The sequence below is a fragment of the Prionailurus viverrinus genome, chromosome B2 (genome assembly GCF_022837055.1).
Source record: "Prionailurus viverrinus isolate Anna chromosome B2, UM_Priviv_1.0, whole genome shotgun sequence".
Classification (NCBI taxonomy): domain Eukaryota; kingdom Metazoa; phylum Chordata; class Mammalia; order Carnivora; family Felidae; genus Prionailurus; species Prionailurus viverrinus.
Window position 1 is genome coordinate 120,038,663 of NC_062565.1, and position 72,089 is coordinate 120,110,751.

Sequence of the window (72,089 nt, forward strand, 5' to 3'; positions counted from 1 at the left end):
ATATTCCCTAATTCCCATAGGCTTTCTTCATGCTTTTTCATTGTTATTCTTTTTGCTCCTCTGGGTAATTTCCAATATCCTATCCTCCAAGTTGTTGATTCCTTCTCCCACCCAGTCGAGTCCACTTTGGAAACTCTCTATTGAATTCCTCAGTTCAGTTATTGTATTCCCAACTCTAGGATTTGTTTGGGTTTTTTTGCTCTTTGAGACTCCAGTTAGACATATGTCAGATATCTCAGTCTTTCAGTTTTCATAATCTATTGTTTATATTTTGTCTCTCCTCATCTGTCTTTGGTACGATATGTGTTATTTCCTCAGTTAATTAGTGATTCCTTTAGCTGTAACTAATATGTTACTAAACTATTCATTGAGTTATGTATTTCAATAATGATATTTCATTATGTTTGGCTCTTTTTATTGTCTGCCTTTTCTTTTTACATATTTCTTATTACATATCACTTTAATTCACAGTTATTTAAGTATTTCATGCCATCCCATTCCTGCTAATTTTCATATCTAAATTGCTTTAGTATATAAATCTGTTTCTCAATCAAAATGGCTTATTTCCCTGTGTGCTTGATTAATTAATCCAGAAGCATTAATTAGAAAGGCTTTTCTTCAGAGATGATTTTCATTCACTTCTTAGAGTAACCATCAGAATTTACTGACCTGGAACTACTTTCATACATTAAAAGATTTCTGGTTTTATGTAGGAGTCTTCAGCTTCTCTACTTTATTTACCTGTAATCCATAACTTAGTCTCAGAATCATAGTCTTTTCCTGTTTCCCAACTGCTCTGGGTTTAACTCACTTTCATTTGTATTATGATTACCTTGCTTCCCAATGAGCCAAAAAATGAACTACCTAGTATGTGTTTTATTTTATACAATAACCTATTTTAACAGAGGGATCATTGAGCGTATCTCACCAACCATACTGCCAGAAGCAGAAATCATCTACTTCTGTTAGAAGTAGTCAATTTTGGTAATTTGCATTTTTCATATAAATTATTCATTTTATCTTTTTTGTAGTGTATTGGTATAAAGTTGTTTATGGTACCCTCTTCTTTTTTAAATCTCTCCTGTGTTTATTTCTTGATCTCTATTTTCATTCCTAACACATATATATTTTAAAGTTTATTTATTTTGAGAGAGTGCATGAGCAGAAGGACAGAGAGAGCGAGGGAGAGAGAATCCCAAGCAGGCTCCACACTGTCAGTGCAGAGCCTGATGTGAGGCTCAAACTCAGGAACTGTGAGATCATAACTTGAGCTAGAGTCGGATGCTTAACCACGTAAGCCACCCAAGTGGCCCTCATTCTTAATATTTTTATGTCTCTGTTTTTTCTTCATCAGTTTCACCAGTTAATATATGTGTGTGTGTGTGTGCATATATATGCTGAAAACTACACAATACTGACTAAAGAAATCAAAGAAGATCTAAATAAATGAAGAGACATCTTGTGATCATGGACGGGAAGCCTCAGCATAGTAAAAGGTCAAATTTCCCCAAATTGATATACAAATTTAACATAATTCTTACCAAAATCCCAGTAAGATATTATGTGTGTATGTATTTTTGAGAAACTAACTTTTAGCTAAGTTTCACTGGACCCTCTCTATTATATCACAGTTTTATTTTCCAGAGGTCAGCATGCGTTTTTTCTGGCAAAGGCCAGAAATTTTAGAACCATGACCAAGTGGGGTTTACTTCAGGGATGCAAGGCTAGTTCAACATTCAAAACTCAATGTATCTACCATATTTACAGGCTAAAGGGAAAAAATCACTTTATCATATCAACTGATGCAGAAAAAAAACATCTGACAAAATTTAACACTAATTCATGAAAAGAAAAACTCTCAGAAAAACAGGAATAAAAGGGCACTTCCTCAACTTGATTAAGAGCACCTACAAGAAACGTACAGCTAACCTTATATTTAATAGTGAAACACTAAATCCTTTCCTGAGATTGGGAATAGGGCAATGATATCTCTCTTATTCAAAAATAGTGTAGAAGTTCTAGGCACTGCATTAGGCAAAGAAAGGAAACAAAAGGCATACAGTTCAGAAAGAAGGAAATGAAACTATCGCTATTTGCAGATGACATGACTGTCTATGTAAAATATCCCAAAGAATCTACAAAATCCTCATCAAACTAATAAGCGAATTCAGCACGGTCTCGGGATACAAGATAAACATACAAAAATCAATTGTATATATACTTGCAATAAACATGTTAATATGGGGACCAAAAACACAGTATCACTTACAATCTCTCAAACAAATAAAATGTTTAGGTGTAAACCTAATAAAAGCATATATAGAATTGAATATGCTGAAAACTACACAATACTGACTAAAGAAATCAAAGAAGATCTAAATAAATGAAGAGACATCTTGTGATCATGGATTGGAAAACAGCATAGTGAAATGTCAAATTTCCTAAATTGATACACAGGTTTAACTCAGTTCTTATCAAAATCCCAGTAAGATATTGTGGAGACATAGATAAGGTTATCCTACATTTTTATGGAAAGAAAATACACTAAAGTATCTAGGCCAATTTTGAAAAAGAAAAATAAAGTAGAAGCAAGCAGTCTATTTGGTTTCAAGCCTTTTTAAGTAGAATAATCAATCCTGTCTAGCATTGGAGGTACAGACACATAGATTGATAGAATATAATAGACAACCCACATATAGACCCACACAAAATATGCCCATCTGATTTCTGTCCAGTTTGGTTTTGATAGAGCAAAAGCCGTTCAGTGGAGGAAACACAGCCTTTACAACAAATATGGTGTTGGAAGAACTGAATATCCAAAGGCAAAAAAAAAAAAAAAAAAAGTCCTAAATGTTTCACATTTCATGCAAAATTAATTCTACATGGATCATGGACTTAAAAGTAAAATGTAAGACTACAGAACTTTTAGAGAAGAACACAAAAGAGAAAATCTTTGGGATCTAGGGCTAGAGTTCGTGATAACAAAAACATGATCCATAGAGAAAAAATTGATAAACTAGACATCAAAATTAAAAACCTTTGCTCTGTGAAAGACCCCATTAAGAGGAAGACAAGCTACAGAGTGAGAGGAAATATTTGCAAACCAATTTAGGTATTGGACAAAGGACTAGTATCTAGAATATATCTAAAAAAATTTTTTTAATGTTTATTTATTTTTGAGACAGAGAGAGACAGAGCATGAACGGGGGAAGGTCAATGAGAGAGGGAGACACAGAATCTGAAACAGGCTCCAGGCTCTGAGCTGTCAGCACAGAGCCCGACGCGGGGCTCGAACTCACAGACCGCGAGATCATGACCTGAGCCGAAGTCGGACGTCCAACCGACTGAGCCACCCAGGCGCCCCTAGAATATATTTTTAAAGAAAAACAGGGGCCCAGGGTGGCTTAGCTGGTTGAGTGCCCAACTCTTGATTTCGGCTCAAGTCATGATCCCAGGGTTGTGGGATTCAGCCCTATGCCGGGCTCTGTGCTAAGCATGGAGCCTGCTTAAAATTCTCTCTCCCTCTCTCTCCGCCCCTCCCTGCTCACTCTCTCTCAAAATCAATAAATAAACTTTAAAAAAAAAAGTATTAAAAAAACACTCAAAACTCAACAGTAAAAACAAAAAAATAACCCAATTAGAGAAAGAGTGATGAAGAAACACATCACTGAAGAAAAAATACAGGCACCAAGAAGCACATGAAAAGATGTTCAATATGATCAGCCTTTGGTGAAGTATAAAATAAAACCACCAGATCACCACACACCTATCAGAATAGCTAAAATAAAAATTAGTGACATCACCAAATGCCCACGAGGAAGTGAGGAAACTGGGTCATTCAAAGATCGCTGGTGGGAATGTAAACTGGTTACAGCCACTCTGGCAAACAGTTTGATCATTTCTTAAATACTAAACATTCAATTACCATATATGACTCAGCGATTTCACTGCTGGGCATTTATCCTAGGAAAATGAAGACGATGTTTATACAAAAACCTGTATACAAATGAACATAGCAACTTTATTCGTAACAGCTCAAACTGACCAGAGATCCTTCAGCTGGTAAACGGCTAAACACACTGTGATACATCCATACCATGGAACACTACTCAATACCAAAATAGGAAGGAACTATCAGATGCACCTGACCCACAAAAGAAGCAGTGTGAATCTCCAAGAGAATTATGCTGAGTGAAAAAAGCTAATCCCCAAGTGTTACCTACTGTAATATTCCAATTATATAATATTATTGAAATAACAGAATTATAAAGGTAGAGGACAGATTATGGTTGGAAGGAGCGGGTGGGGGCGGGAGCAAAGTAGGTGTGGCTTTAAAAGGGCAACAGGAGGCGTCTTTGTGTTTGAATGTTGTAAATGGAAATTTTCTACACATTGACTTTATCAATGCCATTATCCTGGGTGTGATAGTATAGTTTTGCACAGTTACCACGGGGTAAACTGGGTGGAGGGTACATGAGAGGGATCTCTGTACTGTTTTTTTTTTCTTTTTTTTTTTTTTTACAGCTAATCTCAAAACGAAAGCATGCTAATAAAATAGTAGCATTAAACATGTTTTACATTGTATAGAATGGCCTCTTCATTTTCAACGTCCATGCCATTCCAAAGCAATGTATTGGTCAGTTGCCTCCATTCCAGGCTTGAGGAGTTTAATGTAACATAGAAATCTTCTCAATTACTAAGAGCTATATTTGATCATAGATCAGGAAAAGACACAACTGGGAAGTCCAAATTTAGAATAAATGCTATCTTACTGCATCCAAGATAGAACGAATTTAAATGATATATGATGGTTACCTTATTGAATTGTGGCATCCTCCCCACCACAAAGTAGTAATTAAATCTTAAAAGGTTATGGTAACCTTTAGGGAGCTTATAACATTAAGTCTGGCACTGAAAATAGGTCAGATGTGGTCAGGTACACTGAGAACGCCTTTAAATGAATTTAAAATGACCACAGCACCTGGGTTTGGAAGAATGAAATAAAATACAATATTCTCCACTACATTATACTTTGGCTGTTTATTTCTAGAATCTGCCTTGATTCGAAAGCTTTTCATGATCAGTGGTCTTCGGCTACGCAAGTTACTAAAAGCTTGTATCTTGGTCTTGGGTTAAATCTCTCATTTCTAGAGATGTAAACTTGGTTCTCTTTACCTGCTCTGGCTTCGGTGTATCAGACCTGCCATTACACAGTGGTATGCAACTTTCAGAAGGTGTCAGAAACTGAAACTCGTACCAGTAAATCCTCACTGAGGATAACCAGCTGCATTTCTAAGTTTTCCACTGATGCTAACAGGTTTTGGAGTTAGCAACTACTGTTTAGCAGTACTTACAGTAAACACTTAAAAATCTGTACTTTGGGTTTGCCAGAGTGGGAATTAGTGCCCTTTCAAGTTTATTTAAAGACTCAGTTCAGTTCTAGCAGACTCCCTCTCAAACAAGTAGGGGTGTTATGCACGTAACGACTGCACAGGAAATCTGGTTTTGCCTTCCACCACTTACATTTGAAGGAGAAATGCCATCGCTACACAAAACCTACAGGAATCCCACTCTGAGTAATTAAGTGACCAACCTCTTAAAAATCTGCCAGAAGCAGCGGTGTCTATAAAAATCTGTCTAGTGGGTCAGTTATTTAGTTCTATTTCTGCACTTAAAATGAGGATTATTTGAAGAAAAAGATATCATGTAATTTTCTGTTAACCAAGTAAGTGCCAAAACGTAGGATTAAAATGGCCATTTTGATGCATTTGAATTATGAGAAAATGGGTTAACAGGAGAAGATATCGTTGCATTCTGTCAAAGAAGTGGTATATAGCGTAGCTCTTTTCGGGCTCCTGCTGGTGAAAATTTTGCTAAGTGTTTCCTTGCTTGAGACATCAGGCTGTTCAAACCTTATGGTGGACGGAAGAGGTCTGGGATCCACAGGGCAGGGTTTCATTTTCTTAAGTGAATCATGAAAATACACAAACGATCTTTTTTTTTTTTTTTTTCTGGGAAAGGAGGCTGCCTGATGATGTTCTTTACCGGTAATGAGAATTTTTCATTATCTTTAAACGAACCAAAAATGTCATTTAACTCATAACTTGCCCAAACAACTAAATCCCATTTTAATTTATTTTTTATTTTTTTGCAGCAACCTGGTAATGTATAAACAGTAGTCATTTCTGACTTAAAAAAAAAAAAAGTAAATCCTGAATACATTGCCCTTGTAAATTGTTCTTTACTATTAAGGTGGACAAGGACTCTTTTCTTTATACAGGTTTTATCTTTTATTGTGTTCTTTTTTCTACATGAAGAAACAAAACATTACAGCAACTAGAAATGCTATTCCACACTTTTCTTGCTAAACCACAGACTGATTTTGTGGAACAAAAGGTCTTCAAAAATCACGTTTCATTATAAACTTGTCCAAAAAGGTTGATATTCAAAATGCTGCTTTTGTGTGTACAAAATTTTACATTAAAAAAAAAAAAAAAAAAAAGCAGCAAAGACCGTGAAGGATCCAGGGGCAGCCTTCTTCCAAGTGCAGCGTTCTGTCGACGACGCAGATGCCGTTGCTGGGCCCGCGGGGTGCTCCGGGGGCCTGACTCCAGACGCTGCCTTCGTGGTTTGCTGTCTTCAGCCAAGCCCCATCTGTGCCCACATGTATACTTTTCTAGAGTTGATCCCATGCCCACTAAAGACAAGCTGCTTTACGCTGCGATGGCACGCGTTATTCCTTTGCCACCAATCACTGTGTAAAACCCAAACACGTTCCTACTTAATGGCGGGTACAACAAACACTTTATGCCACACTGTCGCTCAATGTAAGCACAGAGGCTGGTTAATCTCAATCTGCGTTGCTCGACAATGTCTTTGGAGGACGTTAAAACGAACAGTATGTGTCACCTGATGAGGAAGCTTCTTCAGTTTCAGACTCAGTTGGACTCAGATTCAAATATGTAGACAGTCGTACCAACTACTCCCATTTTATTGTCCACAGTGTAAGCTTCACCTTCCAAAGCGATTCTAAAACTAACCTAAGGGAAACTTCAAGAACCTAAAAACCTTTGCTATTATTGTACTATGTTTTTCGTTTTATATTTTCAAATCGAGACTATTCTTTGTGTTACACGTATTCCAGGGTAAAATTTTCCCTCAAAGTGAGTATGTCTCAAAAGAATGCAAGCCACTAAAGTTCCTGTTTTTAATCACTGATCTGTGTCCCAGTTAAAATAATTTATAAAATATTACTTTAAATGAAGGTGCTAAAACCATTCAAAAAATATTAAGTACTTTTGCTATCACTGGGAACTCACCATGAAGTGAACAGTATAAGTGAATGTGCTTATATGAGAATAAACATTTTATCAAGTACAACCCTGGCAAAAAATTGAGCTGACTTGTGGGAGCCATTGGGAGTCTTATGTAGCTGTAAGATACTGGCTTCTCACCCGAAACAGCACACTTCTTTCATGTTCAAGCAGGTCTGGTGGGCTTGCACTGACCTCAGATCAGGTAGTATTTGTACGAATTCCCCTGCATAGCCCATCTTGTTCACTAAAGCAAGCTGATTTGGGAAACAGAGTCTCAAAGCTTCTAATCACTCACTCACAAGAACGTTTTCTACAGTCTCCTGTAGGAAAACAATGGGAGTTTTGCTGACATGCAAGGCAGCTCCTACTAGTAGCAAAACTTTTAAAGGTTGCCAAAATAAAACACTTTGAGTAAACTGGTACTCCAGAAAGACAGAAGGGCTGCTGTGTGGTTATGTCAAGTGCTGGTCCCATCAAAGCAGAGTCCTCACACAGTAGAACTATCCAGACACTTTTAAAATCATCTTTATTCTGGCTGCAAAGACACTTAATATTTTATTTGTTCCCATTTGGAGTCTCATAGCTTGCCATGTAAAACACTGACTTCACTATCAAACTACTATATAAGAACATTGTTATAAAATACAAACTATAAACTAAGACAAACTTCTTTACAGTATTCAGATTAGTGCATCAAAACAACATTGATTTAAAAAGGCAAGTGGTTAATTGGCAAACATCCAAATTGTTTTCTAATGGAGGATGGTACAAAATGGTATGCAAGGTAAACATTAAATTTTAAGTGTTAGTGCTCAAAAACAATAATTCTGGGAAAGTTGCTCCCCAAAAGTAATTCTGACCCAAGGATATACATGTAGCCATAATTCTGAAGGATTTCAGGGAAGGTAATTAATTTTCCATCCTAATAGCTGTGGAAGTACACAGCAGAATAACAAGTTGGATCTCCAGATTTCTAACATAGTATGAACTGATTTTTCATACTCTTCCTCCAAATTACATTTAACATTTATAGTGACTACACATACCCCAGCAAACATCAGACTTAAACAGGTCCTATGCAAAAACAATTATCCTTAGTATTTTACTAGGCAATCTACAGCAAATGTTTAATATATACACATCAGGAGGATGAGATATTCTAGGAAATTACTCACTGATTTCATTTAGAGGAAACGAAGGTCTTAAGAGAAAACCAACAATAAAAGTTAAATAGATAATTTGTGCTGTTATGAACCAGAAAACGAAAGAAAACAAACCACCACAAACAGGTGGGTTAATTTTCCCTACGTTACTGAGAATATTTCCTCTGCTGGCCCATATCAAAATTAAATTTGAGATTTTTAATTGAAGTCACACAAATCTGGGTGCATGTCACTCTGTGACAGAGACAGATGCACACAGAACACGAACACGCACGCACACACACGCACACACACACACACACACACACACACACACACACACCTTTAAATTTACTGATTCCAAAAGCTAAGTCAACAGGGCAAATAAATTATAAATGAAAGGCATACACATCGTGGACAAAACCTCAGAGTTACTAGATTGAAAAGCACAGAAGTTATGCCAGCAGTGATACCAAGAAAAACTTTCAGTATTAGAAAGTATCAGATTGAATCTAAAAGAAACTTCCCCCTGCCAAATAAAAATAACAAAGTATGGGAGCCATCCTTTATGCAGTAGCTTTAGAATAATAATAATAATAAAAAAAATGATTACAGGAATCTTCGTACATAATTTAGAGAATGTAGTGCAATCCTTTATAATTCAGCCTTTCACTCTCCATATGATGAGACCGAGAATTACAAGTCCGATGACAATGATAAAAATGATGATGCACAGGGTTTTTCTGGATTTGCGCTACAGATGCAAAAACAAAAAAAACATGTTTATATGTGTAGGGGAGCATCTCTACAGCAACTGAAAAATCATATGGTTCATTTCTAGAGTAAAACCAATAGTAATTAACTGCCCTCAGATTTTTGGCTATACTTTTTTGCTTCTCCAAAATCTCTTCAAATACAAATGGCACTATTCTTTCAAAAAATAGTCTTCTTAAATTAGTGGTTTAATTCAGGGGCTAATCATTCAACCTTTATCGGTCATTTTTCTGGGCTTAAAAAAGAGACGCAGACAAATAGGTTACTGACTTAATCAAAAGACTGAGGTTACCTATGTGTAAAAACTAACAACAGCTTAAAAGCTTACACATTTTAAAATTTTTATCAAAGAGTTGCTCTTCAAAATGAGTTCTCTGAAAATATCAACAAACATGAATGCTTGGCAATTTTTCCTGAAGTATTAGTTTCCAAAATTCCCATTCTTCAATATCAACAGAAACTGCATGAAAAATCTCAACATACAAATAAAAACCAAACAGCTAAAAAGTTATAATACAGTCATTTAAAATACAAAGGTTAAAAGTTTTGTTCCGTTCTTCATTTCTGGCCCAGCTGTAGATTTCCAGATTTCTTTAATGGCTTGCGTATCTCACAGCAACATGCAGGAATCCTTTTTCTTACAAAGTAAAAAAATCTGTAAATTTTCTTTGTGTCGACTAGGAGGAGTACCATAAAATTTCCAGAAAGATAGGTTTCTGTGAAATTCTCCTGCAAACTATAATGACTTTCCGTATACCACATAGTCAGCAACTTTTTCAACTGAATATTCCTCATAAATGAAGCACGATTTCTCTGAAGTTTCAGTAGCATCCTGCCTACGTATTTTCCCCAGACTCCATGTGAGTACCACAGACACAAGTATAATATACCTTTAAGAACAATCACAGGCTCCCCAGTACAGGACATCTGCGCCCAGGGCACCCTCGCTAGCGTGGGGTGGGGGGTAGGGTACTGCAGCGATAAGAGCCTCTATCAGCTGCCCTTCCACTCAGGGTTCACCCACACTATTGAGAAGTGCCGTATTTTGCAGAGACATGACTTTAATACCAAGGCCTCCAAGGAGAACTGGAGGGAAGCTGCTTTTCTCCCCAGTGCTTGTGCTGCATGGCTCTTTCCTTCTCCCTCCAGGGCCCGTGGGGTTAAGTATGGGGCCGCTCCAGATGCGGAGGTGAGAAGACTGGGAAGATGTGCTCCTTTCCCCCAGGGTGGAGGTAGGCTGGCCCTTCCCTGAGCAAGGGGGAAGTAAAACTTGGGAGACATATCTACACCCCTCCAAAATCCAAAAGCAAAACAACATGGCAGGTAAGCCTAGTTACTGATACATCCTGCTAACCGCTATGTTTTGAGCAGTTGTAACCTAGCATCTGTGGCTATGTGGGTGTGTTCAACTATTTATGAATGATACCTCCAGTCTGTGACATTAATTCTGCTGAGCCACACACCTGAATCACTGGCCCACAGAAGGTAAAGGTGAGTGACAGTTACTGCATCACTGAATACAACGGGCTGTAACTCAGCAATTTCTATAGAGCTTCATTGTTCTCAATGTATCACCAAGGATGCAGTGGTTTGTCTAGTGAAAAACGGCACTGCAACGAAAGGAAACTTCTGGGGTTAGTAACAAAAGTGAAAAGCAACTGAAATACCTAAGACGGTGACAATATCTTAGATATTTTATAAGAAGGCAATAAGGTCTGAGAAAATAATTATAAACAACGACAAAAAGGGGAGTTTTAAAAGGGCCTTATCCTTATTGTCTTCATATCATAAGCTATATGAATAGCTCATGGTCCTAATGTTGGTGGAGTACTTTCACATACTTTCTGTTTGTCACATATAGAGGGGACTCCCTGTATTAACCTGATTCACATAAGAGATCAATTCATTCCTGAAGGGTCTGCTGAATGTAGACAGACTACCTAGTGATCAGGGGCACTCCAAGTGAATATATTGCCATAGGAGTTAAGAGAACTCTCTAGAACAAAGATCTTTGCCTCTTTGGTGCAGAAAGTCATGGACCAAAAAAAAAGAAAAGAAAAAAAAAAGCTGAAAGGAAAGAGTGAGAGAAACAAAGGGTGAGGGCTGGCATCAGAGATCGCCAGCTGTGAGAAATGCCCAGAGGTATCTCCTGCTCCCCTCAGGACTCTAAACACTGAATTTCCTATCCCTGTGGGCCACAATTCTGGTTCAACCCTGGGAACAGACAGGCTATTTTTTATACTGACCAGGTATCTGACCTGTCTTCCATGGGATTTTAAACTTGAACATCTCCAGCTACTTTACACCCGACTGATCTCTCGATCTCTCTCTCTCTCACACACACAGAGCTGAAACTCAAAGTTATGAGGTAATTTACTGCAGTAAATATTACCTGATATTCTGCTGCTCTTGACAGCTGCTGGTTTGCTTGCTGAACGTGCACCTCTGCGTTTTCCACGTTGGCTTCTATGCTATCTTTAAAAGAAAACAGACATACAGACATGCAAAACTGCTAGACGGGTGCTGATGCCCCAGTAAGAGGGCTGCACACGTCACAAGATTTCATTCAACGTAAGATCAACCATGTTCACTATTCCAATGTTAACATTAGTAGTATGTGGGTGAAGTCAAAACTTTTGTTAAATTGGCTGTAACTCTTCCCTGCACTATTTCTCAAACGATCCAAATGACACACAAATATTTGAAAAGAAACTGGATCTTCTTCACTACAACACAGCCCCAGGTCTACCTGGTTACCCCCGAAGTGTACTATTTAGTCTGCGGGCTCCAATGGCCAATGCGGTACTAAACATCTAACAACTGTTCCTGAGGGTAAACAGAGTATCGAAAACCAGCACTTGCTCTGTGATCATCATCAAGCTACTTCTGTGCTGAAACCCAGCCCCCCTGGGGGACCCATGAGCCTTCGTAAGTTCTCCTTCCCTAGCTGCTCTGGCCTACAGGTGGAAATGGGGTCACCCTGCAGCACGAGATCACTGTCTCTCCCTCCTCCCTACCAACTCTCAAAAGTAGAGCTCATGCTTGCAAATGCATCCAACCCCCTTGTAGCAAACATCTACAGAGCTCATGGTCTTTCCTTCATTCTTGGAATATTTTAGCTCTAGATTCACTTTGATGCTTCTCCTACTATACAACTGGAGATTTCACCAGCCAATTGTTGACCTGCTAATACTCGGCCTTCTCAGTGCCCTGACCACACTTTTTCAATGACTTTGCCTATTCTCCTTTTCCGGGCACCAACCTCCATGATTGTATCCCAAACCTTATCACGACCAATAACTGCAGTTTCTCTATAAACTCAGTTCCACACCTCAGTCTCTGAACATCACGTGACCTTTACAGCACACTCTTTTGAAAACCATGACTTCACTGACCCTAGTACTATGTCACTGTCCCTCAACACACTGCTTGTCTTCACTTTCCTCCTTACCCAGCTGAGATCCCCAGGGCTACCACTTGCCCACACTTTCTTACATTGACCCTTGGCTCCCTTGCCATCTACTTTAGTCAGATTTATGTGACAAAACCCCAACCTGAACCCTTGCAGCTGATCATGGGTGCAAAAAACCCAACTGACATTAATTTATTTCACCTCAAATTCCTGCCTGCCAAGCAAACCTACCTCATTTCAACATATCCAAAAATTGTTGATTCCTAGCTCTCTATACTAGCTGGAGTTACAGATTCCTACATCTTAGAAAATGGCAACATCATTGTTTTCCTGGGCTTGGCTAAAACCTTAAAGAAAGAGTTGGCCTTGAATTAATTCTGTCTCATATCCACATCCAGCCAGTCAGTAAATCCTTTCGGTTTTACATTTTAAAACTATCCAGAATTCCACTACCTCTCACCACTTTGCTACTTCCATCTTTTTATTTTATTTTATTTTATTTTATTTTATTTTATTTTATTTTATTTTATTTTATGAGGAGAACATTAGCAGGGGAGAGGGACAGAAGGAGAGAGAAAGAGGGAGAATGAGAGGGAGGGAGGGAGGGGGAAGGGGGGTGGAGAACCTTCAGACTCCATGCTCAGTGCGTGTATCATGCTCAATTTGTATCAAGTTGCTTGATTTGCGAATATTGAACCACCCTTGCAAACCGGGAATAAATCCCACTTAATCATGGTGAATGGCTTTTTTTTTTTAATTTACATCCAAATCAGTTAGCATATAGTGCAACGATTTCAGCAGTAGATTCCTTAGTGCCTCTTACCCATTTAGCCCATCCCCCTCCCACAACCCCTCCAGTAACCCTCAGTTTGTTCTCCATATTTATGAGTCTCTTCTGTTTCGTCCCCCTTCCTGTTTTTATATTTTGTTTCCCTTCCCTTGTGTTCATCTGTTTCGTCTCTTAAAGTCCTCATATGAGTGAAGTCATTTGATTTTTGTCTTTCTCTGACTAATTTCACTTAGCATAATACCCTCCAGTTCCATCCACGTAGTTGCAAATGGCAAGATTTCATTCTTTGTGATTGCCGAGTAATACTCCATTGTATACATACACCACATTTTCTTTATCCATTCATCCAGCGATGGACATTTGGGCTCTTTCTATACTTTGGCTATTGTCGATGGTGCTGCTATAAACATGGGGGTGCATGTGTCCCTTCGAAACAGCACGCCTGCATCCCTTGGATAAATGCCTAGTAGTGCAATTGCTGGGTCGTAGGGTAGTTCTATTTTTAGTCTTTGAGGAACCTCCATACTGTTTTCCAGACTGGCCGCACCAGCTTGCATTCCCATGCTGCTTCCATCTTGATCCAAGGCAACACACTGCCCACCCAGATTGCAGCGATCACCTTTTAAGTGGTCTCTTTGCTTTTAGTCTTGCCCTTTGATAGTCTGCTCTCAAACTAGTAGCCAGTGCGAGTGTTTTAAAACCTAAGTCAGGGCAGGTGCCTGGGTGGCTTGGTTGGTTGAGCATCCAATTCTTGATTTCAGCTCAGGTCATGACCCTAGGATTGTGGGATCGAGCCCCACATCGGGCTCCACACTGAGTACTGATCTGCTTAAGATTCTGCTTCCCCTTCTCTCTCCTTCTGCCCCTCTCCTCCACGTGCACTTACTCTTTCTCAAAATACAATACAATACAATAAAGAAAAACAAAAACAAAAACAAAACTAAGTCAGATGATAACACTCTGCTCAAATCCTCCTGTGGCTTTCCATCCATTAGTAACAATAAACGTCCTCATAATGGCTCAGGATCTTATATGATGCTGAACTTTATGATTCCTGACATCACCTCCCACTCCCTCTTACTCATTTCACTCACCAAAAGCATCAGACATGCTTCTACCTGAAGGCCTTTGCACCTGTCCTTGGCTCTGCCTAGAAGATTTTCTTTCACTTACTCCCTTATTTTCATGAAGTCTTCACTGAAATGTCACTTACCGGTAAGGTCTTACCTGACTACCCTAGAAAAGCCGTTAACATTCTCTACTGCAAGCAGCCCCATCCTCCTACTTTTGCTATTTTCCCCAATAGCACTAATCAGCATTTACCTACTTTTCTTTCCTTGTATAAAAATTCTCTCTCTCCTCCAATTAATTATAAGATTCATGAAAGCAGGGTCTTTTACCATTTGTCTAATTTCAGCTAAATCCCCAATGCCTAGATTTGTGCTTGCATATACTAGGCACTCAATAAATATTGACCGGATGAATGAAAGAACTGGTTTTTGAAATTTTATCCTGTGATCTACTGCAACTACAGAGAAGGGTAAGAATGGACACAAAATACTTATTTGTAGCAAAGTATAGGTCCAAGTATTTAAACTGAACCAAATTCAGAAAATATACTGAATGTATCTTTAGATACATCCACTGGTATCTTCATATTTCCAAATGATAAAAATGATCAGGATTTTGATCAGTCCAGATAGTTATACCTTAACTGAAAAGCTATCACGTTTAAAACTTATAGGGAGTCTTAGTCACTGATTATTTTTTAAAAGAATCTATAAAAGAATGCTTACCATCTAATACAACTAAATTAATCTACCAAAAAGATATCAGAATAAATGATTAGGCAAATAGCTACCTATTCCTTCCAATATAAAAGATAAGATAGCATGCACAATTATAAATAGCACAAGTTTTGCAGAAAGTGCTTGGTGGGATGAGAATTAACAGGGGTTGAGATGGAAACCAGGGGTCCTGCAAATAAGTGGCAATGAGGCTATGTGGTGCCTTCCATGGTCTCTGCAGCAGAAGGTTCTGATTAGATTTAGAGACTCAAATAAATGAAGCTGGTTGATTTGATCAGTAGGGGCCAAAAAGAAGATCTGTTTTAGATAATGCCAAGGGTAATGCTTTGTCTGTTGCAGAGGCTGTGGTTTTAATACTAGGGGGTCTGAAAGAGAGAGGGGTTACTCTCGGTTGAGAAGTAACCACAGGTAGAGGCACCTGGGTGGCTCAGTCTGTTAAGCATCTGACTTTGGCTCAGCTCATGATTTTGGGGTTCATTGAGTTCGAGCCTGGTCGGACTCTGTGCTGACAGCTCAGAGCCTGGAACCTGCTTCAGATTCCGTGCCTCCCTTTCCCTCTTGCCCCCCTCCTCCCCCCAGCTCATGCTCTGTCTCTTTCTTTCAAAAATAAACAAAATTTTTTTTAAAAAGGTGGGGGGGCACTTGGGTGGCTCTGTCGGTTAAGCATCCGACTTCGGCTCAGGTCATGATCTTGTGGTTTGTGAGTTCGAGCCCTGCATTGGGCTCTGTGCTGACAGCTCAGAACCTGGAGCCTGCTTTGGATTCTTTGTCTCCCTCTCTCTCGGGCCCTCCCCCACTCACACACTCTCTCTCTCTCAAAAATAAAAACAAAACAAAACAAAAAAGAAGTTATCACAGGTAAATTGCTATAGACTGTTCCTACTTCAGCAGGGCTTACCTATTACATCTCCTTGCTCGTGAATCATCATTCCCAAATCTTTAAATATTTCATTAATATCCATAATATCAGCCTGAGAGAAAAAAGCACATATTATTACAATCAGAAATTCAGCCCCCAACCCACAAAAGGCAAAAATTAAGTGAGAATGCATGTAGACTTAAACCATAAATTTTGGAAATATCAGGAAACTACTTTACTATAATTAATCCTAAGTAACATGACCTTGAACAACTGTAACCAGTTCTTTAAAAGTAAGTTTGTGATGTTAAAAATACCAAACGAGGCAGCATAGAAACCAGGAATCTATGAGAGAAGGGCCCTGGGTTACTGAGTTTATGTTCACATAATCTGATAGTTTTGTTATCACTAGCAGTATTTCCTCACAAGAGTAAAACAAATTATTGTTAGGCTATATTTCTAGTAAAAACTTACACATCAATTTGACACTGTAAAAGTACAAAACATTAGGTATAAATTTAAAGTCTCACATTAATAAATTTGATTATGCAATGGAACAGTGATGAAGAAGTTATAAATCTACTTTTCTTTAATATACAATAACTTTTATTTTGCCCTATTAAAGAATAAAGTTTAAATATTTTATGGGGGGGGGGCAATTTACATATTCATCCTGTGCCTTATTTCCCCGCCTATAAAATGGTGATGATGACAACATAGTTAACTACTTCACAGTTTTTAGGGGAACTAAATGAGATCATGCAAAAAATTGATCACATGGGGCTTGAAAACCCTTAATAAACTGTAGCTACTGTTAGCTATTATCAGCCCACCTTCTAGAGAACAGGTGGGTTCCACAAGAACTGAGGCTTACTAATCCCTTTAGAGCTCTTTGAGGTCAAGAACATGTTACAGAGAAATAAGATACGTGTCAAGCCCCTGTCCAGTCTCACTCAGGCAGGTCTGAGGTGTACCATGTGCTACGGAAGCCATCCAGACTCCCTGAACACACATCTCTGAACTGAGATTTCCTCCGTGTGAAGGACCTGCGGTGGTGACCTGACAGGATAAAAAACAAATCTGGAGACGAGGGAGGTCAGGTCTCTCATTTTAGCACAAATTCTAAAGAGATTTATTTTTTTTTTTTTTAATTTTTTTTTCAACGTTTATTTATTTTTGGGACAGAAAGAGACAGAGCATGAACGGGGGAGGGGCAGAGAGAGAGGAAGACACAGAATCCGAAGCAGGCCCCAGGCTCTGAGCCATCAGCCCAGAGCCTGACGCGGGGCTCGAACTCACGGACGGCGAGATCGTGACCTGGCTGAAGTCGGACGCTTAACCGACTGCGCCACCCAGGCGCCCCGAGATTTATTTTTTAAAAGGGAATTATTCTCATTGGTAAGAAATACCCCCACACTGATACATTTAGTTTTCTTTCCCAGCCCCTCCCCCAGAATTGTCACAAACACACTGAGAACACAGCTGCCACCCAATGGCCACACAAAGCTTACCTCAAGTTGCCTAATAGAAGATTCTCTCTCATGAATAAGGCGGAGGTCATCTTCTGTAATTTCTTCATCCTGCACCTGCACCTGAGGTTGAGCTTGGCTAACAGGCAGAATATGGAAAAAAAAAGCAAAAAAAAAAAAAAAAAAAGACTGGTATTAAAATAGTAGGAATTCTTTTCCTATTTCAGAAATACGAAATAGAGTATCTTTCCTTCAAAGTCGGAGAACTGCTTAAATTTCTTAATTAAATTTTAAGACTATAACAGAAGTATTAATCACATTTTCTCATGTTTCATTTCATTTACATTACTTTTTAGAGTTAATATTTGATTACTGGAAGCTATATTTAGCAACTGGGTATTTCTTCTTGGTTGACTTCAACCTCACATGAGGAAATAATCTACATCAAATAATAAGTCAATAACATTTATTTGGATATATCATTATTTACAAATTATTACTGCTATATTGAAATATATACATTATATATATATATATATTTAATGTTTATTTTATTTATTTTGAGAGAGACAGAGCAAGTGAGCAGGGGAGAGGCAGAGAGAGAGGAGGAGGGAGAGAATCTGAAGCAGGCTCTTGCACTGTCAGTGCAGAGCCTGAGGTGGGGCTCGAACTCACGAACCATGAGATCATGACCTGAGTTGAAATCAAGAGTCGGACACTTAATCGACTGAGCCACCAGGCACCCCAGCATATTTTATATATTTATATATTTTATAAATAACTATTTTGAAAAAAAGTTCAAATTTATTGCTATTTATAAATAACTGAGGATATTTAAGATATAAGAAACTGAAAGCTTTCATTCTGTTCTAGAGACCATAATATATAGAGTGAATTTGGAAAATTATCTTTTGATCAGTATGTTTTGTATTTCTTACCTTTCCCAGGATACAAGATTCCTTTCCTTTGAGGTGTCCTCAGGAAAACCACCCTGAATAATTTAGTAATAGGATAGATTGAGAAAGGGCAAAGAAAAAACACACAACACTCACATTTTCTCTTATAATAATCTAAACTGATTTATGTACGCATGTACACACGTAGGTAGAGAAAAGAGAAATGTTCTTGTTCTAATTTTTTAGGTCAAGTGCTTCAAGTAATATTAAAATTGTATCCTAAGCTGACAAGAAAGGAATTTATTAAATATTCCAAACGGCCAAATAATAAGTATTATTTGATTAAAATATAATATAGTCCTGGAACCTCTACATTAAGGAACAAGGAAACATCTTGCAATAGTTTCTAAGGGAATATAAAAGTAGATTAACTAAAAATTCCACTTTAACTTATCCTTACATTTATTTTCTCTTATATTTATTTTCAATATTCACACACTAATTCACTCTGTTCATTTTCATCATTTCATATAACCCGGGAGTAAAGTGTTCCCTGCATTAGTCCAGACAGAAAGTGACAACTTCTAGTACAAATCAATGTGGGACTATCACTCAGGATCTGACCTCTCATCTTTTCTGACAAAATGTTCCCACATTCTTATACAGTCATCTGTAATTTTGGTTCTATATCATGGACAAAATAACCACAACATTACAGAACTACCATCCTTCTTAAAATTGAAAAACCTGAAAATAAATATTCAAATATTAATGTCCAGAATAGTCACAGATTGTTCTGACTTAAAAAAATGCCAGTGTAGTCTTTCAAGGGAACGACACGTTCACTTTATAACGCCCCATTAAATACTTACAGATACTCTGGAACTGGCTCTTACTCGAGCAACAAACTCTTTCTCTTTCTCAGCAGCTTCCCTCTGGACCTTTTGAAAGTTTGTCAGTGATGTCGTGAATTGAGCCACTAAGCGATCCTTCTGTATTTTCCTCTGACGCTAGACAAAAGGGGAGAAACGTACTAGAATCAAGCTGTGAAGTTCTAGAGAATTCGCAGAAGTTGTTTCACCACTACTTGGCTCTTTATTTTATTCTGAAATTTTCACTCACTCCCCAATTATGGGGCCTCGCTGATTAACTCTCAATTACATTTCGACAGTGTGTGCAAATACTATGTATATTTACCACCTTGAGACAAAAGGTCCAAAATGCTGGATTTCTCACCTCATATTTCCATCCTAAAGACTGGGCCATGATTTTGAGATTATTTTGAAGTAGCTCCTTTTGTTTTCTTTTTAGGAAAATAAAACCTTGTACTCTTACCTAAGTAGTCACTTCCACTAAGTAATAAGCAAGGAAACAAATATGTGCCCCTAGGAAACCTCACATCTTGAATGAGTGTGCACGTCGCAAGGAGTCAGCCCTGGAAAGCCAGGAAACAATTACTCAGGAAGCATTTTCTGAGCACTTGCTTAATTATGGGTCAGGGCAACTTCATGGAAATAATTCTTGCTTTATTGAACCACAGGATACTACCTGGGCAATTAAATATAGTTTTGTGTTCTGTGAACTAATCTCAAATACAAGTTTTCCCCCTTGATTTCCTTTCTAGCATAACAGTTCAAAGACCCTACAATGCATGTGATTTCTTTCACATTCAATACATCAACAATGTGTCTTAAGGCTTGATACCTGTTCGCTGGGGGTGGTGGGCAGGGATCCAAACTCTTTAATGTACTTATCTGTCTCTTTGGCAAGTTGGTTAGTATACTGCTGCTTCTGTTGCCTACAGTGAGAAAACACACATTACTGCCAAAGAGCGAAGAGATTTCTTTAAGTTACAATGCTGCCAGTTGAATCAATCCTGATGAATACTTTGATAAAAATCCCCCCCCCCCTTTTTTATAGCTGGCTCTAAATCTTCTCTATGAAAACAAAAATGTCCAGGTTCTATTTTTTGATAGATATTGAGCAAATATTACATGGAAAGTTCTTTACTCACACATGGCAACCAAGCTTTCAGAAATCAGTAGTCATTTAGAAAGGAAGATGACTGGAGCCAAAGGCAGACTGTGGGATGTGTGATGCTGCAGATAATTTGGGGGGTGGGGGGGAGCCTTTTGTCTGCATCCTGCAACTGGGAGGTTAGCTGAATAAATGACGAAGGTCTGTCGCCTGAGACTCTGTCCAGTTCTCAGGGCTGGAGGTACATGTATCCTCTCCTCTTTCTCTATCTGGACGTTTGTATCCTTCTACATACTTTTAAAAAAAGAGGGGAGGAGGTAATAAATAATAACATACATTTACTATTTTTTAAGTTTGCTGTGGAAAAAATAACAGCATTTCTCTGTAAAGAGAAAGCACCGCAAAAAATAAGTTATATCAGTATCTGTATCTATCTTGCTAGCTAGCTTATCAAGTAAAGAAGTCAGATTTTTTAACTAAAGAACTTGACTAAAAACAAAATGAGCTTATACTAATGTGATGCTTTCCAAATTACAATATTAGTACTTCTCATTTATATTATCTCTCATTTTAAACACCTATATGAGTCATACTTAGGATCCCATAAAATAATGAGATACTATATAAGAGTATTTTAAAGCACAGATAACTGTATTTGATTGATAAGGAAGAATTACAAACTACTGTTATCTATTTACCAAGTCCACTGCCTTTAACAAACCTTTCAAAATCTTTAGGAAATGAAATACAGCTACATTTCTGAAAAGAAGACCTTACTGATATCTACTTATTCACAATCTCCACTACCAACCTTAGCAAATATTATAACTATTAAGAATTATGTGTTCCTGTTCCATTTTAGTTTAACAAATGATGGGTTATTATTTAAACTTGGGGCATTTTTACCACCCCAACATCTCTCCACTGCAGAAAACATCAGTATAAATTAGACCTAACTATAAATTCTTCAAATTGTACTTCATAAAAAACATGATTTCCTACCATCTATCTTTGAATTTCTTGCTCTTTACAATTTTTCTTTTCTTTTTTTTTTAAGTTTATTTATTTTGAGAGAGAGAAGAAGCACAAGAGGGGGAGGGCAGAGAGAGAGTGGTGACAGCGAGAATCCCAAGCAGGCTCCCCACCACCAGTGCCGAGTCGGACGTGGGGCCCGAACTCCCATGAGCCACCCAGGTGTCCCTGCAATTTTTTCCTTCTATAGCTAATGTTGTTTGGGATCTCATTTACTGCATATTTATCACTTGCCATTGGGCTGTAACAACACTGAATTAAGATTTAAGATTCAGGTTCAGAATAATGTTAGGCAAATCATCAACCCCCCCGAGACATATTTTCCTTACTCCGAAAGCAAAACAAAAATAATTATTTTGATCTATGTATTTCACTCTAATTTTGTAAGATTCAGGTGAGAAACTGTGTAAAAATACTGTAAAATCTGTAACACCACAAAATATCATTGCTGTTCTTCTAGCAGCATATTAATTTACTGAAACATGTACTGCATAACTTCATTAGAACTTTTTATTTTATTTTTTTTTAAACAGAGGCTAATGCTTTCTGAAATTCAAAGATGTAGGTATAAGTGTTTAGAGGGCTAACAATTCATATTGAGTAAGTCCTGGATCTAAACCAAATAAAAATCTAGTCACTGAAGGAACTGTCAGATATGGGAAGAAAATCACATAGAGAAGCTTAGAGTATCATTTTCCAAAATCCATCAGAACAACTCTTCAGGAAGTGTAAGAAAGGCAACTAAGGAAGTTCTGCTTTGCTGGAGTAAGCTAGCTCTTCAAAGAAAAACATCTGCTTACCCGGAACAAGGAAAAACCAACACAAAAGCTTGGTTCAAATAAGGTAGCTGAAAAATTTTATTAATTTTCCATTATTTCTCTGGTGAACATAACATGACATACCATCAAAGTAACCTAACAGTGTTTTTTTTTTTCCTTTCTTTCTTTTTTGTATTAAATACTTACAGTTGTTGCCTAAGTTCAGGTGAATCTTGAGGCGTTCCAAGTTGATTCAGGGTCCTCTGTATTTCCACAGCTATTATGATGGAAAATAAATGTATAATTGTTACAAATGTTAGGGCAATAGAAATTACGTTAGAAATTAATACAGGCAACTGGGCACTTAGAAAAAGAAAAATAAAGAGATGAATAATAGAAAACGTTGAGAAAAAATTAAAAATGAGTGGTTTATTTAAATCTAATTAGAATAATGCATTAATTTTCAAGAGGAAATTGTGTGGGGGCGTTAACATGTAAAACTGCACTTATGATCCAGAAGTATTTTCTTCCCTGCCCCTCAGAACATTTAGAACAATGGCACACTTAGTTCCAACAGGCATAAAAACTGTAAGGAAAATAATTGTAACAGTTACACAAGTTAGTAGAATATAAAATGAATGAATTATTGTTAATAAACAAGGGAGGAATAATAGAATTGAAATAATTAATTTGGAATTTTCTATGTAATAATAGAGGCAGGCAAGCATCATAAAGAATGCTGACACAAAATAGTCACAGAATGTGACACAATAAAGAATGTGACACAAAATAGTCACAGAATCTCAAATTATCCCCACACAGATGACATTAGTTATAAAAGAGTTAACTTCATCTTAGACAAATTTGTTGCTTAAAACAAAATGATCAAATTTAGCAGCACCAATGAGACAACCCGGCAGGATAAGCTTCCTGATGGGATGCAATGAGAAGGTCATAATATGATCCATGCAATGTTTAACCTGAAACTAATCATGAGGAGAAAAAAATCGGACCAATCTAGATTGCAAGATAATCTACAAAAAAACTGGTCTAGGCTTTTAAAAATGTCATTGTCACGAATGGGAAAAAAAAAGACAAGGCAGATGGGCTTTCCAAATTAAAGAACTAAAGCACCCATAAGGCAATGTTGGATTTTGGAGCGGAATCTCAATCGGAATAAAAAACATGCTATAAAAAAAAATGTGGGGCAACTGAAGAATCTTGGGTTTCGATTTTGAAATTTGAATTTGGAGAGAGAGATACTAAACAAAAGTGTAAAAACGTCAACAACTCGTGAACCCAGGTAAAAGGTACAGTTCGCTGCCCTATACTTTTCTGTAGGTTTCAAACATTCAAAATTAGAAGTCAAGAGTTAAAATTCATGCTAAGCTCACAAAGTCTATAAATGTGCCAACTTTTTTTTTTAAAGGTTATTTCTCACAAAAGGGGAGATCCTATAGCTTTATGCATGTGTGCAGGCAAATAAAATGTCAAGTAGAAGCTGAAAATCCATCTGAAAGTAAAGGGTTTACACATTTCCAAAAACAGTAAAGAAAAGAAAAGAAAAAAAAGAAAAGAAGAGAAAAGAAAAGAATGTTCACCTTAGCAAACAAAAGAGATGAGCTATAATGCATATTTATTTTTGGTCACCTAATACCTAGAATTCTTAATTATATCCAGATCTTCTTGGTTATAATATCATGATCACTGAGAAGTATATCATCGCAGATCCAGTCTTAGGGAGAAAAAAACCCTGATTGTTAAAATACAACTGTTCTCAGAGTCTCTGCATTTTGCTTACCTCCACCAAGACTAATATGGGTAATTAATAATAAGAGACCTCGCAGCAGTCATAAAAAGAAAGGCAAACTCTTAAACGAGGTATTTGTAAACAAAAGCCAGATTTAGTCAGTGCTATTTAGATTTTATAGATACTGAAATTCCTTACAAGTCAAATGTTCTAGCTGATGACCTTCCTCTCACTCTGAAACAATTCTTTTAATAACACAGTATCTTATAAAATGAAGTTAATTAGGAATGCTACCATGATGTTACTGCCTAACAGAATGCATTGAATTGAGTGCTAGATGCTTTTCATGAATGCTTTTTCATGAAGATATAAGGAAAATAAGGCCTCCTACTCTCTCGTCCAAAAAAGGGAAAGAAAGCACATCACATAAACCCTGAGGGGAAGCAGGAGAGTAAATGCTTCAAATAAAGAGCTACAAAATTGGTCTGCTATGGGAGGGTAATCAAAAAAGCCTAAATGGAGGTGGTACTGGTAACAGTTTCAAAGTGTAAGAAATGGGACACTTCAGTCCTGGAGACTGAAACCTCTGATGCCATACCTGCATATAAATTGAAATAATTACATTACTTACTGTCTCCCTGACTTGAAAGTAAACTAGTCTTATTAGTTTTTGTATATCTAACACTCACCACATTGTTGACACTCAAGGAATACTTTATTTATTCATTCATTTTTTAAAAAGTTTACTTATTTATTTTTGAAAGAGAAAAAGATCATGAGCAGGGGAGGGGCAGAGAGAGAGGGAGACAGAGAATCCCAAGCAGACTCCATGCTGTCAGTGCAGAGCCTGAAGTGGGGCTTGAACTCACAAACCGTGAGATGATGGCCTGAGCCAAAATCAAGAGATGGACACTTAACCAACTGAGCCACAGGGGCACCCCAACACTCAATGAATATTCTAAAAGCTGACCACAAAAGGGCATCAGAAAGAACAAATCTTATGTAAGAAAGGATATGTATTTCTAACATAAAGCATCTGTAAGAAGGGAGTTAAGAAAAGGAAGGGTGCTCAACTATTCATTTATTCAACATTTACTGAGTATTCACTATGTATCAGGCACAGTGGGAGGGGTTTAGTATGTCAACACTGATTCAAGGTGATCCTTTAATTTGTAGAGCTCTATACTTAAGGCTCAAAGGTATCACGTGATCTGACAAAAGGCCGATGGAAACATAGCTGAAATTACTGAATCAAGCTTAGGAGAAGTATTATGTGGCATTAGTTTAATCCTATTTTATAAACAAAAATGCTGAGAATCAGACAGAATAACTGACTTGTCCAAGAAATCAGTTATTTAGAAGAGCTATGATTAAAAATGTAGATTTGGGGGTTTTCAAAACAATATTTTCAGTGTGCTACAAGGGCTAGAAGTAAAAGACTTTTTAAAAAAGATTACTGCATAATCTAGGTGTATGTATGCCAAAGCAAACAAGCAAGCAAACACAAAAATAAGTGTATGCTAACTTGGAATAAAGAATTGAGCTGTAAGTTTCATGGCCCTTCGGTAGATCACAAAGGCCGGTCAGCCTGGCTACAACTGATCAGGAAATAAATGCCTGTCCTTTCTTCAGATGTTATGAACTGGCAAGATTCCAGAGACCTCACTTTCAATGACTGGTGTTACCCTTTTACATCAGTGTCAGCAAATTATGGCCTGTTTTGTACTGCCTTCCAGCTCAGACTAGTTGTTACATTTTTAAAGAATTAAAAAAAAAATAGCAAAAACAAACAACAACAAAAAAGAAGAATATGCAGGAGACCAGACATGGCCACAAAGCTGAAAATATTTACTCTTTGGCCCTTTACAGAAAAGTTGGCCAATCCCTGTCCTAAATCAGTAAAAATTGCTAAAACTTTGTATTCACAAACTCTGAGTCAGTGTGTTACTTGAATGTACTAAGTACTCACTATGTTACTAAGCCTATGTGGTATAATATTTAACAACATTGCAAATTTTTCACCAAGCAGGCATGTAAAGGCGGAGTTGAATTTCTGCAATTTTCAGAAAGAATAAGTAATCAGTACATCACAGGTGCTGGTTTGACAGATTATTTCAAGGGCTGCTCTTTTCTCATTAATTTAGAAAGAATTACAGTTACTTTGTTGCATACTAGAGGAAAATTTTTGCAGAGTACCCGCCAGAGTTTCACGAAACATGAAAATTAAGGAACAAATTCTTTACATAACCATAAACAGGGTCTCAAAGAAAAATTCACCTAATACACAGAGGTACGATTAAATCAAGATGCACCTCTATAAGAATGCAATGAACACATTATTTTTGCATTACCTGCACCATTACACTTCTAGAGAGGTGACTTTAAAGAATACATCCCACTTTTCTATAACATAAAGAGAATACTACTACCTACATATCCAGAAAAGGTACATTATTATTTCCTCAAAAACAAAGCAGTCCCCTTTCTGGCTCTTACTTCAGTACAGAAGACCTATTCTATTCCACACGGGTCTGCTGCCATCTAGTGGAGAGCTTAAGAAAAATGCTTCATTGCAAAGAATAAAAATCTTTGCCATTGTAGGCAGCAGTTGGTATGAGAGGCTATGAAATGTCCCAACCTGTCAGAGGTCACTGGGGTGCGGGAGGATGCTGTCTGACCAGTGAGAGTGGCCGGCGTGAGGGAGCACCTAGGCCAGCCCTAACAGGCACATAGTGCATTCAAAGAACTATCTCCAAAAAACAGAATACGGCTATCTTCTCTTCTAAGAGTAAATATTCCCGTTGCTCAACCCAAAAAACAACTCAGAATTGTAACAGCCAATCACAGAAAAAAAACAAAAAACAAAACCGTGGCTAGGAAAACCCTTGAGCAGGTGATGTTGAGACTGACTCAGTGTCAGCCACACCACACTCAGAAGTATAATGCTGACCAGCCAGCAGCCTCGGAGCCAGACAGCCTGATTTGGAAACCTGACCTCACTTCTTCCTAGCTGCTGACCTTCAGCCGTTTACCTAATCTCTCTAAGCTATCATTGCCTCAACAGTCAAACGGAGAGAAAATTACCTCTTTCTCAATTGCCATGAACTTCAACAGAAAACGATGCGTTGTAAGCACTTTGTACCGGATATTGTAAGAATGAACTCAATACATGGAGAACTAATGGTACGAAGGGGTTTATGTCTTTCTCCTGAAAGAATTTTCTTTCTTCAGAAAATTCTCTTTTTTTAATATTTATTTATTCTGAGAGAGAGAGAGAGAGAGAGAGAGAGAGAGAGAGAGAGAGAGAAGAGAGAATACAAGTGGGAGGGGGTGTGGGGCGGGGGGAGAGAAAATCCCAAGGAGGCTCCATGCTGATCAACTGACTCCATGATCAACGCAGGGCTTGATCTCACAACTGTGTGACCTTAGCCAAAATCAAGAGTCAGACACTCAGACACCCGAGCCACGCAGGCGCCCCAACAATAAGAATATTAACATATGTTAGCTAACTCATGTGAACCATGCCTTAGCAGGGTACTGAGACTTCATCATTTCTGATATAGTTACGAGAACTGCAGAGACGATGTATCAATGGACACAGAATAGTTATATCCTATAATTACAAGGGAAGAGTTGCCTGACAGTGATAAGTACCTAGCAGTTATGTACAAATGATGTAATTGAAACTGAACTAGAAAACAACTAAATGTTGAAAGAAATAAACTGTTTTCCTCCTCCACTCTTTTCTCATCTATCAATCAATCCCTCTACCTGTTTCAAAGGGTACTTTCGAGTACTACAGAAGATGACACATATGAAAACATTTTGGAACGGCACAGACCTCTGTAAGAACGAAAGATGCTATCACTGGTAAATTTACTATAATTCGAGTTAGAACCATTAGGTTAGGTTCATTACAGAGTACAAGGTGCACAGGGTAATATATCATAAAAAATCTTATCGGCTAGTTGGAAAAAGTATCAGCACAAAAAGGCTTTAAGAAACAAAAATGGAGTGAAATGGGACTATTTCATATATCAAGAAAAACTAAGAAATGTGTGCAGTATTATACTTCTAAAAAGTATATCACAAGTGGGAAATCCCCCCAGAGAATCTGAAAGACAGATACTAAAATAATTATGGGCTTTTTTCCAATATCCTCTCTATCTCATGCTCTGTCTTGTGACCTGGATAGGCAACTTATCTTCTTTGTCGGTGAAAGAATTGAAGCAAACTGTGGAGACAAAAAGGGGTAAGAGGAAGATAAGGATGAGTCTTGAGCTGAGAAGCCCGCTATGGAGTCTGCGCCTCCAGAGGCCAAGCCCACTGGTTTGCTGTGCTCTCCTTCCTGAAACTAACTAGCACACCTGCAAGCTATCTCAAATTCAGAACACTCCAAATACATTTAATTTTAAATCTCTCATTGGTTTTCTTCCCAGATATTTCAAATGTAGAAAGGCATGTAGATTAACAAAATGGAAATGTAGGGTATTTTAAAGCTACTGTAGATTAATAAAGAGTTAAATCCGAGGACACAGTTCCTGGTTTTTTTTTTTAATGTTTATTTTTTGAGAGAGAGAGAGTGAGCGCATGAGCGGGGGACAGAAGAGAGAGAGAGAGGGAGAGAAGAGAATCCTACGCATGTGGGGCTCTCTAACTCACCAACTGTGAGATCATGACCTGAGCAGAAATCAAGAGTCGAAAGCTCAACCAACTGAGCCACTCAGGTACGTCTGAGGCATGGTTCTTAAAAACAAATTACAAAATCAAGCCACTTGAAAACTGTATGTAAACAAGACTCTGGATTTCTAAGATGGCTAGAACATTACAAACTCTTCTTAGCAAAGATATTCAGTGCTAACATTTTATCACATGGATCTGCTCAGCTTACCTACTCTGAGGGAGCCTAGAATCAGAAGGAAGGAAAGCCCGGAGGCGGGTGTGGTCCCTTGAGAAGGTGATTTGTGTAAGCAGCAAACCCAGGCAAGGACTCGCCAGTGGCCAAGCCCTACTCCTCCAGCTCTCCAGCCTTCCTGACCCTCCCTAGCCCACCTTCTTGACAAGCTGCCTTTCTGTCATCCACCAAATGGCCCATTAATTCTCCTTCTGCTCCAAAAGCAGCTGAGTGTTGTTAGCCATGTCATGAATTCACCTCCAGTTTGTATGGCAGTGATTTCTGAACTGTTACCTCACTCCTAATTTCTGATCCATTTGCCAAGACATTGCTACTCAGATGTTGCTAAGATGGATTGAAAATAGGACATGGTGTAAGTCTGTTCCTGAATCTTCCCTCTTCTTCCCTTCCGAAGCTACAGAGAACAAAAAGGGGGGGGGGGAGGAAACCCACAAAAGTTGTGTTTTCAGAGAAATGAGGACAACAAAAACTTCTCAAAAATATATCCATGTGGCCCAAAGCAACAGAAAAGAGCAGATCCTGAGTGGGAAGCCACATGAGTGGGATCCCTAAGGAATAAAGGATGCAGAGCTCCAAGATGTCACCAGCAAGTACCCACTTCCAGAAAAGTACGCTCACATTCTGAGTGGGACCGGGAACAGGGCTGAGAAGGAACCAGACACCCCCCTGGCGGCGGAGGAAGGAGGAGTCTGGGCCCTGCTAGAGGCCACAGGCTGCTGACCTCTGAAAGTTCTTTCCTGAAGAGCAGGCAGATGCTTTACAAAAAGGTAGCTGTGTGTTGTGGGGCCACCATGGTGATGGGGGGGCCATCAGAACTGGAGGGGGAGGACCTGTCACACAAGAGGAGGTTTCAAGAGGCAGGGGGGAAAGATACGGTGCCTCAGGGCATGGCAGACAGTAATGAGCCCTTGAGCAGAGGGTCTCAGCTCCCGTCTCCCTTCACAGGACCCCCCCTTGGAAAACCAAATTCATTCTGTTGAGTAAGAGGAAAAGAACAGATACAGCAATCACACAAAAAGACCACAACAATTGCGGAAAAGAAGAGCAAAACTCCCTTTGAAGAAAACACAGCAGGAAGAAAGGCTGCCACAACCTAGCTGGGGTGAAAATTATAGCCCAAAATAACTCAATGAGGCCACTGCAATTTTAAAGTTAGATCCCAACTAGATGAAGTAGATGAAATGGCTAGGTACCAGGCACTGGTAAAACAGAAACTTGAGGAACTCAAGAAAGAGAAAGGCAAGTTCAGAAGGCAAGACTAAATGAGAAGGTGCCTGAGACAGAATGGACACACAGGCCCTGTCCGCACTCCTCATTATAGCTGTAATAACTGTTCTTCGGCCGTGCCACCTCACTGGCCCATGGTTTTAGCTCCTGGCTCATGGTCACTCTAGACTCCTGCCTCAGTTCTCCATGATTTCAGCATACACGTTGATGATCCTTCCGCCACCCTGGCTCAGTGCTTTGCATGCCCCACCCCAAGACCTTGTCCCCCATTCTACCTTAGGCACACACTCCAAGATCACATGGAATGCTGGCTCACTACCAGTAACCGTAACGCTTCTGTAATCTTACTGTCATGCACACTATTTACAAACCACCACCTCCTGTACGTCCTGCTCACTCCCACTGGTACCCTGGCTCTAACAACAAGCCTCTGCCCCACCAGGACCTTCCATCCTTTGGTCCTACCACTCTGCCAGTGTCCTCCCCATCCTCCCACGTCTTCACTCGCCTCCTGGCCCAACTTCAACCCCATGGTCAGTCATCTTATTCACTCTCTTGCATATATCCTCCTCCAGCCCCTCTCTCCATTTATCTTAACTGCTTGACAAATCCAGAACTCTAGTAGAGCCCGAAACCATGTCTCCTCTATTATACAAATGTGTCGTGCAGCATTAAAGCAAACCTCTGTTAACAGACATTTTATCCTAAGACTGTGTGTTTAAATGTTGGGGAACTTGGGGTGCCTGGGTGGCTCAGCTGGTTAAGCACCAGACTTTGGCTCAGGTCGTGACCTTATGGTTCGTGGGTTTGAGCCCCGTATCAGTCTCTGCGCTGGTGCTGTGGAGCCTGCTAGGGATTCTCTCTCTCCCTCTCTCTGCTCCTTCCCCACTTGAGTTCTCTCTCAAAATAAATAAATAAACTTAAAAAAAAAAAGTTGGGGAACTTAAAATTTAGGCTGCCTCTGTGCATGAATCCTTTTGAGTTCTATCTAGATCAAATAAAGTGTGATGCTGACTATATGATAAAATTCTCCTATGTTGCCACATTCCATTCATTCAAATGCTCAAAATGTTGTTCTACCTGAAATAAAAGCCTGAGTGTTTACAATGGCCTGCAAGGCCTCACCTAACCCCACCCCGGCTCCTATTCTTCCCTCTGAGCTCCGTGCACACTGGCCTCCTTTCCACTCCCCTAACACCCCAGTTCTGCTCCCACCTCAGGGCCCTTGTACTTGTTAAACCCCTACTACAACATCCTTTCTCCAGATCCAGATCTACCTAAGATAGTTAATGAAGGTGGCTAAACTAAACAACAGATTTTTCATGTAAGATGAAACAGTCTTATATTGGAAGAAGATGCCATCTAGGACTTTCAGAGCTAGAGAGAAGTCCCTGCCTGGCTTCAAAGCTCCAAAGGACAGGCTGCCTCTCTTGTTAGAGGCTAAGGTAGCTGGTGACTTTCAGTTGAAGCCAGTGCTCATTCACCATTCCAAGAATCCTAGTGCCCTTAAGAATTATGCTAAATCTACTCTTCCTGTGTTCTATAGATGAACAACAAAACCTAGATGACAGCACATTTGTTTACAACAAGGTTTACTGAATATTTTAAGCCCACTGTTGAGACCTACTGTTCAGAAAAAAGATTCCTTCCAAAATATTACTGCTCATTGACAAATGTGCCTGGTCACCCAAGAGCTCTGATGGAGATTACAATGAGATTACTGTTGTTTTCGTTGCTGCTAACACAACGTCCATTCTGTAGCCCATAGATCAAGGAGTCATGTCAACTTTCAAGTCTTATTATTTAAGAAACACATTTCATAAGGCTATGGCTGCCACAGATAGCGATTTCTCTGATGGATATGGGCAAAGTAAATTGAAAACCTCTGGAAAGGATTCACCATTCTAGATGCCATGAAGAATATTTGTGATTCATGGGAAGAGGTCAAAACATCAGTATTCACAGGGGTTTGGAAGAAGTCAATTCCAACCCTTGTGGATGGATGACTGTGAAAGATTCAAGGCCAGTGGAGGAAGTAACTGAAGGTGTGGTGGAAACAGCAAGAGAACTAGAATTAGAAGTGGAGTCTGAAGATGGGACCAAGTTGCTGCAATCTTATGGTCAAACTTGAATATAAAAGGAGTTGCTTCTTATGGATGAGCAAAGAAGGTGGTTTCTTGAGATGGAATCTACTCCTGGTGAAGATGCTGTGAAGATTGTTGAAATGACAGCAGAGGATCTAGAATATTACATACACTTAGTTGATAAAGTAGCAGCAGGGTTGGAGAGTGCTGACTCCCAATTTTAAAGAAGGTCTACTATAGGTAAAATGCTATGAAACAGCATTCCACGCTACAGACAAACCGTTCGTGAAGGGGAGGGTCGAGTGACGCACTAAACTTCACTGTCATCTTATTTTAAGAAATTGCCACTGGCACCCCAACCTCCAGCAACCACTGCTCAGTCAGCAGCCATCAACTTTGAGGCAAGTCCCTCTTCCAGCAAAAAGATTCTGACTCCCTGAAAGCTCAGGTGATGGTCAGTATGGTTAACAATAAAGCATTTTTTAGTCAAAGCATGTACATAGTTTCTTTAGATATTGTACATTTAATAGGCTACAGGATAGTATAAATATAACTTGGTATGCACTGGGATATGGAAATTTAACTTACTTTATTGGTCTGCAACCAAATCCCAGTATCTCCACAGGTATGCCCGTAGTTAAAAGATACCAACTTACATACCTTCTAGAGATTTTTGAACAAAGCAGGGTGTACAGGCAATAGCATACAACTAAAATCACTTGGGCCATCCTGCCCAGCTCTCCTCCCAAGCTCCAACAGCACAACAGCTCTGTGTATTCACAAATAAGCAGGGCTGAGTTGGATTTTTTAGCTAAAAGCTTTCACAGTCCTCAATAAGAAAATAATAGTCCACAGGCTAGGAGGGAATCTTATTGTCTGTGGGCATTCTCTTGGAATGTCTTGGGCATTCTCTTATTGTCTGTGGGCATTCTCTTGGATAAAGACCAAACTACCCCAGAGAAGTAGATGGCCATACTCAGTATCAGAAACACACTCCTGCAACAATGGTTTCTTCAAATAATGACTAAGATAATGAATGACACTCCAACAAGAAGAAAGACTGGGAAAAATAAATGTACCAAGACTTACAGAACACTGTTTCATAAGACTTTTAGGTTCTTGCAAATAAATGAATAGGCAAATCAATTAATAACAGCTTTGGGAAAAAGTCTAGAAGAGTATAAAAGGCAATTACTCTTTAATGGAAAATACTGCTCAGTAATTGGTAGAGAAATGACAAAAAAGAGTCCAAGAGATGAGGACAAGAAGTGTCAAAGCTACTGCAGGAAACCAAAACTAAACCAACTGGCCTACATCTGCTATTCAGCTCCCACACCAACACTGAGCTAACTAAATGCACAGACAGGCTGTACCACAAGGCAGTTGAGAGGTTGCTACACAACCCATCACAAACTTTAATTTTAATAAAACAGAGGCTACTCTGTAATAAACAATTACTAGGCATATTGACTATATTTATAGTCTAAAAAAAAGAATATTATAATGTTTTTAATAAGATGGGCGCGGAAAGATACATGAGAATTTAATCAGCATCACACTTTATCTATATAGACCTCAGAAGGATTCACGTGTGGAAGAAGCATATATGGTAAGTTCTCCAACATTTAAATATGTAATCTTAGGATAAAATGTCCATTAACACAGGTTTGGTTAAATGATGCGTGGCACACTCATATAATGGAAAATTATTTGGCCATAATAGACAAAAACGTAAGCAGCAAATAAAATAAGCATACAGTGACCTCGTTTTCATAAAAAAAAAAAAAAGAATCTATGTATAAATACTTCTGTAGCCATTAGATTCACATTCAGTCATAAACAGCACTCATGTTCAGTCATGTAGGAAAAGCCACCAGAGAAAAGAAAAGTTGTCACTCTCTGAAAATTCTCTTGGATAAGACATTAATTTCCACACCTAGTTCTCTATTCTGTGTCAACACCTTAGGCATGAAGAAAATTACAACAATGAAATCAAAGCTACTAAAGTTTTTCTCCTCGAGGGGAAAAAAAAAATCCAACCAAACATTTTCAGATGTATGATGTTAAAAGTAGATATGTCAAATAACAAGTCAGGAGAGGGTCGGAGGGAGCGAAAAGGAAGGAGAGAGAGGGAGAGAGAATGAGGTTTCAACTCCTCCTCTATAAACTACCTTCCCATCCACCAATAGCCACCAACAGACCACCCCAGAAAAAAAAAAAGAAAAAAAAAAAAAAGGAACATCCCCAATTCCTGGGTAAATCCACAGTTCCAGTAAATTTGTTAACTCCTCAGGACTGAGGTCTTTTGTAAAGAAAAGTGTGCCCAGGCACCAAAAAAGAGAAGTTGATGATACTAGTTTTCCTTCTGTGCAGTCATGTGTTAGATGCAAAAACAAGTGCCTCTTTCACTAGACTCGAGTCAAAATAGCTGTGTTCACTCTCAAAAGTAACCAAAGGACTCACACATTTATACAGACTTTATATGTCATCTCAAATCCTAAGAACCTTATGAGGACAAGAGCCAAGCACTGATTCTTTTTAATAAATAAGCAAAGTACCCACAGAGAATGAGAGCTAAGTACAACACAAAGAAAACCAATAATATTTTTGCAACTCTCACAGTCTGTGTAGAACTAATCAATAGGAGATAAATGATAAAAAATGAAACAATGAAGATTCAACATAAACATTTCCAGTCACCTTCCCTTAACCTTCACGACATGGGTTTAAGGTCACACATTTTATACCTCCCTAGAAGTTTCTGCTTTCCCAAATCTTCTGGAATGAACACACATGTACATATGACATATTATGCATATTTTAGCAGAAAACTCCTGTACTCATAAAATTCGACTCGGTATATTTTATGTTACCAATAGATCCAATTTGTTCATTTTCCACAGGCTTAACTTTTAGACTCTCTTTCAGATTATTCTTTTTTAAAAATACTCAAATGTCAGAATTCTCATTAGCGCTGGTGAAAATTTTATTTCAATGGCTATGTTTCATGGTCAGCTGCCGATATATTCTATTTATCAATTTCTTTGAATTCATACCTTAATTAATATAGACACGATTCATACCAGAATCCCTTGTGACTACAACTCTCCCATCTTCTAATTCTTACAAGTAATATGTAAGTCTTAGTGGAACTCTAGCTAGTCTTGGCAAGGCTATTTCAATTATGGAATTTTATTTTTTTTTTAATTTTTTAATGTTTATTAATTTTTGACAGAGAGAGAGAGAGAGAGAGAGAGAGAGAGAGAGAGAGAGAGACAGAGACAGAGCATGAGTGGGGGAGGGGCAGAGAGAGAGGGAGACACAGAATCCGAAGCAGGCTCCAGGCTCTGAGCTGTCAGCACAGAGCCCGATGCGGGACTTGAACTCACAGACCGCGAGATCATGACCTGAGCCGAAGTCGGATGCTCAACCAACTGAGCCACCCAGGTGCCCCTATGGAATTTTAAAAGTATGTGTTATGGATCCAGATATGGCAATTTGTCTCTTAATAACAAAGAGAATAATCCTGCATATGTTAGAAGAGCTTTCAAGATTCTTTAAAGCGTTGGTTAGAGTTGTAGCTTATTAAATGTCAAGAGAGGCCAAAAGCCAGCCCACGGAAAATATATATAAGAAAATCATGTCCTGGAAAGTGAAAGAGCTTACTCAAGGTCACACTGGCATTGGGATCCAATTTCAGGAAATGTGCATGCACTCACATAGAGCTTACTCAATTAGAAACCTTTCCTACCGTCTCATTCATTTTCCTAACTCAGTGACATTCTGAAAAGTCTGATTCTAATCAGGGAATTGCAATATAAATCACAATGAGACAGAACTATGGCTAGAATGGGTAAAAGTTAAGACTGTAAATGTCAAATGTTGGCAAGGATTTGGAGCAAAATGAATTCTGATACACTAGCTGGTGGGAGTATTACCTGGTACAACTACTTTATGTAACTACCATAGGTAAACACATACATACCCTATAACTCAGCAACCCAACTCTTAAGTACACACAGGAGACAAAAGAACACGTAAGAATGTTCAGCATTGTTCATAATAGCAAAAAATAAAGACAAATAAAAAATCCAGACACTCCAAATGTCCATGAACAGTAGAAAGAATAGACTATGGTCTGTTTGGATATGGAATACTATATAACAATGAAAACAAATGACCTATAGCTACATGTAATACCATGGATGAACTGCTTAAACAGAATGGGAGAAAGAAGTCCAACATAAAACATAACACTTGACTCTATTAAAGTGAAGAAACTGGCAATATTAATCAGTGATGTTAGAAGTTATCTTCTTAGAATATGGAGTGGGTGACACATGAGAAGGGCTTCAGGGGGCTGGTAATGTTGTACTTGCATGTGTGGTATTGTAACAGATGATTCATGAAGCTATACCCTAATAGTTGGTGCACTACTCTATGCATTATAGTTCTATTTTTTAAAGATAAAAAAGTCTTTAATTATGTGATGGTTTTCAATATATTTATTCTGCTTCTTTCAAAAACACGAGTTATTTCTGTGTGTTCTGAATACGCTTGTCTATATTGTTTGTTTGTGCAAGGATTAATGGCCCCAGGGAAAATATCCTACTCTGGTTTACCTTATATAACAGACTCAGCCATTGCAACCCACAAAGGCTTGCTTATCCTTGTACTATGCATGGCTGGTAGGAGTTTGCTTCAAAAAAAAAAAAATACAGACAGGTGATAAAGGGTACATGGGTGTATACCTCATTTCCAGATACTACTAATAAAAATGTTACTTGTCAACGTCTCAATCCAAAGCTGAGAGTTAAATCTAAGCATTTCTTTGATGCACGATGATCTTCTAGACCTGGGATAACAAACTGTTTATTTACATGCCAACTCCAGTCTACTGGGAACGGTTGCCTGGAGCGCCGGGTTGAGAAGACTGGATGTCATGGTAGGGCCATCGACGGAGTATTGTCTATGCCACAGGCAAAGGATGGAGCAGCTGGGGCACAAATACCTAGCTGACTCTGTGACACAGTCAACAGAACACCTTCTCTCATAGGATAAAAATATTTTCTTAATCAAGATCACATTGGGATCCAAATAACTTTCCTCACTGCTTCTACCTCCCCTCCAACCCCGTTGCCTTACATATGATCTATCAATAAAATTCCATATTCAGGAAGATTTTCAAATAGTTTCATTAAGACAAGAATTTTTTTTCTTATTTTAAACTCTCCACAGACAAACCCCTAATAAAATTCTAGTTTGTTATACCTATTACTCACTCAAAAAATTGTTATTTTAATGTAATCTATTTCTAATATATTTTATATTTAAGTATTTACAATATTTATATGTTGTTTAATATAAATTAAATTATGGTAATATGCTTTAAATACTTTACTAGCAAAGCAAATTGATAAGACTACAGATTATTTTGAACAAAAACTATCTTAAGGCAAAAAAAAAAAAAAAAAAGCTTAAAAACATTGTATTTCATCTATTCTACTCTTTGCAAAAGAGACCTGTCAGAATACACTCGTTAAAAAAAATTCTAATCTTCATATATGTTACTCTTAGATCCCTCCAAGAATCAAAAATTTTTGATTGCTATTTTTTTTGTTATAAACTCAACTATACAAGTTCATATTTTATAATTTTTCACTGATCTTAACCAAAAATAATATGAAAATAAACTTTCCCCACTGAAGTGTTTATGAAGACTTTAGCTCTGGTTGAACAGATGCACATATTCTAACGACAAGGGTATTACCCTTCTTACAGTATATTCTCCAGAGATTTCTTTTTTACAAGTAGATAATTTGTACTGACATAAATTTACAAGACACAGATGTAAAGAGAAACACCTAAATGTGGTGCAAAGTACCATCTTATTCGATCATGGTATTATTAGCATTGCCAGATGGGAAAAAAATGAACTGAAATTTCACACTTCTGCCTTTCACTTCCACGTGATTTCTTCATAGTCCTTATCCGTGATGTGCACTGGCTGGTAGGTTAGATCTTTACCAATAACTAACTCTACCTAATCTAAATTTCCCTTCATTCATTCAGTGAATCTCAGAATTAGAAACAATACATAGTGATGATTGTTTTCACTAAATTCAAGACCCCAAGTCTCAAATGAGTACTCAACCTGCCCAACAACCCTTCGTTACCTCTGTGGTATGTCAATCCTCTCAACTGTCAACACTACAACTCATCACTTTCTCTTCTTTCCATAAACGTCCAACAGCCTTCCATCCCACTCCCTGTCTGATACCTCTGCCTCCTAGTTCATTTAAGAACAGCTCACTCAGACAGGAACTCTCCCTTCTTTGCCCACCACACTTACCGTCCACCCCACACTCTGCCTGGACTTGTACAGTGGACGCCAGGCAAACTGAACACTGGTGATCTGTTTCCCTCTCCCTCTCGCCTTCAGAGACCTTTCTTTTGCAATTATACTCTCACTGGATTCTCTCTTTTGTGGTGGAAAAATGCAACCACTTCTTTGGCCCTCTTTCTACTTCCATGGTGGAATCTGCCAGTTGCCCACTAAATACTGGTTTTTCCCTTCTTAAATGGAACAAGACCTAATTTTAGTGAGCACACTGTAATCCAGCCTTCCTAGCAGCTAGGTGTAGCTATGTGACTGTATCTAAACTCTGATCAATAACACAAGCAGAGGTGAGTAGGATTCTAGGAAGTCTCTTTAATTGAAAAAGGGTCAGTCCTTCTCCCTCTTTTTTTTTTTTTTTCATTTACATTCAGAACACGAACAGAGGACCACTCTCTTCAAAGTCACCAGTTTGCCTCATCAAATTCAGTGCTAAAATTTTTAGTCTCTTGGCAGCATTAGACACAGATGATGCCTCTCTCAGTCTTGAAACTTTTTTTTTTTTTTTTTTTTTTTGATTTCTGGAAATCCACCATATCCTGATTTTCTTCTTACCTCACTGGTCACTCTGATTCTTCACACTTTCTCCCTGCCTTCCAGGCTTCTACATTTTTTAATGCTCCAGCTCTCTGCTCTTACTCCTTTGTGATTATTTTAGACCTACGGTTTCAAATACCATTTGTACTCCGGTATCATTCTGATCTCCAAATTCATGTATCTAAACTAGATGTTTGGCATCTCCCCTTAGATGTTTAAAAGACATCTCGAACTTCACTTAGCCAAAACAAAATCCTCCCCATTTCCGAACTGTAGTCCTTCTCACCTCAGTATATACTCACCGCTATCGACTTGGTTGCTTAACACAAAAGCCATGCAGGCACCCTGGACTACCCTCTTTCACTCTTAATCCACCCACACTCAGCAGCAAATCTTGCTGGCTCTGCCTCCAAAGAATATCCATCAGTTCTCTGTCCCCACTGCCACCACCCTGGTACAAGCCAACACCTCCCTCATCAGACCCAGAGATGGCCATCGTGTCCCCACCCCAAATTCTCCAAAGTCTATTTTCTAAGCAGCAGCAGCCAAAGCAGTATGACTGTGTGTCTTCCTTCTTAGAATGAAACCTAAACTCCCCAGACGGCCTCTGAGGCTCTGGGTGGCCTGCTCAGTCTCCTCTCTGATTTCCTCTCTAGCCACTCCTGCCTCAGGTGCTGTGTTCCAGCCACACTGGACTTCTCTTTCCTATTTTCTGAACACCCCAAGCTGTGGACTGCTTCAGGAGTTTACTGCCAGCTCCCTGGCTCCATCTAAATGCTCTTGTCCTGTATCTTCTCACTACCAGCGCCTTCTCATTCTCACTCCCTCAGAGGACAAGCTCAGCTATGGCAGCTTCCCCACAGTCACCTGCTCTCCCAGCATGCTCATTTTCATCACAGGAAACCATATTGTTCATTAATGTTTTTCTTAACCCTCTGCTTTTCCTTACACTACGACCCACATGAGAAAAGGGCCTTGTGGACTTTGCTTACTGCTGGATTCCCAAGGGTCTGGTACAATGACTGGCCAGTAGTAGGTGCTCAATAAATTATTTGCTGAATGAAGGCAGAATATCATAATTACAAGTCACTCAGTTGGAACCATTACTCCAGTGTTTAAACCTCTCAACACCAGACCTGAGAAATAGTATCTGACCACCATGTGCTGGTCGCTCCTCCTGAGGGTAGTCATTTCATTCCTGAATAACCAGATTATTCAAAAGCCCTATTCCTCCTAGAGCTGACATCTGGCTACTGTTGCTTTGTTCCTTTGCGAAGGCCTTCATGATCATGCAGAATGCATTTCTTGTATTTTTCACAAGACCGTGCTTCAGTAGCTGAAGGTGGGGACTGTGGCTTCTCACGGCCAAATGGTCCCAGGCTTCTTGGCCCCTCTCCACAAGGCAGAGTTGTGGGTCTTACCACCACCCTCCCCCACACACCAAAGCTGTCCTGAATCACAGTGCAGTCACATACTTAGCTATCAATTATGCCAGGAGTATGCAACTCTTGTTCAATTTATCACTTCCCATCTAGCAGATCAATCAATCTTTCTCGGGAACATGACTTGATTTAAGTGAACTCTTACCTCCTACCAGTTCAAGCTCACAAACAATCTCCAATCCGTGTATCTTTCATACACTAGGTGCTTACTGCCTCTATAATCTCAGAGCCTACAGTCACTCTTCCTCCTCTTCCTAGAATTCCTAATGCATTTATTTTTCCCAGCACAGAAGACCTGCACTGTCCTCTGGAGTAAGGCCTCCTGGCCTCCTTTCTTGCATAAAGATCCTGACTTTTCCACACATCTAAATTAAAATTACAGTCTCTCTTAATTTTCACACATTAGCCTGAGGCAAACCAGCAATATATATATATTTTTAACGTCATTTATTTATTTTGAGCGAGAGAGAAAGAAAGGAGGGGAGGGGCAGAGAGAGAGAGACACAGAGACAGAGAGAGAATTCCCAAGCAGGCTCCATGCTTAGCTTAGAGCCCGACATGGGGCTTGATCTCACAGCCACGAGATCATGACCTGAGCCAAAATCAAAAGTCGGATGCTTAACTGAATGAGCCACCCAGGTGCTGCAGACCAGCACTATTTCTAACAAAGAGAAAAATTCTTATTTTCTTTGGCTTTTATATTATATCGCTGTGCACAAAGCACTTTTTTAGTGCCATAATCTAATCCTTTTAATCCTTTGGCCTCCAAAACATGCTGACATTTCACTGAAATCACTTGGGTAGAGTAGTAACTTCTGGGAAGTTAATGATTAGATAAGAACACATGGTTTGGTCATCTGAAAACATTCTGTATTTTCACAGTGTGTTAACACATTCTGGTAAAGAGAGCAGTAAACTTTAAGTAAGCTAAAGAATAACACTGTATTAACACACTCCAAAAGAGAGTTCAGTTAATGCCCAAAGAGCCAGAATACTGACTACTACAAAGTGACTAGAATAGTCCTCATGTGATTAGCTATGATTCAGAAACAAAATGTGAAACAACAACAACAAAAAACTATAGGCTCAAATCTGCTACAGTGATCTTTTAAAAAATTTATATCTATGTCTGTCTCCCAAGGAGTAATAATTTCCAATAAAATGCTACATGGGCTTAGTCTAGTAGCACTGTGTTTGATAGGTGTAGCACAGTTGTTTGTGGGAACCCTGAGTTATCTTCTAGATCTGCCTCAATGGATTAAAACCTCCCCTCATCAGTTAATCCCTGCTCCTTAAGGGCACAGTCCTTTAGACTATGTATGTTCCCTTTCCCTTTCCCTGTTTTAAGTAAACGTAAACTCTTTGTAGGGCTCCCCAGTTCCAAACCTAGGGAATTTAGTCAACAAGTCTCTTTAGTCTCATCTAGAACCAGATGGTTTTAAAGCAAATATAAGTCTCTATCCTTTTTTTTTTTTTTAAGTTTATTTTTATTTATTTTGAGAGGGAGAGAGAGACAGAGAATTCCAAGCAGGCTTTGTACTGTCAGCACAGAGCCCAACAAGGGGCTTGATCCCATAAACCATGAGATCATGATCTAAGCTGCAATCAAGAGTAGGACGGGGGCACCTGGATGGCTCGATCAGTTGGGCATCCAACTTCAGCTCAGGTCACGATCTCATGGCTTGTGGGTTCGAGCCCTGTGTCAGGTTCTGTGCTGACAGCTCAGAGCCCGGAGCCTGCTTTGGATTCTGTCTTTGTTTCTCACTGCCCCTCCCCCACTCATTCTCTCTCTCTCTCTCTCTCTCTCTCTCTTTTCAAAAATAAACATAAAAAAAAAGGAGACTTAACCAACTGAGCCATCCAGGTCCCCCAAATATCTATCCTTTTAAAGTTTTATTTCATTAATGAAATAGTGTATTATGTGCCTGGCACTCTACAGAAAAATGCAATTAAGTGTTATCTCTTCTAATATAATTGTCTTTTGTATTTACTCTAAAGAGTTCTGGCCTTTTTCTTTTTTCTTTTTTCTTTTTCATTTTAAGAGTTCTAACCTTCTAAAATCTGTTCCTGCTCTCAGTCACTGGAGTTGTCCTGTTATGAACCCAATTTTAAGAATTAAAAACAGTGATGTCAACTTAAATTTCTACTTACAACATTGTGTGATCTTCTGGATATTGGAAGAGATACGCTGGGCCAGTAGGGCAGGGTCACCACCAACACCCGGAGTGTAAGACATAGCTGATTTACTTATTCACTAATTTCATCAGATGTCACCTAAGCAGTCACCTAAAAAACAGAAGTCACATAATTGTATTTTTAAAGCATTGGCCTAAGTTTCAAAGTTATCAATCTGGGAGGTTGATTAACCTAACAGGGTTGAAATATAGCAAAGGGACACATCAAATAGAAAAATTCTCATGGCTTTCAAAAATACTGGCTTTCAAAGGACACAGTCATGTTAAACAATTAAAATAAGGTTCAAATTGTACATTCCCTTTGAAAACTTTTAAGTAAAAGTAACCAAATCCCTTTTATGTGTATATTCTTAATTGTTTATATATTTTCTCCTTAACTGAACTGCAAGCAACTATAAAGCAGGGCCCACATGCTATTTATCTTTCTTTCTCCAACATTTAAAACAACTCCTGACACAGAACAGCTATTTACATATCTATTAAATGGTACACAAACTGCAGGGTGTCCCCAGAAATGTCACCATATCTAATTTCACACAGAAGAGCTTAGGAATATATGACTAGCGGGTGTCCAATTTTAATAGGAAAGGTCCACTTTGAGAGAGGCACGGCTGACAAGTGAGGGGGGAAAAAAAAAGGAACGTTCCATAAAATGCTCATCACACCTTCCAACAGAGCAAAGAGAACAGCTCTCCTCTTCCCGAGGCTGGCATCAGGACGGGAAGCAAAGCTGGGGCACCGCGACAGGAAGGAGGCAAGAAGGAATTTTCTTCTTCAGTCCACACACCACACACCTCTTGGGGTTTGGAAAAAAGGATGGAAAGGGTGTCCCTGCATACAGGACTGTGTCCAGCACAGACTCAACGCCACGCCCATCTTTCCACCGAGCACGCTGCAGGCTGCAAAGTTGCAGGCAGGCAATTTGTCCGGCAGCTCTCTGCTGAGAGTCAGCTACATGCCTGGCATCAAATGGGCACTAGGGAGTCGCAAGCGAACAAAACAACAAACATAAAGAATCTGCCTAATTCAAGTGTGTCATTTAGAAGAGTGGATAAAGTAAAACAGCAAAAGCAACGTAAATCAGCAAAAGGTCATGTGCAGGCAAAAGTGAGAGGCTGGCAAAAGGAAATTTCATTATGGCACCTATCTAGAAAGAATTAACAAAACACAAGCAGAAGATCTGGATACTGGGCATGACTGGTATGGAGAGTGACTAAGGCAAAGACATGAAGCCTGGGATGGGTAGACCCAGAACATACGCAAAGGGCAAACTCAGTGTGTCATTTCTCAAAGAAAGGGGTGGGTGCCAGTCAACCCTAGATCAGATGATTCATGGTGGGGACAAGTGCGAGACAGCATAGAAAGAGAGGAATGACCCAACGTGTATTGTGTATCTGTGAAATGAAAAGCATTTCACATAGATTGTCTAATTTAATTTTCAAAATCTCCTCTTTAAAGTAGATAGTAGCAAATAAACCTTGTTTTAACAACGAGCAAACTGAGGCTAACAAAGATTAAGTAACGATAAAGATAATTGAACCCACCTACCAGCTGGACGTGGGGTTCAGCCCCAGGGTTTTGGTTCCAAAGCTACCCATGACAGCTACCACACAAAACTAAAGTCACGAAAGAGGGCGCTGGAAACTAGGGTTAGATTGAATATATCGCAATAAGAAAGCACTGGAGATTTCTGGCAGGGGAGAAGAGGGCACAAGGAAATGTGTGTCTTGTTCTTAGGGTCGGTGCCGGCAGGAAGTGCAAGGGTAGAACTTTTGGAATAAGTAGATCAGTACTGGCTCCATGTCAGAAACTGGTGCATCGTGGAACGTGCCTGGCCACCCTGGAATTCCTGGAGCTTTTAGGTACTCTTCATTCTCCTTCATTGATCCACAGGTCCAATTTATCTATTCCGGCCCTTCGGATCTCACCAAGTCATCCAGAGAGACCCAAATCTCAACTCAGGTGGTAGAACTGCTTCGGCACGTGGCAGATAGCTTTGCACTTAGGCCTGCAGCCACCTAAAGAGCTGGGGCCCAGAGAGGAGAAGACCGGACCTGGGGATTCAATCAAACCAACACTATCACAAGCATCCCACTAACCACCAATTAGATCTCTAAATTCTGCATGTTTTGTTTTTTTTTTTTTTTCAGTAAGAGCTTGAGATAGAATTCAAAACCACAGGATTCACCCATTTAAAGTGTACAATCCCATACACCTGAATCTAATATAACACTGTATGTTAACTACACTGGAATTAAAATTAAAAAAAAAAAAAGCAAGTCTATTGGTGTTTTATTTTTATTAAAAATTTTTTTTAATGCTTATTTTTGATAGAGAGAGAGAGAGAGAGCACAAGCAGGGGACGGCAGAGAGACAGGGAGACACAGAATCTGAAGTAGAATCCAGACTCTGTGCTGTCAGCACAGAGCCCAACGCCGGGCTCAAACTCACAAACTGTGAGATCATGACCTGAGCCAAAGTTGGACGCTCAACTGACTGAGCCACCCAGGCGTCCCAAGCCTACTGGTGTTTTTAGAACATGCATAAACTTGTGTAGCCATCACATCACTTTTAGAACATTTCATTACCCCCAAACAAAGCCCACACCTACTAGCAGTCACTTTTCATTTCTCTGCAACCTCTCCAGCTGTAGGCAACCACTAATCTACTTTATGTTTTCGTAGGTTTGTCTATTCTGTACATTTCCTATGAATAGAATCATATAATGAGCTCTCTCGTGACTGGCTTCATTCTCTTAGCATGTTGCCAAGGTCCATCCATATTTTGGCATGGATCAATACATCATTCCTTTTCACTGCCAAATAATACTTCACTGCATAGATAGGAGCAATTCTCTCCTGGCTCAATGACATCTTTCTTTTCCCTTTTCCTCTATCAACTAGATCTCTAGAAAAACTGTCTCACAGCCAACACAGACATAATGAATGAGGATATGTTTCTCATTGACTCTCTTCAGGAGGCTCCTTCCTAAACATACATAGATTTATAGCATTCCCCTTAAGCCTCAAAACTCATGCAAGCCTAACCTAAGCCTTCTCTGTGTTTTTTTCAAGGCCCCTTTTTTTCCTCTTCAGAGAATTAGCCAATTATTTACAAACACTACCAGTTTTCCTCATCTCTTTACTCAAGCAACTAAATTAGTGAAAGTTCCTACAGGTGAGATAACTGGGCTCCATTCATCCAAAGAGCTGTTGCTGCTGCTGGATTGGCTGGAATTTCTTTAGAGAAAGGGCACAGTGACTGTTAACTCAGCTCTGTGTTGAGTGAAGAATGAAAAGGAATTTGCAAATGATGGAAGAGAAAGATACACAAAAATTCAACAAGATCAACCATGGCTAACTGGTATTTCCAAAGCATTGTTTTACATTTATTTTCTCAGTTGATTCTTACAACAAATCTCTGAGGTAGGTTCACTTGTAATTCTGATATTTCACATGAAAAAATTGAGGCATAACAAGAATAAGTAACCTGCTTAATCTAAGAGCTAAAATTTGAAACTACATCTTACAGCCCATATTTTTAAAACACTAAACCATATTGCTTCATTGTGTAACAAAAACTCAGGGCAGGTGAGCCCAATCCATTAACCTTTTTGCAGACTCTACTCTTAGGATGAGGAAACAGACCTGGGATGACTATATGAGTAGATCAAGGTAACACAGATGAATAGCTCAGTCCTTTTCTCTCTTATTCTGCCAACAGTGATATCTAAGAGACAACAATGGTTGGTCTTTCTGATGACAAAACATGAGAAATAAAGGAGCCAAATGACTTTACTGCAAAAACATATATACAGATAGATGGACTATAATTATAGCTAACTATAAAGTGACATCAAAAGCTTATGATCATTGCATTTTGGCCTGGAATCAACCACGTTATTCTGATAGCTGCTGTCTACTTCAGTCTCCAGCACCTGGCTGGAGTTAACAAGCACTAAAGCACTGTTGATGAATATTTTTGAAAGAACAATCAGAATTCCCAGTTTTATTGCTCAGAATAACGCATTATCTATACCTGCTCTATCAAGTCCTCAAGTATAACATGTGAGGCTAGTAGCTTATAACAGCCACTGTAGAAATATAGAACATTCTACCACAGCATAAAGTTCTATTGAATAGTGATCATGTAGACATCTCAGCAATTACTTTTCTATGAAAACATATAAACACTATAAAGGGAAAGAAGGAAAGAGGATCAAAGTGCAATACTCATAATGAGGATATTCTCAAGACTTTCTGGAGAGCACAAATAAAAGAACAAAGGGAATTGTGAAACTGTAATTGTCAAACACTTCCTCCAGGTAATACCGGACACATTGCAGAATCCTAGATTCCCATTAAGCATACATCTCATGCTCTATAAATCAAACACAAACGGAGCTATAGAAATAGTTTCACTTTTTGAAGTGGGAGTACGAGCATAAAACACTGGACTTCCCTCCACCCCTTGCGCCCAAAATATACGTTCCCAGAGGGGCAAGGCTGTGTATTTTTTGTGAGCTACTCTAGTCTCGCTACCTGGTTATGTAAGAGGTGCTTAATAAATATCTGTAGACTGAATGAATAAATGTACCTATTTCCTAAAAGAACACATACCTAGTCTGAGGATAAATAATACCAATATAAGATATTAAATTCCAGTGTCTTCTTTTAGATCCTAAATGTACAGGCTTATTACTGCCTTAGGGCCTTTGAGGAGTGCCGTTCTCTATCCCTAGAAGGCTCTTCCCGTGATCTCCACATGACTGGCTCCTTTACTCCAGCAAGGTCTCATCGCATGCTAGAAAAGTCTTTGCTGACTATTCGGATCTAAAGTGAGAAGTCACCACTCTTGCCACTTTCTGTTTATCTAATTTCCTTTATCGTGGTGCTAATCGTCACTTAAAACGATCTAGTTAGGGGCGCCTGGGTGGCTCAGTCGGTTAAGCATCCGACTTCGGCTCAGGTCATGATCTCACTGTCTGTGGGTTCGAGCCCCCCGTCGGGCTCTGTGCCGACAGCTCAGAGCCTGGAGCCTGCTTCAGATTCTGTGTCTCCCTCTCTCTCTGACCCTCCCCCATTCATGCTCTGTCTCTCTCTGTCTCAGAAATAAATAAACATTAAAAAAAATTTTTTTTAAAAAAACCTTTAAAAAAAAATAAAACGATCTAGTTAGTGTGTTGTTTATTATCTGTCCCTACCTTGGGGATATAAGCACAAGACAACCTTGTCACCTTGTGGAATTTGCAGCATCAGGTGCATAGATGTTCCACGAACATGAAGGTGATCACTCTATGGCCGTGAGCATTCTCTATCTAAACCGAATTAACCCAATACTTTAGCTCAGCATCTCTGCCCGTTGCACTATTATACTATTCGGCTTCATTCACAATACCAAGGATTACTTTTCACCCTTCTCATACACTAAACTTTCAAATTAAATGGAATCGTGGCAAACTTTACTCAGACTTCCTGCAGACGTTTCATATAATTTATTTTTCCACCCCCAGCACTGAACTAAAGTTTGGTATCTTAACCAAAACTATATATAACTGTTTTATCGGGAGCAGCACAAACCAAAAGTAGACACAATTGCGTTATCCGGAGCAGCACAAGTAAAAAGCTTAAGAAAAATGATGCAATCATTAATGGGTTACAATGGTATTATATTAACTTCTACAGAAAGTTTGAAACTAGAGCATAATTCTTAATTAGTCACAGTCTGAGACGAACTTCTCAAGGCGGCCTGAAAAGCAGAGGGCGTCCACATCACAAGACACTGCTGAACACCTGCTAGAAGTCTCTGCCCGCGTGAGGCTGAGGCTGCCCCCAGAAGAAACGTCCACCTGCAACATTACTCAACAGCACAGCACTTCATCATCATTTTCTTCCAGATTCTGTTCGAGTTTTAAATTATATACAGTTATAGCTAAAATACAATTATCTGAATTAAACAAAATATGTATAGAAGAGCCAAACAAATACAAGAAACTTGAGAGGAAAAACAAATAAATAAAGCATTTGACCAGAAAGGTAATGTTATTTTTTCCTCTGTGTCTGAATTTTTACAAATTAACGACCTAAAAAACAAGAAGCCGGGGTTCCGGGGAGGACCTTGAAATATTTTACGTGTTTTTAAAGGTCTTCACGTAAACCAATTAATGACGCGTACGGAGATCAAAGAAAGTTAGCTCGTCTTCAGGCCAAACAAAACCAACTACAAGCTGCCCCCGAATAAATGCATATGGTTCCTTTACTGCAGCATCTATTTTCAGTTCCTCTGTATTCCGGAAGAGAACTTTAAACTGTGTCTTCTAACTGTGTAAGTTGCAAAGAGGAAGAGGTCACTCGAAGTCCTGCTCGCTCCAGGCAGAAGCAGGATTCCGGAGCTCCGCCCCAGCGGGCCCCGGCGCCGGCCCCGCCCGAGGGTGCGCAGGAGCCAGCGCCGCCGGGGAGGCGGCGGGGATGCGGCGCTGCGGGCGCAGGGCTCGCGGAGCCGGCAAGGCCGGCGGGACCCGCTTGACCGGGGGCGTGAGCAGCGGTGGAGCTCCCGGGCTAGGGCAGCGCCCGCCTTCCGCCTCCCGACCACAGCCGCAAAGCGCAGGGCGGCGGCCACCTGACCACGCTCACAAACAAGGAGGCGCGGCAGCCGCCGGGAGTTCGCGCCTCTGGGGCTCCGGGCCAGGGACCACCCCCCTCCCCAGGTTCCTCTTACCCCAACCTCCTCGGCTTTCTCCTCCTCCTCCGCCGGCCCCAGGCACCCACCGGCCCCAGAGCCCCCAGCTAGATTCTCAGCTGATGGGCGGTGGCGCTGGGACGCCCAGTGCGCATGCCTGCAGTACAGCGCTGGGAAGGAGGCGGGCCTCGCTCCCTTCCCGTTGGCCAGCGGGATTGAGTGACAGCCGTTCTGCTACGCCCCCTGGGTCTCTAAGCTGGGAATGGGGATACTAAGAAAATTGCAAGGGAGGTTGTTTTTTGTGTTTTTTTGTGGGGTTTTTTTTTTGAGGCCTTGAATTATGGAAGGCTAACGCCTTAGCCAACCTGCAATAAACAAGGTGAGGGAATGAAGAAGCCGTCTTTATCGGGTGATGGCGGCCTCCCTACACTCGGGTCTTGAGCCCGCCCCATCAGGTCCTGCCCATCTTGTCCTTAGTCTGCAAGCAGAACGTTTTCACAGATCCATTAAAAAATGCTAACGCAAATATGCAATCCTAGCAGGAACAATGACAGAATAAGTGAAGAGTCACCTCCGTGTGCCCACTTAGTAGACAAGTTTTCATAGCACGTACAGGCCATTCTAAGAATTTCTGAAGGATAGAGAGTAGTTTTAACGGGGTTTGAAAAGAGCAGAGAATGTTCTGATGATAAATATTCAAACGTAATGTAATTGTTAGATAAAAGCATCGATTGCTTTTGGTGAAAGACATATTCGGCAAATTAATTAGAAGATGAAAAGACTTGGCCTTTGCCTGTATTAAGGCCTCACTATTTTCTGAAAAGATCTTCAGGACATGAAAGGTCTAGATGCACTAACGCGATAAAAACCACAACCAAAATATTTTGAATTGGTACCCCCTGAGAAAATTCTAGGTTGTTTAGCATTATACATACATATATACGTAAGGGAGTGAGGTCAGACAGCAATAAGAAACACAAGGGTCTCTCGGGTTATTTTTAATTGTTCTACTTTTAACAGAAAAATGGGAACAAGAAAGATTTCTTATTTCACATCTTTCCTGAAGAAAACTACAGTGCAAGTGTTTTAATAAACAACAACTTATATTCTGCCTCTGAAAAGGGGACAATAGAGTGAGAATACTGCCCAAACAGAAGGCACTCATCCCATCTAAAGACAGCACGATTCAGCTAGCATCAAGTGCAGACTTCTAGGAAATTCAGATTTTTATGTGAAATGCCCTTTTTCAATATTTTTAAAATTTTATAAAACATTATGAGATCAGATAAAGTAGGTATTTCAACTTCTATAATAGGCAATAGTTTCAACCATAGAGTATTAAAAAAAAAAAACTGGAGGGGTCCTTATAGAAAATCTAGCTCTACTTCCTCATTTAGGAAGAAGATTATAGAAACTGAAAACCAAAGAAACTTCATCAAAACACACAAATAATTATGAGCAGCACAGGTCCAGATGACTTCATTCAGAATCCCCAATTCTTCCCACCATTATCTTCCACTCAACAAATATTCATTGAGAACCTGCCATGTGCCAGGTACTGTTCCCAGAGCAGCACATATCCAGGTGAGTAAGGTGTATAGTATTTTCCCTCAAGGAACTTAAGGAGTGAGATTCTTCCCAGGATAGTGGAAGAGGTGCTGTGATAAAGATTTAGTAGGCAAGTGCAAACTTTTAGGGATCTCTGTATAATTTTATTTAGATGAAGCATAGGGGATGGGCTGGAGGGACATAAGATTGGAAAGGCAAGTGGAGTTTATATAATGAAAAGCCTCTACATCGTGTTAGATGAGTATTTATGAGGAGTTAAACTATTAAAGGATTTTAAGCCAAAAGTGTGATATGCTCATAATTCTATTTTATGAAGAAAACTCTGGAGAAATGGGGGAAATTTAACGGAAATAATATTGAGAATGGAGAGGAAGGGAGAGAGAGAGAGAGAGAGAGAGAGAGAGAGAGAGAGACTGCAGCCTTTTAGAAGGCTACTGGAATTGTAGCACATCCCCAATTTAGAATGTCCCCAATAGCAGAGATGTTGAAGGACTTCCTAAGGCAAATGCATTGGGAAAGAAACAGTAAGGCCTGCTTTGCGAAATATTTAGGGAGACTTGGAAATTAATTAGATATGAAAAATGGAAGAGAGGGCTACTATTTGCAGGACTTGCAAAACTGAGTTGAATATGATGTAGTTATCTGAGATCTAACATTGCTAATAAAGTAATTGCAGTTTGAGGACGAAGGTGGTGGAATGGGGGAGCAAAGCTACCTACGTTTAGCTTTGGACGGGTTGTAGTTAAGATCCTGGGGAAGTGATATCCAGTTTTGAGATGTGCCTCCCTTCAAGCACCCTCCGGGTACTTGAAAACGTGAACTGGAGTTCTAAGTAGAGTTCTGGCTGGAGCTGTGGGAGGAGATGAGGTCACTAACTTTAAGTATGGACTGTTATGGACTCCTGGGTTTAAGGGGAGCTGAGAAAGAAAAACTCTGAAAAGGAGTGATCAGAGAGTTAGGAAGTAAACCGGGAAAAGGTGAAGTGGAGAATGAAGGAAAACATTTCAAAAAGAGGAAATGCTCTATGATATCACATGTCACAGAAAGATCAAGTAAATTAAGAGCCAAAAGTTGTGCATTGGACTTGAGAATTAGGAAATGGTTGGTGAACAGGAAAAGGAATTTCAATCATTCAAGGAACTATCATGGAAAGAACTCATAAGGCCTGATGCATATTTCAAACTTCCTGTTTCCTTTGAGAGAACCCAGGGCTTTGGGAAGGAAGAAATGCAACAGAAAACCTGAGGCTAGGTGGCCTCCTTAGGTTATGCTTCCGCTTACCGATTGAACCAGGACAGAGGGTCAGCTGTCTGAATCCTCCTCCTGGGCTCTTTCCAATTCCTCATGTTTTAAAATATGTTATGAATGGACTCCTTTCGGGTCTTTTGAAAACCTACGAGATGTCACCCCTTTGTATTCAAATGAAAAAAATACGTAGGGTGTGGGTAACCCTGCGAAATTTAGAGGCACAGAGGGAAAATGAATTCCCAAAGCGTTCCTGACATTTGGAGGGTCCCATCTGAACATCTACCTGCTACTGAGACAAATTCAGCCAGCGTCCTTGAACCCAGTAGGGCTCAAAAATTCTGCCTATTTAATTGGCAGTCATTTCACTTCTCAAGTGAATTTTTATACTTGCAGGAGTTACTTACATGTGAAGCCTTGTAATTGGATTTTTGAGAGCTAGTAATTTTGGGAATTTGGGTCTTATTGGAAAGATTTTCAAGGGCATTAGAAGTCCTTGAGTGGGAATTGTATCAGTGTATTTGTTGTGTCCTTATTAATATAAATACCCCCTCTGCTAGGTAGGATAGGGAACTTTCCCCTGTTCTATCTCTAGCCTTTGGAAGAAAAATTGTAGTGAATGGAAGGGAATAATTACCTGTTCATTCAATAGTCCATGAACTAAAAATAATTTTTAAAAAACCACCATGTGATCTTGGGGGAGAGCCAGAGAAGTAAAAGATACAAAAAGAAAAATCTAGCAAGACAAGGAATTTATTGGCAAATGAGAGGTACAAATTGAGTTGTAAAAGTGTGTTTTTGATTGATAATAAAATGGAAAAACCACAGCTGTTCTAAGAAATCTATGCTAGATTAAAAGGCAGTTTAGGGTGCCTGAGTGGCTTAGTCAGTAGAGTCTGACTCTTGATTTCAGCTCAGGTCATGATCTCACAGTTCATGAGATTGAGCCCCACATTGGGCTCTGAGCTGATAGCAAGGAGCCTGTTTGGGATTTTCTCTCTCTCCTTCTTTCTCTCCCCCCACCCCAAAATAAATAAATAAACGTAAAAAAAAAGCAGCTTAAATTAATATCTAATAAATAAGAGTTTGTTTCATTATTCCTTATTTTTAAGCACCTCCATCCATATTCCTCTGCTGTTTGCTAAAACCATCCATGTTCCTCTGCTGTTTTCTAAAACCACACAAGTTCCTAGTGATATGCCAAGTACAGAACAGATTTTTCTGACTTTTAAACACAGATGTAATAGACATCCCATAGAAATCTTACATGAACAATTATAATATGATGATCTGTATGTTCAATCCTAATTTTGCCTCTAAATTTTGTTGATATGTCCCTCTGTCGGTGTCTCAGTCTACTGCAGCAGCCTCCTCATTGGTGTCTCTATATACAGTTTTTACTCAACCTTATTATCCTCAAGGCCACCACTGACCATTGGAAGGAGGGATCTCCATCACTCAGGCTTCATGCTTTCCCCATGCCCCCAAATGTACCCTTAAAAATAAAAGTGGTTGAACTGAGCAGAGGTGGGATGTTGTATAGGTTGGAGGAAGGAATCAGAGAGGGGCATCTGTGGAGAACCATCTGGGAAGCCATATTGTGATACATTCTTTATTTTAAAAAAAAATTTTAATGTTTATTTATTTTTGAGAGAGAGAGAGACAGAGCCTGAGCAAGAGAGGGGCAGAGAGAGAAGGAGACACAGAATCTGAAGCAGGCTCCAGGCTCTGAGCTGTCAGCACAGAGCCCAATGCGGGGCTGGAACTCAAGAACTGGGAGATCATGACCTGAGCTGAATGAAGTCAGATACTTAACAGACTGAGCCGAGCCACCCAGGCGCCCCATATTGTGATACATTCTTGAAGATTCACACAACACATTTGTAAATTAAAGGCTCTGAGATGTGGTTCAGCAAAGTAACAAGGATAACTTTCTTTCTTTGTTTTTTTAAGCTTATTTATTTATTTTTAGAGAGAGAGAGCATGGGCAGAGATAGAGGGAGGGAGAGAGTCCCAGGCAGGCCCCATACCATCAGCGCAGAGTTGGATGTGGGGCTTCAATTCACAAACTGTGAGACCATGACTTGAGGTGAAACCAAGAGTCGGACGCTTAACTAACTGAGCTACCCACGCGCCCCAAGGATAACTTTCTTTAACTTAGTTTTTTCTGAATTTTATATTTATTGGCTGTAAGGACCTTCAAAATACATGTTACAGAAAACATTGCTCTCAAAATCAGGTCCAAACCCATTCTCATGGTGCATTAATAGGGTGACTGGTCATATGTCCTAGTTTGCCTAGGACAGTCCCAGTTTATGCTTGTTGTCCCAGTCTCTTGTCTGCGGAGCACCCCATTTCATTCTCAAAAGTGTCCCCGTTAGATAATACATTACATGGGTCACTTTATATATAAAGACCTACCTGATTTGGACCCTGCCCTTCCCTGCATTGAAATTTATGCTTTGGAATATGCCAGCTTAAAGAACTCCATATTTTTCTGCTCCCACCGCCCTCCTACCAGCGCTCTAACCACATACCAGGGTTTTTCTTATTTTTGTGCTTTGCTCAGGCAGTTCCCTTGTAAAAGAATTTTTTAAGTATATTTTATTTACTTTGAGAGAGAAAGAGAGAACATGAGTGAGGGAGGCCCAGAGAGAGAGGGAGAGAGAATCTTGGGGCTCTATCTCATGAACCTTGAGATCAGGACCTGAGCCAAAATGAACGGTTGGATGCTTAACCGACTGAACCATCTAGGTGCTCTTTAGGCAGCTCCCTTTCACCAGAATATGTTCTCTCCTCCTCCTCATTTTTTAAGTAAATTCTTTAGAATAATTGCAGACTTGCAGAAGACTGGCAAAGACAGTAGAGTTCCCTCATATACCCCACCCAGATTCTCCTAATGTGAACTTAATGATGGTGCGTTTGTCAAAACTAAGAAATTTAACACTGGTATAGTAGTAGCAACTAAACTATTGATTTATCTCATTAATGTCCATTTTCTGTTCCAGGATCCAATCCAGGATACCACGTTTTACTTACACAGTATGTTTCCTTTGTCTTCTCCGATCTGTGACAGTTTTCTGTCTTTCCTTTTTTGTTGTGACCTTGTCAAATTTTTTAAGAATGCGCCTCAGTTTAGGTTTGTCTGATGATTAGACTGGACTGTAGATTTTTGGAAGGAATACCATGGAGGTGGAGTGTTCTTTTCATATCTTGTCATGGGATACGTGGTATCAGCAGGATCCATCACTGGTGATGTTAATCTCGATCACTTGGTTAAGGTGATGTTTGTGAGGTTTCTCCAAAGTGAAGTTGGTATTTTTTCCATTTCCATATTATATACTCAGTAGAAGAGAATCACCAAGTCCAGTTCACAAGTAAGAGGAGGAGGATTGAATTTCACCTCCAGAGGGGAGAAATGTTAAAAATTTATGCACATATGTTGAAACTATGACAGTACTTAATAAATATTTGGAGAGAGTTTCTTTGAGGCTGTGCATATATCTAGCTTTCCCTTAAAGTTTTGCCTACTGGTTTTCGCATTCATCAGTATATTTTGCCTACAACAGCTTTTACTGTTGTGTTCTAAAGGTGATTCTCTATTTCTTCTGTAAGGAATATTTGTCACTTCTCCCAAATTTATTTTTTTTTCAAGAATTTATTTATATTGGGGAACCTGGGTGGCTCAGTTGGTTGAGCTTTGGACTTTGGCTCGGCTCATGATCTTACAGTTCATGGGTTCGAGCCCTGTGTCAGGCTCTAAGCTGACAGCTTAGAGCCTGGAGCCTGCTTCAGATTCTGTGTCTCCCTCTCTCTGCCCCTCCCTTGCTTGTGCTCTCTGTCTCTGTCTCTCTGTCAAAAGTAAACATGAAAAATAATTTTTGTATCAATATGATTTATATATATTTATTTTACTTTTTATGTTATAATTAAGTTACTTTCACCATTGGGGATATTTTTAGGTTAGTTCCTATGTCATTTTTTTTTTTTCCTAGCACTTCTTTACTTGTTACAACAAGTTGCTCCAAGCTCAGTCAGTTTACTATGGAGCTATTGTTCCTTTCATCAGAAAATTATATTTAGAGACCAAGGTCTGGATGCTCGCCTTCTCATTGTACTGGGGTGTCATTACTTTTATGCCCTCTCAATGGACAGAGCTAGGAAATCTATGCATATTAACTCATGCATACACGTGTATCCATAATTTTATCTGGTTCTATCTATCTATCTATCTATCTATCATCTATCATCTATCTATCTGTCAACATAAGTTCACATAGGTATTTCCAACTCTAATCTGACATGACAGCATTATTTTTACCCTTCCCTGCTTCCCTATTGTTAGCATATTTCTCTAACAGTGAGGAACCTGGCTCTCCTTATCTATAACTCAAGTACTTACTTGTGCAATGTAGCTTCAGAATTCTTGTTGTTTTAATTTATTTTAATGTTTAGTTTTGAAGCAGAGAGAGAGAGACAGAGCGTGAGCGGGGGGGACTGGCAGAGAGAGAGGGAGACACAGAAGCTGAAGCAGGCTCCAGGCTCTGAGCTGTCAGCACAGAGCCTGAAGCGGGGCTCAAATTCACAAACTGTGAGATCATGACCTGAGCCGAAGTCAGATGTTTAACCAACAGAGCTACCCAGGTGCCCCACTTCAGAATTCCTAATTCACAGTTCTGTGAATTAAAAACTGGAGGACAGTGTTTATGGGCAATTCTTTTTGTCGTTAGCCTTACAGTATGGAGTCAAAACAGTGTTTTCCAAAAATTACCAAGATCAGTTCTTTTTCCTCACTCCCTTCATTGAAGTTGTTATATTTGTGTTGCAGTTAGATTCATTTGTCACACATCTGCATTCCACCTGGGAGTCACCAAATTTTATTTATTTATTTATTTATTTATTTATTTATTTATTTATTTATTTATATTTTTTAGAGAGAGAGTATGAGCGGGGAAGAAGAGCAGAAGGAGGAGAAGGAGGGAAGGAGGGAGGGAGAGAGAGAGAGAGAGAATACTGATCCCATGAGCTTGATCCCATGACCCTGGGTCATTACCTGAGCTGAAATCTAGTTGGACGTTCAACCAACTGAGCCAACAAGGCACCCCAATTTTTTTATTTTAAATTTGAGTGAAGTGTACACTTTGTGGTACATAGTTCTACGGATTTTTGAAAAAAAAATTTAATGTTTATTTTTGAGAGACAGAGACAGAATGCGAGTGGGTTAGGGGCAGAGAGAGAGGGAGACACAGAATCCGAAGCAGGCTCCAGGCTCTGGACTCTCAGCACAGAGCCTGATGCGGGGCTCAAACTCACAAGCCATGAGATCGTGACCTGAGCCGAAGTCGGGAGCTCAACCGTCTGAGCCACCCAGGTGCCCCAGTTCTATGGATTTTTGACAAATGCATGGAGTGACCCCAGGACCATGCAGAACAGTTTTATCTCCTTAAAAATTCCCTTTTGCTATAACTTTTAGTCAGTTTCTCCCCAGCCTTTGTCAACCACTTATGTTTTCTGTCCCTATAGTTTTGCCTTTTCCAAAACAGAAATTGATACAATATGAGGTCTTTTGGACCTGACTTATTTCATTTAGCAGCTTTTTTTTTTTTTTTCCCCCAGAAAGGCAGACTGCCGCAGGCAGCACTTCATTTGCATGTGTCTGGAGTCTTGGAACCTTGACTACCCTGCTTTCTCCCTACAAAAGGACCCTGAGAGCTTATTTGGAGACTCTTGCAGGGGAGCTCAGCTACCTGTACCTTGACCAAGACCGGCCTCCCTGTATGCAGGAGGATCTGACTCTTCAACTGAGTCCACTGCTTCCAAAGGGACCCACATGCAGCGGTGAGGGAGGAAGGGAACATGCACCAATCCAGTCAGATCAGCCGAACCAATGCTGGCGATCAATGGGGTGACAGATGTCGCACAACCTACCAGCATTCTTTCAAATACATCCACGTTGTTGTAAAAATCAATAGTTTGTTCTTTTCTAAGGCTGAGCGGTATTCCATTGTTTGCATGTAACGCTGTTTATTCATTCACTTCCTGGTCGTTTCTAAGTTAGCAATTATTAATAAAGCTTCTATAAATATCAGCAGGCAGGTGTTGATAAAAATACAAGTTTTCAATTCACTTGGGTAAATATCTGGAAGTAGGATTGTTGGGTTGTATATGTTTAATTTTGTAAGAAACCGCCAAATTGTTTTCCAAAGTTGTTTTGCCGTTTCCAAATTGTTTTGTATTCCCACCAGCAATGAATGAGGATTTTTGTAGCTCTAAATCCTTGTCACAATTTGATATTGTTACATTTTCCTTTTATTTCTTTTTAAGTTTCAAATTTAATTTTAATTTGCATTCTATTAGGTATGTAGTGGCATCTTGCAGTTTTATTTTTGTTACTTTTTTTTAATGTTTAATTATTTTTTGAGAGAGAATGAGAGACAGAATGCAAGTGGGGGAGGGGCAGAGAGAGAGGGAGACACAGTATCCGAAACAGGTTCCAGGCTCTGAGCTGTCATAACAGAGTCCGATTCAGGGATTAAACCCAGGAACCACAAGATCACGACCTGAGCAGAAGTCAGATGCTTAACTGACTGAGCCACCCAGGCACCCCTTGTTTTAATTTCATTTCCATAATGATATTGAATGTTCTTTTTATAAGCATATTTGAAATCCGTATTTATTTTTTAGTGAGGTGTCTGTTCAGATCTTTTGCCTATTATTTTTATTGTTGATTTGTCTTCCTATCGTTGAGTTTGAAAAGTTCTTCATATATTTTGGTGCTTTATCAAATATGTCATTTGCAAATATTTCCTTCCATTTTACAGATTGTCTTTTTGTTTTCCTTACACTGTCGTTCACAGAGCAAAACTTTTTAATTTTCATAAAGTCCGATTTGCCTAGTTTTTCTTTTATGGATCAGGCTTTTAGTGTTGAATCTTTCATCACCAAACCCAGAATTACATAGATTTTTCTCTTATATTTTTTTCTCTTTTTTAAAAAAATATTTATTTATATTGGGGAGATTGCAAGCAGGGGAGGGGCAGAGAGAGGAGTACAGAGGATCCCAAGTGGGCTTTGCACTGACAGGCTCACAGCAGCGAGCTGGACATAAGGTTGGAACTCACCAACTGGGAGATCATGACCCGCATCGGACACTTAACTGAGCCACCCAGGTGCCTCTCTTATATTTTCTTCTTAAAGTTGTATGGTTTTACATTTTACTATAACCCATATTGAATTAACTTTTGTATAATATATGAGGGACATATCAGGGTTCTTTTTTGTTTACTTACTTTTTTTTTTTTTTTTGCCTATGGATATGTAATTATTCTAGCCCTATTTGTACAGAAGACTATCCTTTCTCCATTGAATTGCCTTTGCGCTTTTGTCAAAAATCAGTTGCCTGCATTTACATGGATCTATTTCTGTTCCGTTCTGTTTCATTGATCGATGTGTCTACTGTCTCACCAACATCATGCCGTTTTAGTCACTGAAGCTCTGGAATAAGTTTTGAAATTGGGTAACATGGAGCTCTGGTTTATTTATTTTTTTTACCCAGTGTTGTTCGGCCATTTCAGTTCCTTGGACTGTCTGCACAAATTTTAGAAGCAGCTCATCAATATTTACAAAATCTTGCTGGAATTTTGGTGGGTATTGCTTTGAATTGACAGAATGCATTTAGAAGAATTGACAATATTGAGACTTTCAACTCATGAACATAGTATATCTCTTCATTTATTTGTATTTTATTTTATTTTGTATCAGTGTTTTATAATTTTCAGTATAAAGATCCTACACACGTTTTGCGAGTCAAACATTCATTTATTTTGGTGCTATAATGAACATATTTTTTAAATTTCAAATTCCACCTGATCTTAACTGATATGTAGAGGTTATTCACATTTAAAGTTATTATTTGAGCTGAAATCTACCAGCTTTCCAATCATTGTCTGTTCCATTTGTTGTTTCTTCTCCTTTTTCTCTCTTCCCTCGGTTTAATTAAGAATTTTTAAATAATTCTATTTTATCTCCTCTATTGACATTTTTCTAAAAGAAGTATACATACTTCTTTTAGAATTGATTTATACCTCTTTTCAAAATTAATCTGAATTTACCTTCAAGTAATGTATTTCTGAAGACATTGTAGCAGTGCATTACCAGGTCTTTTTTCTTTCTTCTTCTTTTTTCCATTTCTTTTGCTGTTGTTGCCATGCATTTCACTTTTACGTAGTCTATAAAAACATAATATATTTTTCTACTTTTGATATAAAGTCATCCCTCTTTTAGAGCAATTTAACACGAGAGAAAAAAATGACTTCATTTTGGTAAATTATATTTCTGCATCTCTTTATTTCTTTGCGTAGATCCCAGTTTATGGCCTATATTATATTCTTTTTACCTGAATGATTTTTGTTTTCATCTTGGAGTGAAAAAGACAAGGAAAGCAGAAAACTTAAACAATGATTTATGTTTATGACACATGTAGAGGAGGGGGAGAAAGCTTTTCCTCTACTCTCTTAAATTCAATGACTGGGGCTTGCGGATTAAGCCAATAAAAGACAGATTCACAGGGCAAAAAGGTTGATTTTGCATGCATATAGGAGCCCACAAAGGAAGTGGCTAGCTTGTCAAAGGGATAGAGCTGAAGGCTTATATACCTGACTAGGCAGGGGAAAGGTAGGGAAGAGAAAAGACTTATGAGGAAAAAAAAATAGGTTTAGTTAGGAAAAACAAATAGATTTTTAGGACAATAGACTGGAGATGAGAAAGCTTGTGGTGATGTTTATCTATACAGTTCTGAGCAGTTGTAAAACTCCCTTAGAGAAAGGATTTGGAGTAGGTTATATTCGTGTTCTCCTGTCTGAGAGTATAACTGCTCTGAAGGGAAATTTTATAGCAGCCTAATTTCTTAGAATGTGTTGCTTTTAGTCAGATAAGAGAAGCTTTGGAAAGGCCACCTCCTTCCCTTTTTTTTTCATTTGTGGAATCTCAAATACCTTCAGCTGAAAATCCCCTTCATGTCAAAGTGGTATATTTTGGGGTGGCATATTCTGATCCCCTTGACACAAAAATTCGTAATTTCTTCATTAGAATCATCAACAAAGTGAAAGAGAATGACAAATGAAGAGAAAGTATTTACAGGTTCTAATACAAATGGTTTACATCCTGTTATCATTTGTAAGAAAGACAAATCTCATGTGGTAGAGGCTACTGATAACCCAACTAGATTCCTCTTCAAGGTCACTGTCACCAAACCACAGCTGCCATATGGGCTAAGAACAAATCACACCGGCCTTCTCTGCAGAATTGCCTGTGGCTCAAGGGTGTTGCAGGATTTTTGTTTACCACAATACCCGGGATTTGTTGTCTCGCCTCTTTGAACAATGGAGAGGTGGCCACAAAATGAGCATAGGCAAAAGTTTATTAGAGTATAAGATCAGAAAAGAAAAATAGTAGGAAAGCTCTCTTTACCGAGAAGGGACATTTGAAAGTGAATGGCCGAAGGCTATACGCAAGGGTCTTTGTTTTATAAGGTTCTGGCCAGCCCTCCCCCATCCCTTCCCCCGGTTTCTTCTCAGGTTCTGCCCTTATTGGCTTGATAGCTCTGGGTGCTGGGTTGTCCATTCCTGATGGGCTCTTTTCCATTGCACGAGGGGGATCTATGGCTGTACTTAGGTCTTTTGTCAAATTCCTGAAGAGAAACCTGAGGGGGCAGAGGTGGGGTCTGTTACATTCTTAAGAGGAACCTCATGCCTGAGGGGGATTGCTGTGGTCAGACACTCCCAGCATTGTTCCCAAATAGGTGTTTTTCCCCACCCAGGGACCTCAGGCCGTAATCTTTCTGTGTCTGCTGAATCGTATTTTCTCCTATCATAAGGGAGCTGTCCCACTCAGGAGCAACATTCCCTGACTCAAGGACGCTGTCGGTGACTGATTGACATCAACTCCTGGGCTTGTGGTGGAACCAATTCTGTGGTTCTGTGGTGTGGTGTGGCTTGTGTTCCCGATCTTCCATTTGGGATGGACTGAAGCTCTCTGCAGAAGAGACCACATTCCCAGCTTGCCCTTTGCTCACCCAACTTTCCTAAATCCCTCTCTCCTGTGAGTATTCTCCCTAACTTGTCTTCTTCCTCACTTCAGTTTCTGCCTGAGAGAAACAGCCTAAGACATTGTACTAGAAAAATTAACAAAAGTTCAGAATGGACAATTCACAGAAGTGTCTTAATCCATTTCCTAAAAAATAGAGCCTAAGGCCAAATTTTACATACTAAAGCTTTTTTTTTAATTGAAATATATTTGACATGCAACAGAGTAAGTTTAAGATGTACAACGTGTTGTTTTGATACATTTACATATTGCCATATATTGCCATTGTATTGTTAGCCAACACCTAGATTATGTCACATAATTGCCATTTCATTTTTATGGTGCCAATAATTAAGATCTTGTGTCTTAGCAATATTGAAATAAATTTGTAAGCCCAACATTAAGCCATTCCTACCCAGGATGCTTGTGAGCAAACCAAAACTTAGATTAACTTTTGTGTCCTTGTATATGCTCTGCTTGACCAGAGAAGCAGCATTTCCAGTCAGCCAATCCCCAAATGCCCATCCAACTGTGGGCCTCTTCACTCCAAACAAGGTTGGCTATGTGGCCCCAGTCAATCGGATATTTTTTTTCTCTTCATTGTTCTTTACTCTTCATCCTATAAAAGTTTCTGCCTTCCACCCCATTTTGCAGCTCTCTGAAAGGAGACTGTCCACTACATGAAGTGTTTCTTTTTAATTTTTATTTTTTATTTGAGAGAGAGAGAGTGTGAGAAGGGAAGGGGCAGAGAGAGAGAGAGAGAGAGAGAAGGAGAGAGAGGGAGAATCTTAAGCAGGCTCCATGCTTAACATGGAGCCCGATGCGGGGCTCAATCCCATGACCCTGGGATCATGACCTGAGCCGGGATCAAGAGTCAGACGTTCACCTGACTTGAGCCACCCAGGTGCCCCATGAAGTATTAAATAGCTTTTGTTTCTATCACTTAAACTGTCTTCTTTAATCATTTCTTAATAGCAAGTTTGATGTTTATAATGCAATATTGTTGTCTCTAATCACTACACTGTGCTCCAGGTTATTTATCTACTGGTTGCAAGTTTGTATCTTTACGCAACATCTCCTTTCCTCCCCCATCCCCATAGTAAAGCTTTACAGTAATCCTAGGGCAGCAGGAGCAAGGGGAAAGGGGAAGCCAGGCAAGAGAGAGGGAGAGAAATATAAAGTGGCACATCACCAAGAAAGCATGGCTTAGGCAGTTGGGACCAGTGGCGTGGGACATCTTCCAGATCGGCCTTTCAGATACCCACAGTGATCTGGAACCAAATCTGGAGAAGCTTGAGGGAAAGGGGAGGAGGGAGGAGTATTTACATTTGCTTCCCTTTTGTCTTTTGATTTTCATGGACCAAAGGTCACCCCATGGGGCGTTTAAGTCCCTCTGCACTTTCGGGTTGTGTTACCTAAGTTCTAGAAAGTCAGAACTTAGAACATAGAACTGTACATTGTTTCAAGGAAAAAGTGAAACAGAGGCTGTGGCCTCTGTGGCTTGGCTTGGCTTGTGGCTGTGTCCTGTTGTTGCTGTGGCTCACTCAGGGCCCACAATGAAGGCTTTGCAGAAACCCACGTTCATGGTAGGCATGTTGAGAGACCCAGCACTGTTGAACCAGTGTTGACCCGGTGGCTGGATCTTCTGGGAACAAGTGGCTGGAATCCGCTGGGAGTGAGCGAATCTGGGGAGGTTTATAAACTGAATGAGAGACACCAAAATAGCCAATAACCACACCTGGAAAGCAAACAAAATTACGCAAAGGAAAGTGAACCAAAACAAGCTGTTTTGCCGTCAACGTTTTGACGTGTCAAGTAAAAAACAAATCTGGACTTAGTAAGGAGAGACTTAGCTTAAAAGTTATTGCAATGGGGGGAAGAGGCTGTTGTGATGGGGAGAACCCTCTGACCATAAGATCGGCAAATGTCTCAGGAGTCAGGCCATACGACTTTTCTTTTATAGACGGGAGTAAACAGAACTAGAAAGAACTGGGTGTGAGCATTTGGAGTGGGTAGGAAAACAAGATCGGAAAATGTTTTCCCTGAGGCGAGTCTATTCACCTGGAGAGGCCAGCTGTGTGCTGGCTCAGGCTGAGGGTGGTGGACCAAAGTTCAGGCACCTGGGGAAGGAGCAAGTGTTAAGCAAAGTTTGGTTAACAAGCATTTTGTTCCAGCTGATCTGTAGAGACCAGAAGTTCAGCTAATCATTTGTGAAGCAAAGAATGGGAACCTTTTCTTTCCGGCCTTGTCATAGGTAAACGTGGGGGGTGGGGGTGGGGGGTGGGGAGACATCTGTGAGTCTTATCTGTGTCATATAAGGAAGGGTGGGTATTTCAATAAGTCATTTCCCAGAACACCGAAGGTGCGAGGACCTCAACCATAGCTGTTTTCCAAGATCACAGAGCTCAGGTAAAATCCACCGTTGTTAGACCTAACAGACTGACAATACGAGAAAGAATAATAATAACACAGTACTGACAGATGTAGGTGTATGGGGGGAATGGACATGCTTGCAAAGTTGTAGCTCTACAGGTTGACGCAGACCCTGCGAACTTTTAAATGTGATGTACTAGCTCTTCAACCCATCCTTCTCACCTTTAGAAATCTATACTGAGGAAATGCTTGGGCAACTATAATGAAATGACCTATATTACAGTATTACTATATATGCAATAATATTATACACATATGCACAATATACATACATATATAAACAATAATATGTATAATAATATTATAAAATATTCCATTATATATATTCTTTGGTCTTTATAATTGAAGAGAGAATGTTTTCCATAAATTCTATTTGTGGTGAGATTATTCTGGAACGCAGTCTTTGAAAGTTTAAATATCAAAGTATATTAGAAACCATAGTAATCAAAACAGTATGGCATTGTCATAAAAAGAGATACATAGGTCAATGGAACAGAATACAGAGCCCAGGGATAAACCTATGCATATCTGATCAGTTAATTTATGACAAAGGAGCCAAGAGCATACAATAGGAAAAAATAATTTCTTTAACAAATTGTGTTAAGTAAACTGAACAACCGCATGCAAAATATTGAACATAAGACCTGAAACCATAGAACTTCTAGAAGAAAACATTGGGAGTAAGCTCTTAGGCATCAGTCTTGGATTTGACACCAAAGGCAACAAAAGCAAAAATAAACAAGTGGGACCACATCAAACTAAAAAGCTCCTGGACAGCAGGGGACATCATCAATAAAACAAAAAGGCAAACTATGGAATGGAAGAAGATATTTGCAAATCATGTATTTGACAAATGGTTTAATATCCAAAAATTACCAAGAACTCATATGACGATAGCAAAAAGATAATCCAACTTAAAAATTGGCAGGAGACCTGAATACACAGTTTTTCAAAGAAGACACATATATAAATATATGAAGTGCAGATATTTTTAATCATCAGGGAAATGCAAATCAAAACCACAATGACCTATCTTCTTACTCCCGTTGGAATGGCTATTATCAAAAATCAAGAAATAGCAAATGTTAGTGAGGATATAGAGAAAGACAACCTTCATGCACTGTTGGTGGGAATGTAAATTGACACAGCTACTATGGAAAATAGCATGGAGGGTCCTCAAAAAATTAAACAAAACTACCATATGATCCACTGATGCTACTTCTTGGTATTTATCTGAAAGAAACAAAGTCACTGGTATCTACATCCTCACGTTCACTGCAGCATTATTTACAATAGCGAAGACAGGGAAATGACCTAATTGTTCACTGATAGATGAATGCATAAAAAACCTGGAATACACACACACACACACACACACACACACACACATGCACACACACACATGCACAGTGAAATATTATTTAACCATAAAAAGGAAGGAAATTCTGCCATTTGCAACATGGATGGAACTTGAGGGCACTATGACTATGCTAAATGAAATAGATCATATAGAGAAAGACAAAACCTGTATGTCACTTACATAGAATTGAAAACAAACAAACAAACTTGAAGGTACAAACAATAGGTTGGTAGTTGCCAGAGAACAGATTGGTGTTGGCCAGAGGGAGGGGAGGGGGGAGGGGGTGGGCAAAATGAGTAAAGGCGGTCAAAAGTTATAAACTTCTAGTTATAAAATAAATAAATCCAGGGAAGACTGGTTACTATGATTAATAATACTGTATTGTATATTTGAAAGTTGCTAAGAGAGTCCATGTTAAAAGTTCTCATCACCATTATGTTGTATACCTAGAATTAACACCATCGTAATGTCAATTATATCTCAATTTAAAAAGCAATATGGTGTTAAAGATTGGATAAAGATTATTGTAAAAAAAAGTGTAAATATTAAAAATAGTGAAGGACTTCCTACAATAGTCAGCTCATGTATAGTTTAGGAGATAATCAGCTGAGTCTTGGCTTTGAATTCTCCCGGTTATGAGTTCCAATGTCTCTTCTCCTCAAAACTTGCTAAACCACTCTTTCTCCAACTTCCTTTTTCCTTCCTGAAGTCATCAATATGATTTTCAGTGCCTCCCTTTTCACAAGCCGCTGAAATGAGGAAGACGGAGATAAAAGGCCACTACAAAGTCCTTGTCCTCAGATAGCTTACAGAAAGAGTGGAAATCTAGGACAGGTTCATACAAATCCTACTTCTGCACTTTACTCTCTGTGAATCCGGGGAAGTGAGTCAAAGCCCCTACCTCCATTTTCATGCATCAGGTAGAAATGATAACATTGCCTCATAGAATTGTGATGATTAAACGAGTTAACAATGAAAAGATGCTTTTGTGAGAGTGCCTACCACAGGGTAAGTGTTAATTTTCACTATTGCAGGAATTGTGGGCCAGAAAAAACACTGTGCACGGCTGGTGACCTTGCTTTAGGAGGGACCTCATGAAGAGGTGTTTGTGGTGCTGGGCTGCAAAGGAGGGAGAATTACCATCCTTCCCTCTGTCTTCTTCTCCTTACCCCTTCCCTCCATCTCTGGTCCTTCCCATTTCCTCTCATCTTACATGGTCTCAGCTTGTTTTCCATTTAAACATTTCTTGGGTTTCACTGAAGTTTCACGATCAATGACAAGGCTACATATAAATGCATTACAGCTTTCCGTTTGGTAGATTATCGTGAAATTATTAAGGAGATTCAGTGAGCAGTTAGGACCTTACCTGTTTTAGTTGGAAGAGTAGCAGCTATCCTTCATAAGGCACCTGCACCCTATGTGTAAATGGGACCATAAAACATTAGGGGGGTAGATCTATCTGGAGTCAGTGAACGACATCTTGGGGTGCTTTATTTCACCTGTCACAAACACTGCAATGACAGTAAACCCTAAGACACACTGTCAAGTAAAAGCGAAAAGCACCAGAAACAGCCACACAATTACAAACCCACAGGCATATAACCTGTCCTTTAGTTATGCAAGTGACCAGGTGAAGCTCAGAGAGTTTGGCGATGTGTGCAGGGTCACAGAAACGGGAAGCTTAAGTGCCACTCATCCGTCCTTCCTAACTCAATTCAGAGTCTCTACCTGGAGAACTTTCTAAGGTAAATGCCATCAAACTGGCTCTCCCCAAGGCCCTCCCCTACCCCCCTCTACATCTCTGGGAGTGCTCGTCTGAGTCTCTCTCTCCAGAGTTCTTATCTCAGAGCACTATAATTGTTTACTTGGCCTCTCCCAAACTCAACTATGAACTTATTCAAGTTAGGGATTGTGGCTTTTATCTGCGTTCTTAGCACCTCGCACGGATGCCTGGCACTAGAAGGTGCTCAGCAAGTCTGAGTGGAATGAATGGACGTGATTTTTCTGACCTAAATTTAGAGTTCTGTCCTTGACCACTGTGCTGATTCCCCTGGAGCAGTGTTTCTCAAAAAAGGGGTCTGTAGAAGAATGACAGAATTGTGTGGGATGCTTGGTTAAAGACGCATATTTCGGGTTTTACTTCAGTGCTAGAGAGAGGTTGGAACTTTGGGGTGTAGCACCTGGAGAGCTTAAGAACCTCACATGATTCTAATGAGGACCAAAGTTTGAAAAATTGTCTGTTCCTATGGAGGGCTGGCTTGGAAGAGAGAGTGGAGATAGCCACCTACCTGACAAGCTTCCAAAGTGTTTGGTGTGGGGCTTATTGTGCAGGGATGGGGGGAAGGGGCTAATTTTGTCGGCAAAAGGGCTCATTTTTTAAAGAGACACTTCCTTCTGGGCATTTATGGGCTTAGCTTTTGTTTGGGCTGCCCAGTACTGTTCAGAGTGACCGCTAAGGGGCAGCAGAGTATGGGGGAAAAAAATGAGAGCGTCGTAAAAGAGAATGGAGACCTTACTTTTGAAATAGTTCCGTAAGAAAGACATGGCGTTCAGCCATCAGAAAGAATGAAATCTTGCCATTTGCAACAACATGGATGGAGCTAGGGTGTATGACGCTAAGCAAAATAAATCAGTCAGAGAAAGACAAATACCGTATGATTTCACTCATATGTTGAATTTAAGAAACAAAACAGATGAACACATGGGAAGAAAAAAAGAGAGAGAGAGAGGGGAACAAACCACAAGAGACTCTTAATGATAGAGATTGGATTGAGAGTTGATAGAAGAGGTAGGTGGGGGGTGGGCTAAATAGGTGATAGGTGCTAAGAAGGGCACTTGTTATGATGAGCCTGGATATTATATGTAAGTGATGAATTGCTAAATTCTAGTCCTGATACCAATATTACACTATATGTTAAATAACTAGAATTTAAATAAAAATTTGAAAAAAAAAACATGCCAAGAGGTAATGAGTTAATATGCCCCATTCCCCTTCACATTTTTACCTATTATTTTGGGGATCCAATTTTCAAGCATAATAATTTATATTACTATTAAGTATATGATTTCTAGATTATAAATTAAATCCTCTCAAAACCAAGAATATAGTGTTTAGAAACACAGTTTTTTCTTAAAATCAAAGAAACTGTCTCAACTGAAGATATGTTTGACACCGATAAGTCAAGAAACGGAAATTTTTTTAATGGCTGAAAAAAACCCCTGTAATATCCTTTGAACTATGTGACGGAAAATATTGCATCAATAAGATTTTGGTCCAGAGAGAATCTAATAATGGAAATTTCATCATTATACCTAATTTGTTCCATGCTCTACAAAATAAATCTAGCATCTTGGAAAATTTTATTCAGGCCATAATGTGGAATTGTAAAGTCATTCACTGACTTGTAATTTTATGGTGTTATAGTGACTCTCAGTAGATGTCTGACACATAGTATATTCATAAAAAGTAATCATTCCCTTAGCACCGTCAGTTTCCTCAGTGATTGATGATGACATATGATGATCCCCAATAACACTTGCTAGCCTTTTGGTTCTACACAAATCTGTCCGTTTGTCCAGTGGACAAGTCCCAGGTTGTTTGTTCATAGGCACCTCAGCTTCAACAAACCCCACTTGAAAATCCCCTCCCCTCCCCAGTTCCTACCCCAACTTTCTCCTCTGTGGGTAATCTAAGCCCCAAAGCAAGCAATCACCCTGGAATTCTCATTTTTTCTCATTCTCATTCCTCATTTTAAGTGGTTTTATGGAGAAATTCAACTAATTAGAAAGGTTTAGGGTAGGCAGGAGATCTCTAGGAAGATTCTTGAGCTCCAAAAGCTACCAGGCATAAAAGGAGATTGGGGGGGGGGGGCGCCTGGGTGGCTCAGCTGGTTATGCATCTGACTCTTGATTTCAGCTGAGGTCATGATCTTATGGTCATGAGAGCAAGCCCTCAAATCTCTAGGAAGGCTGGAGAACCAGATTCAGAGAGGAACCAAAGGAAGATTCCTCTGCAGGAACTTTCTTTCTCAGCTGGCCTCTGCCACCCTATTAATGGAACAACATTATTGCCTGCTCTTTGGACTCTACTGCAGCTGCTGTAAAGAAACTCTTATCCGAGTTCTGAATGGATATGTGCATTCACCCTTCGGGCATTGGTGTAGGGAGAGGGTCATAACACAGGTGTTGATTTCTCCTAGCTTGGTATTGTCACAATAGGAAGAATATTTGAATACTGGGCATTCAAGTTAATACATGTCGCCTACAGTCAACATTCTCTTTTCCTCATACTTACATTTTCAAGTGCTTCATTTTCTCTTCACATAGTATTCCTTATATAACCCCACACACATTCACCTCTTACCCAAGTGGCAACTCGGTCCTCTTAATTATTGCTTCCAGCTCCAAGTTTATGATTTCTGGATGGCATACAATCCTCTCTCAATGTCCAATAGCTTACAGAGTAAATTACAAAGTTAAACACCACTAATACACCCTATGTAAAGTAGTGAGATAGAGGGAGAGAAAAGAAATGAAAAAGGGAATTATACTATACATGTTTTAAAATTAAGACACTAGGAACACTATGTTAAGTGAAATAATCCCCTTTTCTACAATTGATCATGGGGTTGTAGTTGACATATGTCTTTTTTTCCCCACCACTGATTTCGTCTTCCTTTGCCTTCAGCCAGTACCTTAGCTGTTAGGTTTATTTACTCAGTGGGGGTGCTTCATTTCTGAGAAAATTGAGCCTTTAGAAATCCTACCTTTATTTGACTAAGTTATTTCTTTAACTTTTGCCACTGGTCAAGAGTTCCAGCCATATCATTTACTGTGCTCACTACATAGGACAGCCCAGGGTTACTGTTGCAGGAGCAAATATCCTAACCTCCTTTTTTTTTTTAGGTTTATTTATTTATTTTTGAGAGAGAGAGAGAGAGAGAGAGAGAGAGAGCGAGAGAGAGCGCAAGCAGGGGAGGGACAGAGAGAGAGGTAGAGAGAGAATCCCAAGCAGGCTCCATCCACACTGTCAGCATGGAGTCTGACGTGGGGCTCGATCTCATGACCGTGAGATCATGACCTGAGCCAAAATCAAGAGTCAGATGCTTAACCAGCTGAGCCACCCAGGCACCCCCCTAGTCCCCTTTTATGCCTGGTAGTTTTCAGAGCCCAAAATGACCAGATAACAATCTCAGCTTTGAATTAAATGATTACTCACATTTGTTGAAATTAATATGGAAGGATTCTTCTATTGAATGATACATCTCCAAGCTCTCAAGGGCCACAGTGATTATTATGGGAAGAAGCAATTTTCAAGTGGATGGTCATGGAAGTACCTCTCACATCAGGTGCTTGATAACAAGATGGACACTTAGGCTCAAGTTTACCTAGTTTCTTAGGTAAAAACTAAGAAACCCTGGTGATTTCTTTTCTCTCCTTCACAGTTACATAACTAACTTTGCTCTTGTAATTTTGTATTCTTTTTCTAAAGGAAGATCCTGTCCATGAATATTCCATCTACCTCTTAACATCTTTGCACCTCATTTCTGCCTTATTCATGCATTCTTTCCTAATACTGTCTCAATTTTTAGATATTAAAGTGACATTTGGTTGAATTCTGGCAATTGCTAATGGCTTTCACTATATGGTCACTGAATATACCTACAATGCCTAGGTTCCTTACATGAAATTCCGGTTCTGTTGGTGTAGGATTATATTCTGGGCACCCGAAAAACCACTTCAAAATCAATTTTGGATAGAAGCACAATTACCATTTCCCTTTCTCTGGTTTCCTAAGTTCCTCCATGATTCACAGCCCTGCCTCTCAGATGGGGCAAACGATTCCTCCCTATTCTACAACTGTAGCCACTCAGATAGACTCATTTTATGTTCTCTGTTGTTCACAGAGAAATCATGAAGTTACAGAAATACGAGTGAAGAT

The 72,089-nt window shown here is 39.5% G+C and overlaps 1 protein-coding gene across 2 annotated transcripts; it reads right to left on the reverse strand.

The window, feature by feature from the left end:
* Positions 1 to 7,825: 7,825 nt before the first annotated feature.
* Positions 7,826 to 49,638, reverse strand: STX7 (syntaxin 7). 2 transcript variants are annotated; one of them, XR_007152152.1, is made up of 11 exons: positions 49,498 to 49,638; positions 42,737 to 42,871; positions 22,441 to 22,510; positions 20,171 to 20,264; positions 19,339 to 19,476; positions 18,509 to 18,561; positions 17,613 to 17,709; positions 16,141 to 16,213; positions 11,625 to 11,707; positions 10,696 to 10,842; positions 7,826 to 9,212 (listed from the first exon to the last, which is right to left on the reverse strand). XR_007152152.1 is itself a non-coding variant. In XM_047858580.1 (10 exons), the coding sequence occupies exons 2-10, from the start codon at positions 42,819 to 42,821 to the stop codon at positions 9,120 to 9,122; spliced, it is 786 nt and encodes a 261-aa protein (XP_047714536.1). In that variant the 5' UTR covers positions 42,822 to 42,871; positions 49,498 to 49,638; the 3' UTR covers positions 7,826 to 9,119. The 2 variants fall into 2 exon arrangements, 1 of the variants encoding a protein (XP_047714536.1); XM_047858580.1 differs by lacking the exon at positions 10,696 to 10,842.
* Positions 49,639 to 72,089: the final 22,451 nt, after the last annotated feature.

What these genes read in the sequence shown, in the direction of transcription:
- STX7 (XM_047858580.1), bottom strand. Translation starts at nt 42,821, where the DNA reads ATGTCTTACACTCCGGGTGTTGGTGGTGACCCTGCCCTACTGGCCCAG. An exon ending in AATCTTGTATCCTGGGAAAG is followed by an intron (nt 17,710 to 18,508) that starts GTAAGAAATACA and finishes TCTGCCTGTTAG; the next exon opens with CCAAGCTCAACCTCAGGTGC. An exon ending in CTTCTATTAGGCAACTTGAG is followed by an intron (nt 16,214 to 17,612) that starts GTAAGCTTTGTG and finishes TTTTTCTCTCAG; the next exon opens with GCTGATATTATGGATATTAA.